General features: G+C 44.6%; 1 protein-coding gene across 1 annotated transcript; it reads right to left on the bottom strand.

The window, feature by feature from the left end:
* Positions 1-37235: 37235 nt before the first annotated feature.
* Positions 37236-56981, bottom strand: LOC148064532 (protein NLRC3-like). The gene is made up of 12 exons (XM_087809662.1): positions 56906-56981; positions 56689-56832; positions 56492-56605; positions 56226-56298; positions 55735-55951; positions 53811-55605; positions 52583-52756; positions 41152-41325; positions 39024-39197; positions 38790-38963; positions 38436-38482; positions 37236-38002 (listed from the first exon to the last, which is right to left on the bottom strand). The coding sequence occupies exons 2-12, from the start codon at positions 56730-56732 to the stop codon at positions 37461-37463; spliced, it is 3528 nt and encodes a 1175-aa protein (XP_087665788.1). The 5' UTR covers positions 56733-56832; positions 56906-56981; the 3' UTR covers positions 37236-37460.
* Positions 56982-61551: the final 4570 nt, after the last annotated feature.

Below are 61551 nucleotides of genomic sequence, written 5' to 3' on the forward strand. Positions count from 1 at the left end.
ATTTGATCCGAGAGAAAATGTTGAAAGTTTTTGCTTGATAATAAGAGCGGGTCAAGACGCCATGTGCGTTGAACTGGTGCACTGTCTGGAAATGCTATGTCCAGTTGAACTGGTGCACTGTCTGGAAATGCTATGTCCAGTTGAACTGGTGCATTGTCCGGAAATGCTATGTCCAGTTGGACTGGTGCACTGTCTGGAAATGCTATGTCCAGTTGAACTGGTGCACTGTCTGGAAATGCTATGTCCAGTTGAACTGGTGCACTGTCTGGAAATGCTATGTCCAGTTGAACTGGTGCACTGTCTGGAAATGCTATGTCCAGTTGAACTGGTGCACTGTCTGGAAATGCTATGTCCAGTTGAACTGGTGCACTGTCTGGAAATGCTATGTCCAGTTGGACTGGTGCACTGTCTGGAAATGCTATGTCCAGTTGAACTGGTGCACTGTCTGGAAATGCTATGTCCAGTTGAACTGGTGCACTGTCTGGAAATGCTATGTCCAGTTGGACTGGTGCACTGTCTGGAAATGCTATGTCCAGTTGAACTGGTGCACTGTCTGGAAATGCTATGTCCAGTTGAACTGGTGCATGATGGGAAATCACAATACTGTGGTATTGGCATTTTGTTACACACGGCAAAATTCTGTTGTCTATCAGAAAAAAGTCTATCCTCGAAATCGATTGGTGGACATGTGAAAAAAAAGAATATTGTTTGGTAGTGAGGTTTAATTTCCTCCAGGGGTCAGTAAGTGCATAAGATTGTTTAATGAGATTTACTGTATTTGCTGATTTTGATAAATTATTTTGAAGTTTAGTGGAGGATCTATCTAACGTTGGCTCAGGTATGAGATAAAAGTCACCTCCTAAAATGATGTTATATTTGTTAGGATCTGGAATAGTTACTATTAGTCTAGAGAAGAAGTGAGGATCAGTTAGGGCCATAAACATTAACTAGTGCCACCTCAGTTCCAGACAATCTACCCACGACTATGACATATCTTCCCTTGTTATCAGATGTGACATTGGTGAGTTGAAAACAGACTCATTTTCTAATAAGTATGGCAGCTCCTCTTGACCTATCCCCATAATTAGAGTGATAAACATGTTCTATCATCCCCTCTTTAACTTGTGTTAAAGTGTTCCTCTGGACGTAAGTGTGTCTCTTGTAAGAACATTATCTCTCCACTTAATGACTTCAGGTGTGTAAGAACCTTGTTACGCTCAATAGGATATTCACTCCTTTTACGTTCCAGATTATAAAAGGTGTTGAACCTAAAGACAGTGGGTTGTGACTCATATTTTAACATGGGTGTAAATACAGTATACAGTATACAGAAACTGTATGGAGTAAACAAAACAAACAAAAACAACAACAACACATAATGCCCTTGAACAACAGAGAACAACACACACACACACAAGTGACAATCTTCTCCAAAAAAAAAGGAGAGATCGCACAACCTACCGTAAAAGGTATCTGCACTAACATGCTCAGGAAGCTAAAGTTGCTCCAACAGAACTTAATACAAGTAAGGCTCCCTTCAATTATAGTATTATTTATCATAAACATCTAATGACAATAAGAAGGACTCACATGATTGGTATTTAAATAACCAGCATCAACAAGGATAAAGGAGAACATCAAAATAACATTAACTTGTATTAAACGTGTAGAAAAAGTTGAATCAGTTGCTATAATGTTGTTAAATCACTGTCTCACCGGAGTGTCTTCACGCGTCACGTGTCTCCACTGATGTTTTTGTTGACATACTCGCGCCTCTGCAGCAGTAGAAGGATTTCTACACGTTCTTGTACGTGATTCTGAAGCGCGCAGGATAAGCAAATCCGAACCGAACCCCGTCCACTCCACGTAGCTTTCATGGCGGAGAGTTCAGAGGTCGTGGACCTGTATTCTTTGAGCTGCACTCGCGCTGCAACAATATCCGCTCGAATCACCGCCATCTCACTCTCCAACACTGCTCGAGCTTCTGTTTGAAGAAGCTAAATCCTTGCGCACCGAAGATAGTAGCTCCATCTTGAGCGACTCGGTGACGCGTCGGGTGTCGAGACACTCTTTCAGGAAAGCTACTTCAATGGAGCTCGAGGCTAAAGTCGAAGGCCTCGTGGCTTGAGTCGTTGTTTGCCTACCTTTGCTTGATTTACCAGCCATTTCGCAGTTTCCATTTTTAAGGTATATGGCTTAGCAAAGGTAAAATTCGAATATTTTCCAAAAAGTGCCCTGAAAAAAATACTTTTATTGATTCATTCTGTGGAGCTCCAAAAAACTTGTCTAGTCCATTGCTATGCTCAGCAGCGCCCCAAAGGTTTATTCTTTAATATTCAATTATTTAATACTTAATTTATATAAAGGTTATTTTTTTTTATATTGAATCATTTAATACTTTATTTATTTAAAGGTTTATTTTTAAATATTCAATCATTGAATACTTTATTTAAAGGTTAATTTTTTAATATTCAATCATTTAATACTTTATTTAAATTTTTCTTTTTTTTAAATTTTGAATCATTCAATACTTTATTTAAAGGTTTAATTTTTAATATTCAATCATTTAATCCTTTTTTTATTAAAGGTTAATTTTTTAATATTCAATCATTTAATACTTTATTTAAAGGTTTATTTTTTTTAAATATTCAATCATTTAATACTTTATTTATTTAAAGGTTTATTTATAAATATTCAATCATTTAATACTTTAAAGGTTTATTTTTTTAATATTCAATCATTTAATCATTTATTTAAAGGTTTATTTTTTAATATTCAATCATTAAATACTTTATTTAAAGGTTTATTTTTTTTAATATTCAATCATTTATTACTTTATTTAAAGGTTTATTTTTTAATATTCAATAATTTTATACTTTATTTATTTAAAGGTTTATTTTTTAATATTGAATAATTTAATACTTTATTTAAAGGTATTTTTTTTAAATATTCAATCATTTAATACTTTTTTTTATTAAAGGTTTATTTTTTAATATTGAATCATTTAATAATTAATTCATATAAAGGTTATTTTTTTTAAATATTTAATCATTTAATACTTTATTTATTTAAAGGTTTATTTTTTAAATATTCAATCAGTTAATGCTTTATTTAAAGGTTTCTTTTTTAAATATTCAATCAGTTAATACTTTATTTAAAGGTTTCTTTTTTTAATATTCAATCATTTAATACTTTATTTATTTAAAGGTTTATTTATAAATATTCAATCATTTAATACTTTATTTATTTAAAGGTTTATTTATAAATATTCAATCATTTAATACTTTATTTAAAGTTGTTTTTTTTAATATTCAATAATTTAATACTTTATTTAAAGGTTATTTTTTTTATATTCAATCATTTAATACTTTATTTAAAGGTTTATTTTTTAATATTCAATCATTTAATACTTTATTTAAAGGTTTCATTTTTAATATTTACTCATTTAATACTTTATTTAAAGGTTTATTTTTAAATATTCAATCATTTAATACTTTATTCAAAGTTGTTTTTTTTTTTATATTTAGTCATTTAATACTATATTTAAAAGTTTCATTTTTAATATTCAATCATTTAATACTTTATTTAAATGTTTATTTTTTAATATTCAATCATTTAATACTTTATTTATTTAAAGGTTTATTTATAAATATTCAATCATTTAATACTTTTTTTATTTAAAGGTTATTTTTTTTAATATTCAATAATTTAATACTTTATTTAAAGGTTATTTTTAAATATTCAATCATTTAATACTTTATTTTTTAATATTCAATCATTTAATACTTTATTTAAAGTTTTTTTTTTTTTTAATATTTAGTCATTTAATACTATATTTAAAAGTTTCATTTTTAATATTCAATCTTTTTTTTTTTTTTCTGTTTATTCAAACTTTACAAGATGCAGTCACAGAAGAAGAAATAAGAAAACAAAAAACAAAAACAAAACAAAACAATATATACACAGAAAGAAGACAAACATGCGTGAAAACAAAGATAAAATAATAAGAAAAAAATAAAACAAAAGCAGCCAGTCCAGTACACCTCTATCTTGTGATATTACAGTCAAATCAAATTTTCAATGTTGAAACTTTCCAAAAAGATATAGAACATTTTCCATATTTTCCAAAATTTGTCCAGTTTACCTTTCACACAAAAACTTATTTCCTCCAAGGCTACATAGAAAGTCAATCCTTTCAGCCATCAGGAGATACTGCAAGCAACAACATTTTTCCAGGAAAGGGCAATGCATCGCTTTGCTTCAAGAAAACAAATGTTAAGTAACGTCTTCATGTTTCTCGAGGTCACAAAATCAGCAGGATAGACATTCAAAATACAGAGTTTTGGGTTCAATGGAATATCCTTCCCAGTCATTTGTCCACTCAATTCTACAACCTTCTTCCAAAAAGAAAGCACCTTTGGACACATGCAGTGAAATAGTGACCCCTTATGCTCATTGCATTTTATACAGGTGTCTGGAATATTTGGATGAAAGCGGTGTAGTTTAGCAGGTGATATGTATTGTCTAGTTAACCATTTATATTGAAGCAACTTGGAGTTTGAATTCACTGATTGGGTTTGAGCTGAAGTGCAAGCCTGCCTCCATTCATCTTCGGTTACATCTTCATTTAAATCCATTCTCCAGGCTTGTAAGGTAGTCACTGATGACTCCTTGCACCCATCCACACAAAGTTTATACAAAAGAGATATTTGACCTTTGGGATGTGAATGCTTTACAATAACCTCCTCCAGAACAGACAGGGCAGGAAGAGCCAGGCCAGAGCTTTGCTTGGATTTAATATAGCTTCTAATTTGAAGAAATTTGAAAAAATGTTTTTTGGGAATGTTATATTTTAGGCGGAGCTCTTCAAATGACATTAGTTGATGATCCTTATATAAATCTGAAATTTTACTTATTCCTTTTATGGCCCAGACTCTGAAGCCTGGGTCTTCCCTTCCTGGATGGAAGTCATCATTACCATATATTGGTGAAAACTGTGACAGTGCTGTAGCTTCCCCCAAATGTGTTTGTGTGCGGTACCATATGTCAATTGAGTTTCTCAAAAATGGGTTTTTGGTCTGTTTTAAAGGTTTTTTCTTTGCTGCCGAGTAAATGTATAAATGAATGGGAATTTTGAGCGTTTGGGACTCCATTGCAACCCAGGCTGGAGGGTTGTTTGTTTCAAAGTAAAACATTACAGCTCTAACCTGCGCAGCCCAAAAATATATGTTAAGGTTTGGGACTTGAAGTCCACCTCTGTCGTATGGCAGATACAAAAGCGAGTCTTATTCTTGGTCTTCGTTTATTCCATATAAAGTTTGTAAAGATTTCCTTCAGTGCCTGAAAGAAGGATTGAGATGGAGACAAGGGAATTGATTGGAAAAAGTACAATATTTTGGGGAGAATGGTCATTTTCAAAATGTTAACACGACCAATGGTTGATATGGGCAGTTTTGTCCATCTATTTATAAGTTCTGTGATTGATTCTAATAGTGGGTTGTAATTTGTTGGAACTATATCTTTAATAGTAGGAGGAATTTTAACACCTAGATAAGAAAAACTCTCCTTTGCTGTTGAAAAAGGGATTGATATTGGTGGATTTAGTCTCTCTTGTTCTGTTAAGAACATTATTTCCGACTTAGTGTTGTTCATTTTGTATCCTGAAAAAACTCCAAACTTTGCAATCAACTCTAGTATATTTGGTACTGTCTCTGTTAAGTTGGAACAAAAAAGAATTACATCATCTGCATACAGAGCAATTTTATGTTCCATATCTCCAACTGTTATACCAATGATATTTGTGTGTTTACGGATAGCCATTGCAATTGGCTCAAGTGCTAGAGTGAATAACAATGGAGATAATGGACAACCCTGTCTTGTACCTCGCTTGAGATAAAAAGGGGAAGAAATGAGACCATTTGTCAAAATTTCAGCTTGAGGATTTGAATACAATAGTTTGACCCACTTGAGAAAATTCCCGCCAATTGAAAATCTTTCCATCACATCAAAGAGATATCGCCATTCTATCCTGTCGAAAGCTTTCTCCGCGTCTAAAGATATTATTGCGTTATCATTGCATCCCGATTTTTCGTAGACAATATTATACACTCGTCGAATATTATGAAATCCCTGCCTTCCCTGTACAAATCCATTTTGATCAATATGTATAACTTTGCCTAAATTAAGTTCCAACCTCATTGCAAGAACCTTGCTTAACATTTTTATGTCATTATTAAGCAGGGAGATGGTCTATAAGAAGCACATTCAGATGAACTCTTCCCTGGTTTTAACAATAATGTGATTGTTGTTGTATTCAGAGTGGCTGATAAAGTTCCAGTGAGAAATGCTTCTTGATACATATCTAATAGAGGTTTCAATAATTGATCCCTAAATATTTTGTAAATATCAATTGGAATTGCATCAGGTCCTGGGGTCTTTCCGCCTGTCAAGTTAGTAACCGCTTCATTTAATTCTTGGATTTTTATGTCAGATTGTAACACATCTTTAAATTTGTCATCAATTTGAGAAAAGTCAAGCAAATCTAAAAATTCCTTTTGCAAGTTTGGAGCCATCTCGTTATATTGGGAAGAGTATAAATTCTGATAAAAGTGTAAAAAGGTATTATTTATTTCTTTTGGGTCAACAGTTATTCCTTCACTTGATTTGATGCAGTTTATTGCTCTCTCTGATTGTTGCTGTTTTATGCGCCATGCTAGCATTTTTCCAGCCTTTTCCCCCCGTTCATAGTACGACTGCCTTAGTCTCATTAGACTCTTTGTTGCCGCATTTGCTGATAGCAAATTATATCGAGACTTAAGTTTTTGCAATTCCAAGAGTAATTGTTGGTCACTATTTTGAAAAACCTGCATTTCAATCTCTTTTATTAATTTTTCCAGCTCCTCCATTTCTTGTCGATTTATTTTGTTTTTGTGACTCGTAAAACGAATCATTTGTCCTCTCAAGAAAGCCTTGAAGGCCTCCCATCTCACAGATGCTGATGTTTGATGCGTGTTGTGCTCAAAATAAGTATCAATCTGTTTCCCGATAAACTCAACAAACTCTGGATCTTTTAACCATGCTGACTGTAATCGCCATCTGGGCTAGTGATATAATATGTTTGGAAATTCCAGGTTGAAGGATACAGGGGCATGATCAGAAATAATTATACTATCATACCAGCATTTTGTAACTCTTGAAAGTAAATCAGCAGACAGTAGAAACAAATCTATTCTGGAAAAGGTCCTGTAGGTGCCAGAGTAACATGAGAAAACCCTCTGATCTGGGTGTAGATTCCGCCAGATGTCAACCAAGTTAAAATCTTTTAAAGATTGCAACAATTCCTTTGGTGTTTGTGGATGTGATGTGTCAACTCCAGTAGATCCATCTAGTTCTGGATGTAATGTACAATTGAAGTCCCCACCGATGATCAGTTGACCAGGCAGGGGGGCTACTGACAGAAAAATATGTCTGTAAAATTCTGGGTTATCATTGTTGGTTCCATATATATTAACAAGATTACATTTTGTTGATAGAATTTCACATTGAATAATGAGAAACCTTCCGAATTGATCTTCTGTAAAATGAATTAATTTAAAAGGTATTGATTTGTGGACCAGTGTCATCACTCCCCGTGCCTGGGAACTAAAGGAAGAAGAGAACACCTGACCAGGCCAGTTTTTTCTCACTCTGTTTACATCGTCTGGAGTCAAGTGAGTCTCCTGAAGAAACACCACCTTAGCTTTGGATTGTTTGATAACTTTCATCACCTGTTGGAATGTTTTATATTGATTAAGTCCTCTCACATTCCACGAGGTAAACAATACATTTGAAGTCATGTATAAATTACAGGTATTTTAAGTGGACAGCAGAGGTCGTACTTTATAAGGCTGCAAAAACGAAAAACACAAGAAAAAAGGTTAAAAAAAAACCTAAACTTAAACGAGTGCCTACAGAACAGCAGCACCATCTATCCCCACCCAACTTATGAATCCCCAGGGGCCACAAAAGGGCCCAGCTATGATGCATCCCTGCTCCTCCGAGACCCTCACTCGACATAGGAACAAGTCACTTAACCACTCGTGAGCTCCCGCCCCTCCCATTATAACAAAAATACATTAACTCAACTATCATTTGCGTCTACGACACGTTATGAATATGATCAGCACGTTATTGTCAATCGTTTACGTCACTGTTGTCTTACGTCATCCGTCAATCATCCGCTGGCTCGGCCCGTCGCTGTTTCAGTCCCTGGATAAACTGCTCCACCGCAGCGCTGCTGTTGAATGAGTGACGTTTACCGGAGACAGTGATGAGGAATGTGGCCGGGTGTATGACTCCGTATCTCAGATCAGGGATGGAAAGAGAACTCAGCTCCTTCTTTAAAAACATGATCCTGCTCCAGAAAGAGTGCTCCCCTCGTCCTGGCCGCCTTCATCCCCCGTTGTTTATCCGCGAAGTTAGTGAACTTGACGATCACAGCCCGGGGTCGCTCCTGCTCGCCGTCGCTCCTCCCGACCCGGTGCGCGCCGTCGATGCTTAGAGTCCGAGGAAAGTTCTCGGCCCCAAGCACGTCAGGAAGCCACCTCTCCAGAAACAAAAATCCGCTCCTTCTTTTTTCTCGGGTTATCCCAACAGTCGCAAGTTTGAGCGGCGGCTTCGGTTCTCCAGGGCGTCCAACTTTATCGTTAGCGCCTCGATGGTAACTTTCTGTGCTGCGTTCAGGGACATCAGGGAAGCAATGTCGTCGTGGTTATTACCGATTCTTTCCTCAGCTGCGGCGACACGTTCGGTTACGGACTTTAATTCGTTTTGTATCCCTTTTAATACACTGAGCACACTATCAAGTTTAGCTGTAAAGTCACTTTTCAGCTCACGTATCGCTTTTAATATTGAATCATTTAATTATTTATTCATATAAAGGTTAATTTTTTAATATTTAATCAGTTAATACTTTATTTAAAGGTTTATTTTTTAAATATTCAATCAGTTAATACTTTATTTAAAGGTTTCTTTTTTTAATATTCAATCATTTAATACTTTCTTTATTTAAAGGTTTATTTATAAATATTCAATCATTTAATACTTTATTTATTTAAAGGTTTATTTATAAATATTCAATCATTAAATACTTTATTTAAAGGTTATTTTTTTTTAATATTCAATCATTTAATACTTTATTTAAAGGTTTTTTTTTTATATTCAATCATTTAATATTTTAAAGGTTTATTTTTTAATATTCAATCATTTAATACTTTATTTATTTAAAGGTTTATTTATAAATATTCAATCATTTAATACTTTATTTATTTAAAGGTTTATTTATAAATATTCAATCATTAAATACTTTATTTAAAGGTTATTTTTTTTAATATTCAATCATTTAATACTTTATTTAAAGGTTATTTTTTAATATTCAATCATTTAATACTTTATTTAAAGTTGTTTTTTTTAATATTTAGTCATTTAATACTATATTTAAAAGTTTCATTTTTAATATTCAATCATTTAATACTTTTTTTTATTAAAGGTTTATTTTTTAATATTGAATCATTTAATACTTTTTTTTATTAAAGGTTTATTTTTTAATATTAACTCAATTAATACTTTATTTATTTAAAGGTTTATTTTTAAATATTTAATCATTTAATACTTTATTTAAAGTTTTTTTTTTTAAATATTTAGTCATTTAATACTATATTTAAAAGTTTCATTTTTAATATTCAATCATTTAATACTTTTTTTATTAAAGGTTTATTTTTTAACATTCAATCATTTAATACTATATTTATTTAAAGGTTTATTTTTTAATATTCAATCAGTTAATACTTTATTTAAAGGTTTATTTATAAATATTCAGTCATTTAATACTTTATTTATCTAAAGGTTTATTTATAAATATTCAATCATTTAATACTTTATTTAAAGGTTATTTTTTTTTAATATTCAATCATTTAATACTTTATTTATTTAAAGATTTATTTTTTAATATTCAATCATTTAATACTTTATTTAAAGGTAATTTTTTTAATATTCAATCATTTAATACTTTATTTATTTAAAGATTTATTTTTTAATATTCAATCATTTAATACTTTATTTAAAGGTTTATTTTTTAATATTCAATCATTTAATACTTTATTTATTTAAAGATTTATTTTTTAATATTCAATCATTTAATACTTTATTTAAAGGTTTATTTTTTAACATTCAATCATTTAATACTATATTTATTTAAAGGTTTATTTTTTAATATTGAATCATTTAATAATTTATTCATATAAAGGTTAATTTTTTAATATTTAATCATTTAATACTTTATTTATTTAAAGGTTTATTTTTTAAATATTCAATCATTTTATACTTTATTTAAAGGTTTATTTTTTAAATATTCAATCGGTTAATACTTTATTTAAAGGTTTCTTTTTTTAATATTGAATCATTTAATACTTTTTTATTGAAAGGTTTATTTTTTAATATTCAATTATTTAATACTTTATTTAAAGGTTTATTTTTTAATATTCAATCATTTAATACTTTTTTTATTAAAGGTTAATTTTTTTAATATTGAATCATTTAATACTTTATTTATTTAAAGGTTTCATTTTTAATATTCAATCATTTAATCCTTTTTTTATTAAAGGTTAATTTTTTAATATTCAATCATTTAATACTTTATTTAAAGGTTTATTTTTTTTAATATTCAATCATTTAATACTTTATTTATTTAAAGGTTTATTTATAAATATTCAATCATTTAATACTTTATTTAAAGGTTTATTTTTTTAATATTCAATCATTTAATACTTTATTTAAAGGTTTATTTTTTAATATTCAATCATTTAATACTTTATTTAAAGGTTTATTTTTTAATATTGACTCATTTAATACTTTATTTAAAGGTTTCTTTTTTTAATATTCAATCATTTAATACTTTATTTATTTAAGGGTTTATTTTTTAATATTCAATCATTTAATACTTTATTTATTTAAAGGTTTATTTTTTAATATTCAATCAGTTAATACTTTATTTAAAGGTTTATTTATAAATATTCAATCATTTAATACTTTATTTATCTAAAGGTTTATTTATAAATATTCAATCATTTAATACTTTATTTAAAGGTTTATTTTTTAATATTCAATCATTTAATACTTTATTTATCTAAAGGTTTATTTATAAATATTCAATCATTTAATACTTTATTTAAAGGTTAATTTTTTAATATTCAATCGTTCAGCTGGATCTCAGTGTGTGAAAGAACCACATTTCCCAGAGTGCACCAGCAGCAGCTGCTTCAGTCATTGTCACTAATGAGCAGCACCTGTGAACTGTGAGGTAATGGAGGGTCTCAGTCAGTCAGTCAGTCAGAGAGAGAAGACGCTCCAAGTTCACAACAATGGCTTCAGTCCAAAGACGCCAATGGTCGGTGAAATGTTTTCTTTACTTTGATTTAGTGCTTGTTATTAACAATAACATATAAACATATAGAACCTAGCTTCTCCACCAGCAACCACAGCAAGAGCAACACGAGGGACAGAAGTGTCAGAGAGCATAGAGAACCTTGTTCAGTAGTTAGTTCAGCAGCCACACCATCAGGACCACAAAAATGTCATCACAAGAGTCAAGTTCATGTTTGCGACCAGATCGTGCCATTTGTCTTCATCATCACGTTCATCATCATCCCAGACATAGTTCTTAGTGCAGTGTGGGGGGTCCAAAGGTGGATCATAGGAATGAAGTCTCATAAGTCTTTTCAAGATCAGAGAAATCAGATAATCATAATCATCTATAGACAGCCAGGTTTAAGCAGAATAAGTCAATGGTTTTATCTGACATGAGTTCATTAATTAGTGCAGCTTTTGAGGATCGGATATTCAACAATCCACACTTAATTCTCCTCTACAATGGTAGTGCAAGTATTTATTTGATTCAGATTTATTTGAATTTTCTTTAACAGCTCTTCTACTGACATTTCTTCTTGTTTTTACTAAGCGGGTCAGATTGACCCTCTCTATGCGGTGAAAGGCAGGTGGCTGTTGTAGGAGCAGAAGAGGGTGAAGATGCAGTTCTTCTGATCTGTGCTCTGAGTCACGTTACACTAAAACTCTCAACACTGCTAGACAAGAGAGATGCTCCTTCCAACGTGGGATGGATCAGTCTCTCCTAAGCAGACCAGGTTTTCCCCAGAAGGTTTTCCAGTTGTTAACAAAGCCAACCCCATTTGCGGGGCAGCACTGCGACAACCAGCCATTAAATGATGAATAGCGACTAAACATATCATCATGTTGGGAAGAATCCAGAGAACACTACGGAGTCCGACATTGTTTGTGCGAACAAACACACCGACGCACTTCATCCAGCTGTGACGGAGAGAAACGAACGTGACGGAGCGAGAGAGAACGAGAAGGAAGACAGAAGAAGAAGTAAAAGAGGTCATTTAAGAACAAATAAAGAAGTGTTGAAGAAGAAATGACCAGAAAGAATGATAAGAAAAGAGAAGCAAGAATAAAAGAAAAATGAAGAATGATGGAACGAAGAAAAAGAAAAGAAGGAGACCAAGAGGATGACGTCATAGAGTCTTCTCACCCTGGTTGAACTTTGACTGCAGCCTCCACACTGTTCCTCACGTCCTTCTCGCCTCCGTCAGGACAATACGCCACTGTGCCTGTGGCGCCCTCTGGTGCCGGCACCGCCACAGTGCAGCCGGACACGGACTGCAGGAATGACTTGGGAGCGCTGGAGAGAAAGTTTATTTATTCATTTTCAATCATTTAATACTTCATTTTAAGGTTTCTTTTTTAATATTCAATCATTTAATACTTTTGTTATGTCTTGTGTGTCTTTCTTGGTGTTTCCTGTTTTTATTTTGAAACCTGCTCCCTTCTGTGTCTTTGAGTTTCCTTTCCGGTCCCTTAACCTGCTGATTAGTTATTGTCTTCACCTGTCTTGTGTTCTCCTGCTGATTAGTTATTGTCTTCACCTGTCTTGTGTTCTCCTGCTGATTAGTTATTGTCTTCACCTGGTCTTGTGTTCTCCTGCTGATTGTTATTGTCTTCACCTGTCTTGTGTTCTCCTGCTGATTAGTAATTGTCTTCACCTGGTCTTGTGTTCTCCTGCTGATTAGTTATTGTCTTCACCTGTCTTGTGTTCTCCTGCTGATTAGTTATTGTCTTCACCTGTCTTGTGTTCTCCTGCTGATTGTTATTGTCTTCACCTGTCTTGTGTTCTCCTGCTGATTAGTTATTGTCTTCACCTGTCTTGTGTTCTCCTGCTGATTAGTAATTGTCTTCACCTGGTCTTGTGGTCTCCTGCTGATTAGTTATTGTCTTCACCTGTCTTGTGTTCTCCTGCTGATTAGTTATTGTCTTCACCTGGTCTTGTGTTCTCCTGCTGATTAGTTATTGTCTTCACCTGTCTTGTGTTCTCCTGCTGATTAGTTATTGTCTTCACCTGTCTTGTGTTCTCCTGCTGATTGTTATTGTCTTCACCTGTCTTGTGTTCTCCTGCTGATTAGTAATTGTCTTCACCTGGTCTCTTGTTCTCCTGCTGATTAGTTATTGTCTTCACCTGTCTTGTGTTCTCCTGCTGATTAGTTATTGTCTTCACCTGTCTTGTGTTCTCCTGCTGATTGTTATTGTCTTCACCTGTAAAGGTAGTAGTATGTCTCAAATCAAACTCTGCTGCTACACACTAGCAGGAAATGACGCGACAGCTTCTTCTTCTTCTACTAATTAACGATGATTGCAATCAGCTGTTGGAACGATATCGACACCTGCTGGCAGCACGTTTTGAAACTTTGGGAGAAAAAGAAATGAAGAAAAATATGAATAACGAAATATTCAAGAGTTATTTACGCCGCTATCAGCAGCGAAGACGTCTCATCCTTCTACTGCTGGCAGAAAATGTACCTGTAAGTATATGAATATATATGCATATATAAATGTATAGATAGATATGCATATATATGAGTTTTTTTTTGTTTGTTTGTCCTGATAAACTGTGTTCTTTGCTAATAAACTTTATGTGAAGGAAGGAAAGAAGGGAAAAGGGAGGACAGACTAGAGGTAGGGAACAGATCAATCGGATAAAAAAAAGAAAAAACGTAGGTCTGTGATAAAGGGAAGGAAAAACTTATTGTGGATGGAAGAAGGAAACAGATTGGGTCAACTTGACCCAGAGGTATAACAGGTAAATATATTGTAAATAGGATATATAGACTTTGGTTATGCTCAAGATGAAAAAATAATCATAACAGGTGTTGGGAAAACATCTTCTAGTCCTACAGCAGTGACGGTGTTAATGTCCTTTGAAAACCAACTAGACAGTAACGTATAACTGCTGCCCTACCAGTCAAGCATAATTGTAAAACACAAGAAGATTTACTTAATATAACTTTATTAAAACATGAACTTTTTTTCCTCCAACAGGCTCCAAACCCCAGGCAGTACTGCCAAATAAATGCCACTTTACTGTACTTCGATAGTGGAGACCTCCGTCCCGACTTCCGCCTCTCCAGGCCATCTTTTAATGCCCTGATGGTTGCCCTCGGCGAGGCGAGTGACCATGGCTGGGGACCCGTCATTGAGGCCTTAGTTTTTCTTTTTTGGTTAGCCAGTGGGACCTCTTACCTTGTGGTGGGAAGAGCCTTTGGCATGCACCGAGCCACAGTCCACCGTGCCATACACAAAACGAGCACAAAGGTCCTCACCCTCCTCTCCAAGGTCGTCCGTCACCCATCAGAAGAGGAACTGCCACTGGTGGGAGCTGGTTTTGCCCGTTTGGCTTGGACAGCAGCCTTCCACAATGTTGTTGGCAGCATAGACGGCTGCCACGTCCGGGTGAAGCCACCCACCCCAGGACGCAGACTGCTACCTTTAGAGAAAATTGTTTTATTCTATTCAGTTTCAAGCTGTGTGTGACCCCACAGCTAGATTTATAGACATTTTTGTGGGGTTCCCAGGCTCTGCCCATGATGTGAGGGTGCTGAAGCACAGCCCTCTTTATTATAAACGGAGGTACCCCCCACCAGGGTACTGCATCATTTGAGACGGTGGCTACCCCTGCCTGCGCCAGCCCGTCGCCCTGTTGACGCCGTACCGCCAGCCTCTCCACAACCATCTTCAGGCCCTCTACAACGCCCGCCTGGCAAAAGCCAGATGTGTTGTGGAGAGAGCCTTTGGCATTCTTAAAACAAGGTGGAGGTCCATCTTCATGAAGGCCTTGGAGGTGGACATCCGTTATGTCCCGGAGGTGGTCGCCTGCTGCATCATGTTGCACAACATCTGCCTCAGCAACGGCGATGAGCTTGAGCCAGAGGATGCTGATGTGGAGGGAGCAGCAGGAGACCACCAGCCAGAACCAGCAGCCCCAGGTGCCATCTGTGGAGCTGACGACAGGCACAGCCTGAGCACGACTACATCTAATAATAAATAATGTACATAGCAGTCACGACTCCTTATTAAAATGTGTCGCAAATATGTCCTTACACTCGCTTAAATGAACTTTTTTTTTTTTCTATAAAAAAAAATACACAAAATATATATATATTTTTTAAAGATGCCAGAATGTCAAGGAGACGCTCCTCCCTGCCAGCAGTCTCCTTGTCTCTCCTCACATCCCTCATTTCCATCAATATCCTCTCTTCTCTCTCCCTCATCTCCCTCATCATTCGCTCCTCTCTCTCCACGCTCTCCCTGTACCTCCTCTCCTCTTTCTCCGAATCATCTTTTCTTCTCTTCTCTCTCCATAAGTTCTCTTGCGTTGGTTTGCTGGAGCTCCAAAAAGTGTCCATCCTTTTTTTGGAGCTCATTCAGCGCATCCACAACATCCACAACGTCCACAACGTCCACAACGTCCTCAACGTCCTCAACGTCCACAACGTCCACAACGTCCTCAACATCCACAACATCCACAACGTCCACAACGTCCTCAACTACCTCAACGTCCACAACGTCCACAACGTCCTCAACGTCCACAACGTACTCAACGTCCACAACGTCCTCATCGTCCTCATCGTCCTCAACGTCCACAACGTCCTCAACGTCCACAACGTCCTCAACGTCCTCAACGTCCACAACGTCCACAACGTCCACAACGTCCTCAACGTCCACAACGTCAATCGCCTCATCCATCGTCCTCAACGTCCACAACGTCCACAACGTCCTCAACGTCCTCAACGTCCTCAACGTCCACAACGTCCTCAACGTCCTCAACGTCCACAACGTCCACAACGTCCTCAACGTCCTCAACGTCCACAACATCCTCAACGTCCTCAACGTCCACAACATCCACAACGTCCTCAACGTCCTCAACGTCCACAACGTCAATCGCCTCATCCATCGTCCTCAACGTCCACAACGTCCTCAACGTCCACAACATCCACAACGTCCTCAACGTCCACAACGTCCACAACGTCCTCAACATCCACAACATCCACAACGTCCACAACGTCCTCAACTACCTCAACGTCCACAACGTCCACAACGTCCACAACGTCCACAACGTACTCAACGTCCACAACATCCTCATCGTCCTCATCGTCCACAACGTCCTCAACGTCCACAACGTCCACAACGTCCACAACGTCCACAACGTCCTCAACGTCCACAACGTCAATCGCCTCATCCATCGTCCTCAACGTCCACAACGTCCACAACGTCCTCAACGTCCTCAACGTCCACAACGTCCACAACGTCCTCAACGTCCACAACGTCCACAACGTCCTCAACGTCCTCAACGTCCACAACGTCCTCAACGTCCTCAACGTCCACAACGTCCACAACGTCCTCAACGTCCTCAACGTCCACAACGTCAATCGCCTCATCCATCGTCCTCAACGTCCACAACGTCCTCAACGTCCACAACGTCCACAACGTCCTCAACGTCCACAACGTCCACAACGTCCACAACGTCCTCAACGTCCACAACGTCCTCAACGTCCACAACGTCCTCAACGTCCACAACGTAAATCGCCTCATCCATCGTCCTCAACGTCCACAACGTCCACAACGTCCTCAACATCCTCAACGTCCACAACGTCCTCAACGTACACAACGTCCACAACGTCCTCAACGTCCTCAACGTCCACAACGTCCTCAACGTCCACAACGTCAATCGCCTCATCCATCGTCCTCAACGTCCTCAACATCCACAATGTCCACAACGTCCTCAACGTCCACAACGTCCTCAACGTCCTCAACGTCCACAACGTCCTCAATGTCCACAACGTCCTCAACGTCCACAACGTCCTCAACGTCCACAACGTCCTCAACGTCCTCAACGTCCTCAACGTCCACCACGTCCACAACGTCCTCAACGTCCACAACGTCCTCAACGTCCTCAACGTCCTCAACGTCCACAACATCCTCAACGTCCTCAACGTCCACAACGTCCACAACGTCCACAACGTCCTCAACGTCCTCAACGTCCACAACGTCAATCGCCTCATCCATCGTCCTCAACGTCCACAACGTCCTCAACGTCCACAACATCCACAACGTCCTCAATGTCCACAACGTCCTCATCGTCCACAACGTCCTCAACGTCCTCAACGTCCACAACGTCCACAACGTCCACAACGTCAATCGCCTCATCCATCGTCCTCAACGTCCACAACGTCCACAACGTCCTCAACGTCCACAACGTCCTCAACGTCCACAACGTCCTCAACGTCCACAAGGTCCACAACGTCCTCAACGTCCTCAACGTCCACAACGTCCTCAACGTCCTCAACATCCACAACGTCCACAACGTCCACAACGTCCTCAACGTCCTCAACGTCCACAACGTCAATCGCCTCATCCATCGTCCTCAACGTCCACAACGTCCACAACGTCCTCAACGTCCTCAACGTCCACAACGTCAATCGCCTCATCCATCGTCCTCAACGTCCACAACGTCCTCAACGTCCACAACGTCCACAACGTCCTCAACGTCCACAACGTCCACAACGTCCACAACGTCCTCAACGTCCACAACGTCCTCAACGTCCACAACGTCCTCAACGTCCACAACGTAAATCGCCTCATCCATCGTCCTCAACGTCCACAACGTCCACAACGTCCTCAACATCCTCAACGTCCACAACGTCCTCAACGTACACAACGTCCACAACGTCCTCAACGTCCTCAACGTCCACAACGTCCTCAACGTCCACAACGTCAATCGCCTCATCCATCGTCCTCAACGTCCTCAACATCCACAATGTCCACAACGTCCTCAACGTCCACAACGTCCTCAACGTCCTCAACGTCCACAACGTCCTCAATGTCCACAACGTCCTCAACGTCCACAACGTCCTCAACGTCCACAACGTCCTCAACGTCCTCAACGTCCTCAACGTCCACCACGTCCACAACGTCCTCAACGTCCACAACGTCCTCAACGTCCTCAACGTCCTCAACGTCCACAACATCCTCAACGTCCTCAACGTCCACAACGTCCACAACGTCCACAACGTCCTCAACGTCCTCAACGTCCACAACGTCAATCGCCTCATCCATCGTCCTCAACGTCCACAACGTCCTCAACGTCCACAACATCCACAACGTCCTCAATGTCCACAACGTCCTCATCGTCCACAACGTCCTCAACGTCCTCAACGTCCACAACGTCCACAACGTCCACAACGTCAATCGCCTCATCCATCGTCCTCAACGTCCACAACGTCCACAACGTCCTCAACGTCCACAACGTCCTCAACGTCCACAACGTCCTCAACGTCCACAAGGTCCACAACGTCCTCAACGTCCTCAACGTCCACAACGTCCTCAACGTCCTCAACATCCACAACGTCCACAACGTCCACAACGTCCTCAACGTCCTCAACGTCCACAACGTCAATCGCCTCATCCATCGTCCTCAACGTCCACAACGTCCACAACGTCCACAACGTCCACAACGTCCTCAACGTCCACAACGTCCTCAACGTCCACAACGTCCTCAACGTCCTCAACGTCCACAACGTCAATCGCCTCATCCATCGTCCTCAACGTCCACAACGTCCACAACGTCCTCAACGTCCTCAACGTCCTCAACGTCCACAACGTCAATCGCCTCATCCATCGTCCTCAACGTCCACAACGTCCTCAACGTCCACAACGTCCACAACGTCCACAACGTCCTCAACGTCCACAACGTCCTCAACGTCCTCAACGTCCACAACATCCTCAACGTCCACAACGTCCTCAACGTCCACAACGTCCACAACGTCCTCAACGTCCTCAACGTCCTCAATGTCCACAACGTCAATCGCCTCATCCATCGTCCTCAACGTCCACAACGTCCTCAACGTCCACAACGTCCACAACGTCCTCAACGTCCACAACGTCCACAACGTCCACAACGTCCTCAACGTCCACAACGTCCTCAACGTCCACAACGTCCTCAACGTCCACAACGTAAATCGCCTCATCCATCGTCCTCAACGTCCACAACGTCCACAACGTCCTCAACATCCTCAACGTCCACAACGTCCACAACGTCCTCAACGTACACAACGTCCACAACGTCCTCAACGTCCTCAACGTCCACAACGTCCTCAACGTCCACAACGTCAATCGCCTCATCCATCGTCCTCAACGTCCTCAACATCCACAATGTCCACAACGTCCTCAACGTCCACAACGTCCTCAACGTCCTCAACGTCCACAACGTCCTCAATGTCCACAACGTCCTCAACGTCCACAACGTCCTCAACGTCCACAACGTCCTCAACGTCCTCAACGTCCTCAACGTCCTCAACGTCCACCACGTCCACAACGTCCTCAACGTCCACAACGTCCTCAACGTCCTCAACGTCCTCAACGTCCACAACATCCTCAACGTCCTCAACGTCCACAACGTCCACAACGTCCTCAACGTCCTCAACGTCCACAACGTCAATCGCCTCATCCATCGTCCTCAACGTCCACAACGTCCTCAACGTCCACAACATCCACAACGTCCTCAATGTCCACAACGTCCTCATCGTCCACAACGTCCTCAACGTCCTCAACGTCCACAACGTCCACAACGTCCACAACGTCAATCGCCTCATCCATCGTCCTCAACGTCCACAACGTCCACAACGTCCTCAACGTCCACAACGTCCTCAACGTCCACAACGTCCTCAACGTCCACAAGGTCCACAACGTCCTCAACGTCCTCAACGTCCACAACGTCCTCAACGTCCTCAACATCCACAACGTCCACAACGTCCACAACGTCCTCAACGTCCTCAACGTCCACAACGTCAATCGCCTCATCCATCGTCCTCAACGTCCACATCGTCCACAACGTCCACAACGTCCACAACGTCCTCAACGTCCACAACGTCCTCAACGTCCACAACGTCCTCAACGTCCTCAACGTCCACAACGTCAATCGCCTCATCCATCGTCCTCAACGTCCACAACGTCCACAACGTCCTCAACGTCCTCAACGTCCTCAACGTCCTCAACGTCCACAACGTCCTCAACGTCCACAACGTCCTCAACGTCCACAACGTCCTCAACGTCCTCAACGTCCACAACGTCAATCGCCTCATCCATCGTCCTCAACGTCCACAACGTCCACAACGTCCTCAACGTCCACAACGTCCTCAACGTCCACAACGTCCTCAACGTCCACAACGTCCACAACATCAATCGCCTCATCCATCGTCCTCAACGTCCACAACGTCCACAACGTCCTCAACGTCCACAACGTCCTCAACGTCCTCAACGTCCTCAACGTCCACAACGTCCTCAACGTCCTCAACATCCACAACGTCCACAACGTCCACAACGTCCTCAACGTCCTCAACGTCCACAACGTCAATCGCCTCATCCATCGTCCTCAACGTCCACAACGTCCACAACGTCCACAACGTCCACAACGTCCTCAACGTCCACAACGTCCTCAACGTCCACAACGTCCTCAACGTCCTCAACGTCCACAACGTCAATCGCCTCATCCATCGTCCTCAACGTCCACAACGTCCACAACGTCCTCAACGTCCTCAACGTCCTCAACGTCCACAACGTCAATCGCCTCATCCATCGTCCTCAACGTCCACAACGTCCTCAACGTCAACAACGTCCACAACGTCCACAACGTCCTCAACGTCCACAACGTCCTCAACGTCCTCAACGTCCACAACATCCTCAACGTCCACAACGTCCTCAACGTCCACAACGTCCTCAACGTCCACAACATCCTCAACGTCCACAACGTCCACAACATCAATCGCCTCATCCATCGTCCTCAACGTCCACAACGTCCTCAACTTCCACAACGTCCTCAACGTCCTCAACGTCCACAACGTCCTCAACATCCACAACGTCCACAACGTCAATCGCCTCATCCATCGTCCTCAACGTCCACAACGTCCACAACGTCCTCAACGTCCACAACGTCCACAATGTCCACAACGTCCTCAACGTCCTCAACGTCCACCACGTCCACAACGTCCACCACGTCCACAACGTCCACGACGTCCACAACGTCCACAACGTCAATCGCCTCATCCATCATCCTCAACGTCCACAACGTCCACAATGTCCACAACGTCCTCAACGTCCTCAACGTCCACAACGTCCTCAACGTCCACAACGTCCACAACGTCAATCGCCTCATCCATCGTCCTCAACGTCCACAACGTCCACAACGTCCACAACGTCCTCAACTACCTCAACGTCCACAACGTCCACAACGTCCTCAACGTCCACAACGTACTCAACGTCCACAACGTCCTCATCGTCCTCATCGTCCTCAACGTCCACAACGTCCTCAACGTCCACAACGTCCTCAACGTCCTCAACGTCCACAACGTCCACAACGTCCACAACGTCCTCAACGTCCACAACGTCAATCGCCTCATCCATCGTCCTCAACGTCCACAACGTCCACAACGTCCTCAACGTCCTCAACGTCCACAACGTCCTCAACGTCCACAACCTCCACAACGTCCACAACGTCCTCAACGTCCTCAACGTCCTCAACGTCCTCAACGTCCTCAACGTCCTCAACGTCCACCACGTCCACAACGTCCTCAACGTCCACAACGTCCTCAACGTCCTCAACGTCCTCAACGTCCACAACATCCTCAACGTCCTCAACGTCCACAACGTCCACAACGTCCTCAACGTCCTCAACGTCCACAACGTCAATCGCCTCATCCATCGTCCTCAACGTCCACAACGTCCTCAACGTCCACAACATCCACAACGTCCTCAATGTCCACAACGTCCTCATCGTCCACAACGTCCTCAACGTCCTCAACGTCCACAACGTCCACAACGTCCACAACGTCAATCGCCTCATCCATCGTCCTCAACGTCCACAACGTCCACAACGTCCTCAACGTCCACAACGTCCTCAACGTCCACAACGTCCTCAACGTCCACAAGGTCCACAACGTCCTCAACGTCCTCAACGTCCACAACGTCCTCAACGTCCTCAACATCCACAACGTCCACAACGTCCACAACGTCCTCAACGTCCTCAACGTCCACAACGTCAATCGCCTCATCCATCGTCCTCAACGTCCACATCGTCCACAACGTCCACAACGTCCACAACGTCCTCAACGTCCACAACGTCCTCAACGTCCACAACGTCCTCAACGTCCTCAACGTCCACAACGTCAATCGCCTCATCCATCGTCCTCAACGTCCACAACGTCCACAACGTCCTCAACGTCCTCAACGTCCTCAACGTCCTCAACGTCCACAACGTCCTCAACGTCCACAACGTCCTCAACGTCCACAACGTCCTCAACGTCCTCAACGTCCACAACGTCAATCGCCTCATCCATCGTCCTCAACGTCCACAACGTCCACAACGTCCTCAACGTCCACAACGTCCTCAACGTCCACAACGTCCTCAACGTCCACAACGTCCACAACATCAATCGCCTCATCCATCGTCCTCAACGTCCACAACGTCCACAACGTCCTCAACGTCCACAACGTCCTCAACGTCCTCAACGTCCTCAACGTCCACAACGTCCTCAACGTCCTCAACATCCACAACGTCCACAACGTCCACAACGTCCTCAACGTCCTCAACGTCCACAACGTCAATCGCCTCATCCATCGTCCTCAACGTCCACAACGTCCACAACGTCCACAACGTCCACAACGTCCTCAACGTCCACAACGTCCTCAACGTCCACAACGTCCTCAACGTCCTCAACGTCCACAACGTCAATCGCCTCATCCATCGTCCTCAACGTCCACAACGTCCACAACGTCCTCAACGTCCTCAACGTCCTCAACGTCCACAACGTCAATCGCCTCATCCATCGTCCTCAACGTCCACAACGTCCTCAACGTCAACAACGTCCACAACGTCCACAACGTCCTCAACGTCCACAACGTCCTCAACGTCCTCAACGTCCACAACATCCTCAACGTCCACAACGTCCTCAACGTCCACAACGTCCTCAACGTCCACAACATCCTCAACGTCCACAACGTCCACAACATCAATCGCCTCATCCATCGTCCTCAACGTCCACAACGTCCTCAACTTCCACAACGTCCTCAACGTCCTCAACGTCCACAACGTCCTCAACGTCCACAACGTCCACAACGTCAATCGCCTCATCCATCGTCCTCAACGTCCACAACGTCCACAACGTCCTCAACGTCCACAACGTCCACAATGTCCACAACGTCCTCAACGTCCTCAACGTCCACCACGTCCACAACGTCCACCACGTCCACAACGTCCACGACGTCCACAACGTCCACAACGTCAATCGCCTCATCCATCATCCTCAACGTCCACAACGTCCACAATGTCCACAACGTCCTCAACGTCCTCAACGTCCACAACGTCCTCAACGTCCACAACGTCCACAACGTCAATCGCCTCATCCATCGTCCTCAACGTCCACAACGTCCACAACGTCCACAACGTCCTCAACTACCTCAACGTCCACAACGTCCACAACGTCCTCAACGTCCACAACGTACTCAACGTCCACAACGTCCTCATCGTCCTCATCGTCCTCAACGTCCACAACGTCCTCAACGTCCACAACGTCCTCAACGTCCTCAACGTCCACAACGTCCACAACGTCCACAACGTCCTCAACGTCCACAACGTCAATCGCCTCATCCATCGTCCTCAACGTCCACAACGTCCACAACGTCCTCAACGTCCTCAACGTCCACAACGTCCTCAACGTCCACAACCTCCACAACGTCCACAACGTCCTCAACGTCCTCAACGTCCTCAACGTCCTCAACGTCCACAACGTCCACAACGTCCTCAACGTCCACAACGTCAATCGCCTCATCCATCGTCCTCAACGTCCACAACGTCCTCAACGTCCACAACATCCACAACGTCCTCAACGTCCACAACGTCCACAACGTCCTCAACATCCACAACATCCACAACGTCCACAACGTCCTCAACTACATCAACGTCCACAACGTCCACAACGTCCACAATGTCCACAACGTACTCAACGTCCACAACGTCCTCATCGTCCTCATCGTCCTCATCGTCCACAACGTCCTCAACGTCCACAACGTCCACAACGTCCACAACGTCCTCAACGTCCACAACGTCAATCGCCTCATCCATCGTCCTCAACGTCCACAACGTCCACAACGTCCTCAACATCCTCAACGTCCACAACGTCCACAACGTCCTCAACGTCCACAACGTCCACAACGTCCTCAACGTCCTCAACGTCCACAACGTCCTCAACGTCCTCAACGTCCACAACGTCCACAACGTCCACAACGTCCTCAACGTCCTCAACGTCCACAACGTCAATCGCCTCATCCATCGTCCTCAACGTCCACAACGTCCTCAACGTCCACAACGTCCACAACGTCCTCAACGTCCACAACGTCCACAACGTCCACAACGTCCTCAACGTCCACAACGTCCTCAACGTCCACAACGTCCTCAACGTCCACAACGTAAATCGCCTCATCCATCGTCCTCAACGTCCACAACGTCCACAACGTCCTCAACATCCTCAACGTCCACAACGTCCACAACGTCCTCAACGTACACAACGTCCACAACGTCCTCAACGTCCTCAACGTCCACAACGTCCTCAACGTCCACAACGTCAATCGCCTCATCCATCGTCCTCAACGTCCTCAACATCCACAATGTCCACAACGTCCTCAACGTCCACAACGTCCTCAACGTCCTCAACGTCCACAACGTCCTCAATGTCCACAACGTCCTCAACGTCCACAACGTCCTCAACGTCCACAACGTCCTCAACGTCCTCAACGTCCTCAACGTCCACCACGTCCACAACGTCCTCAACGTCCTCAACGTCCACAACGTCCTCAACGTCCTCAACGTCCACAACATCCTCAACGTCCTCAACGTCCACAACGTCCACAACGTCCTCAACGTCCTCAACGTCCACAACGTCAATCGCCTCATCCATCGTCCTCAACGTCCACAACGTCCTCAACGTCCACAACATCCACAACGTCCTCAATGTCCACAACGTCCTCATCGTCCACAACGTCCTCAACGTCCTCAACGTCCACAACGTCCACAACGTCCACAACGTCAATCGCCTCATCCATCGTCCTCAACGTCCACAACGTCCACAACGTCCTCAACGTCCACAACGTCCTCAACGTCCACAACGTCCTCAACGTCCACAACGTCCACAACGTCCTCAACGTCCACAACGTCCTCAACGTCCTCAACATCCACAACGTCCACAACGTCCTCAACGTCCTCAACGTCCACAACGTCAATCGCCTCATCCATCGTCCTCAACGTCCACAACGTCCACAACGTCCACAACGTCCACAACGTCCTCAACGTCCACAACGTCCTCAACGTCCACAACGTCTTCAACGTCCTCAACGTCCACAACGTCAATCGCCTCATCCATCGTCCTCAACGTCCACAACGTCCACAACGTCCTCAACGTCCTCAACGTCCACAACGTCAATCGCCTCATCCATCGTCCTCAACGTCCACAACGTCCTCAACGTCCACAACGTCCACAACGTCCACAACGTCCTCAACGTCCACAACGTCCTCAACGTCCACAACATCCTCAACGTCCACAACGTCCACAACGTCCACAACGTCCACAACGTCCTCAACGTCCACAACGTCCTCAACGTCCACAACGTCCACAACATCAATCGCCTCATCCATCGTCCTCAACGTCCACAACGTCCTCAACTTCCACAACGTCCTCAACGTCCTCAACGTCCACAACGTCCTCAACGTCCACAACGTCCACAACGTCAATCGCCTCATCCATCGTCCTCAACGTCCACAACGTCCACAACGTCCTCAACGTCCACAACGTCCACAATGTCCACAACGTCCTCAACGTCCTCAACGTCCACCACGTCCACAACGTCCACGACGTCCACAACGTCCACAACGTCAATCGCCTCATCCATCGTCCTCAACGTCCACAACGTCCACAACGTCCACAATGTCCACAACGTCCTCAACGTCCTCAACGTCCACAACGTCCTCAACGTCCACAACGTCCACAACGTCCACAACGTCAATCGCCTCATCCATCGTCCTCAACGTCCACAACGTCCACAACGTCCACAACGTCCACAACGTCCACACCGTCCACAACGTCCACCACGTCCTCAACGTCCTCAACGTCCATAACGTCCACAACGTCCTCAACGTCCTCGACGTCCACGACGTCCACGACGTCCTCGACGTCCACGACGTCCTCGACGTCCACCACGTCCACCACGTCCACGACGTCCACGACGTCCACGACGTCCACGACGTCCACGACGTCCACGACGTCCTCAACGTCCACAACGTCCACAACGTCCTCAACGTACACAACGTCCACAATGTCCACAATGTCCTCAACGTCCTCAACGTCCACAACGTCCTCAACGTCCACAACGTCAATCGCCTCATCCATCGTCCTCAACGTCCTCAACATCCACAATGTCCACAACGTCCTCAACGTCCACAACGTCCTCAACGTCCTCAACGTCCACAACGTCCTCAACGTCCACAACGTCCTCAACGTCCACAACGTCCTCAACGTCCTCAAAGTCCTCAACGTCCTCAACGTCCACAACGTCCTCAACGTCCACAACGTCCTCAACGTCCACAACGTCCACAACGTCCTCAACGTCCACAACGTCCACAACGTCCTCAACGTCCACAACGTCCTCCACGTCCACAACGTCCTCCACGTCCACAACGTCCTCAACGTCCTCAACGTCCACAACGTCCTCAATGTCCACAACGTCCACAACGTCAATTGCCTCATCCATCGTCCTCAACGTCCACAACGTCCTCAACGTCCACAACGTCCTCAACGTCCTCAACGTCCTCAACGTCCACAACGTCCTCAACGTCCACAACGTCAATCGCCTCATCCATCGTCCTCAACGTCCACAACGTCCATAACGTCCTCAACGTCCACCACGTCCACCACGTCCACAACGTCCACAACGTCCACGACGTCCACAACGTCCTCAACGTCCTCAACGTCCACAACATCCACAACGTCCACAACGTCCACAACGTCAATCGCCTCATCCATCGTCCTCAACGTCCACAACGTCCACAACGTCCTCAACGTCCACAACGTCCTCAACGTCCTCAACGTCCACCACGTCCACAACGTCCACAACGTCCACAACGTCCTCAACGTCCACAGCGTCCACAACAGCGTCCCAACAGCGTCCCAACTTACACAACGTCCTCAACGTCCTCAACGTCCACAACGTCCACAACGTCCTCAACGTCCACAACGTCCTCAACGTCAATCGCCTCATCCATCGTCCTCAATGTCCTCAACGTACACAACGTCCACAACGTCCTCAACGTCCACAACGTCCACAACGTCCTCAACGTCCACAACGTCCTCAACGTACACAACGTCCACAACGTCCACAACGTCCTCAACGTCCACAACTTCCTCAATGTCCACAACGTCCTCAACGTCCACAACCTCAATCGCCTCATCCATCGTCCTCATCGTCCTCAACGTCCACAACGTCCACAACGTCCTCAACGTCCACAACGTCCTCAACGTCCACAACGTCCTCAACGTCCACAACGTCCACAACGTCAATCGCCTCATCCATCGTCCTCAACGTCCACAACGTCCTCAACGTCCACAACGTCCTCAACGTCCTCAACGTCCACAACGTCCTCAACGTCCACAACGTCCACAACGTCAATCGCCTCATCCATCGTCCTCAACGTCCACAACGTCCACAACGTCCTCAACGTCCACAATGTCCACAACGTCCTCAACGTCCTCAACGTCCACCACGTCCACAACGTCCACGACGTCCACAATGTCCTCAACGTCCACAACGTCCTCAACGTCCTCAACGTCCACAACGTCCTCAACGTCCACAACCTCAATCGCCTCATCCATCGTCCTCATCGTCCTCAACGTCCACAATGTCCACAATGTCCACAACGTCCACAACGTCCTCAACGTCCACAACGTCCACAACGTCCTCAACGTCCACAACGTCCACAACGTCAATCGCCTCATCCATCGTCCTCAACGTCCACAACGTCCTCAACGTCCACAACGTCCTCAACGTCCTCAACGTCCACAACGTCCTCAACGTCCACAACGTCAATCGCCTCATCCATCGTCCTCAACGTCCACAACGTCCTCAACGTCCACAATGTCCACAACGTCCTCAACGTCCACCACGTCCACAACGTCCACGACGTCCACAATGTCCTCAACGTCCACAACGTCCACAACGTCCAAAACGTCAATCGCCTCATCCATCGTCCTCAACGTCCACAACGTCCTCAACGTCCACAACGTCCTCAACGTCCTCAACGTCCACAACGTCCTCAACGTCCACAACGTCCACAACGTCAATCGCCTCATCCATCGTCCTCAACGTCCACAACGTCCACAACGTCCTCAACGTCCACAATGTCCACAACGTCCTCAACGTCCTCAACGTCCTCAACGTCCACCACGTCCACAACGTCCACGACGTCCACAATGTCCTCAACGTCCACAACGTCCTCAACGTCCTCAACGTCCACAACGTCCTCAACGTCCACAACGTCCACAACGTCAATCGCCTCATCCATCGTCCTCAATGTCCACAACGTCCACAATGTCCACAACGTCCTCAACGTCCTCAACGTCCACAACGTCCACAACGTCCTCAACGTCCACAACGTCCACAACGTCCTCAAGGTCCACAAGGTCCACAATGTCCACAACGTCCACAACTTCCTCAACGTCCTCAACGTCCTCAACGTCCACAACGTCCTCAACGTCAATCGCCTCATCCATCGTCCTCAATGTCCTCAACGTCCACAACGTCCACAACGTCCTCAACGTCCACAACGTCCTCAACGTCCTCAACGTCCACAACGTCCTCAACGTCCACAACGTCCTCAACGTACACAACGTCCACAACGTCCACAACGTCCTCAACGTCCACAACTTCCTCAATGTCCACAACGTCCTCAACGTCCACATCGTCAATCGCCTCATCCATCGTCCTCAACGTCCTCAACGTCCACAATGTCCACAACATCCACAACGTCCTCAACGTCCACAACGTCCTCAACGTCCACAACGTCCTCAACGTCCACAACGTCCTCAACGTCCACAACGTCAATCGCCTCATCCATCGTCCTCAACGTCCTCAACGTCCACAATGTCCACAACGTCCTCAACGTCCTCAACGTCCACCACGTCCACAACGTCCACGACGTCCACAATGTCCTCAACGTCCACAACGTCCTCAACGTCCACAATGTCCTCAACGTCCACAACGTCCACAACGTCAATCGCCTCATCCATCGTCCTCAACGTCCACAACGTCCTCAACGTCCACAACGTCCTCAACGTCCTCAACGTCAATCGCCTCATCCATCGTCCTCAACGTCCACAACGTCCACAACGTCCTCAACGTCCACAACGTCCACAATGTCCACAACGTCCTCAACGTCCTCAACGTCCACCACGTCCACAACGTCCACGACGTCCACAATGTCCTCAACGTCCACAACGTCCTCAACGTCCTCAACGTCCACAACGTCCACAACGTCAATCGCCTCATCCATCGTCCTCAACGTCCACAACGTCCACAATGTCCACAACGTCCTCAACGTCCTCAACGTCCACAACGTCCACAACGTCCTCAACGTCCACAACGTCCACAACGTCCTCAAGGTCCACAAGGTCCACAATGTCCACAACGTCCACAACGTCCACAACTTCCTCAACGTCCTCAACGTCCTCAACGTCCTCAACGTCCACAACGTCCTCAACGTCCTCAACGTCAATCGCCTCATCCATCGTCCTCAACGTCCACAACGTCCACAACGTCCTCAACGTCCACAAGATCCACAACGTCCTCAACGTCCACAACGTCCTCAACGTCCTCAACGTCCACAACATCCTCAACGTCCACAACGTCCTCAACGTCCTCAACGTCCACAACGTCCACAACGTCCTCAACGTCCACAACGTCAATCGCCTCATCCATCGTCCTCAACGTCCACAACGTCCTCAACGTCCTCAACGTCCACAATGTCTTCAACGTCCACAACGTCCTCAACGTCCTCAACATCCTCAACGTCCACAACGTCCACAACGTCCTCAACGTCCACAACGTCCTCAACGTCCTCAACGTCCTCAACATCCGCAACGTCCTCAACGTCCACAACGTCCACAACGTCCTCAACGTCCACAACGTCCTCAACGTCCACAACGTCCACAACATCCTCAACGTCCTCAACGTCCTCAACGTCCACAACGTCCACAACGTCCTCAACGTCCACAACGTCAATCGCCTCATCCATCGTCCACAACGTCCTCAACGTCCTCAACGTCCACAACGTCCACAACGTCCTCAACATCCACAACGTCCACAACATCCTCAACGTCCACAACGTCCTCAACGTCCACAACGTCCTCAACATCCACAACATCCACAACGTCCTCAACATCCACAACGTCCACAACGTCCACAACGTCCTCAACGTCCTCAACGTCCTCAACGTCCTCAACGTCCACAACGTCCACAACGTCCTCAACGTCCACAACGTCCACAACGTCCTCAACATCAATCGCCTCATCCATCGAGGTAAATCACTTCCAGGATGCGGCAGTGACTTCACCCCCCTCTGTGCTGACCCCAGTTGACTTCAGCTTCTGTGAAGGAAAGAATTAGAGGGAATGATATTTTTTACCTCTATTGTCATATGAAGCCATTTAACTTCTAATAATGTTTCTGGGAGTAATGTGTTTGCCAGCAGCACATCTTAGCTTGAAAACCAACCTTGTATGCTTGCTTAAGGTTTTCCCACTTCTTTTTGACGTAGGCTGGGGTCACCTTCCCCCCCAGCTCCCGGGCCTTAATGAACACCCTGATTGAAATACAAGTTGACACAACTATGCAATGACACTCCTTACAGTAACATCAATGTCTACAAACATGTAAGTTATGAAAGGTGTCATTCATGTTAGCATGATCAAATATGTTGTTCATTCACTTCCTCATAGCCAGTGATGGCTGCATTGATCGCCACTCAATGAGGGCCCTTGTGTCTTCATCGCCCCCTTAAAAATAAATACATTTTTAAATGAAAATAAATACAATAATATCTATACTCAGAACAGTAAAAACAATATTGTTTATATACTGTGTGCTGATACGCTAGCTTCAGCATTTCGGCTGTGAACACACATCTTATAGTACAATAAACGTAACGTACATGTCATGACGTATGTTTAGTGAGTGTTCGCTCACAAGCTAGCGAAATAACATTAGCATTCACGTTTTCATCCAAAATACAAATAAACAAACGTTACTGACGTTTCTATACAACAGCACTAGTGCAAACATATGAAATGAAAAACTTACATCGGTATAAAGTTGAAAAATTGACCGAGGGGGCGTCGCTCTCAACGTGCTCTCTTGCCTCCATTTGACTGGTAGTGACGTAACTTCCGTTCACAACGTCAACGTCATTAATATGGCGGCCATTTAGGGTGGTTAGTGTCCATCGAACCATACTCAGTTCTGTGGGAATGTTAGTACGCCAATATAGTGTGCGTGGCGCACTTAATTTCGCATACTATGAATTGAGACGCACTAACGCACTATAAATACTAACTTTGAGTAGCTAGTATGCGATTTGAGACACAGCACTGCTTCAGTCATTGTCACTAATGAGCAGCACCTGTGAACTGTGAGGTAATGGAGGGTCTCAGTCAGTCAGTCAGTCAGAGAGAGAAGACGCTCCAAGTTCACAACAATGGCTTCAGTCCAAAGACGCCAATGGTCGGTGAAATGTTTTCTTTACTTTGATTGTGTATTGATTGAATGCTTCTGAGATGTTCAAATGGATGTTTAACTGCGTTTAATATTAGTTAAGGAACACATTGCAGCATTATATGGATTTTGTGATCAATGGGTTTTGATAAAATAACATTTGAGTTTGGAAAATTCAAGAAATTAGATTTAGTGCTTGTTGATTCATTTAAAATATTAGATTAAGATGTTTAAATTAATTTAAAATATTCGAATGTTTGAATGAATTTAAAATGTTAAATTGTTTGAATTCAAAATGTTTCAATGTTCAAGTTAATTTAAAATGAATTTAGAATGTTTCATCTAAATTGATAATTAAAATGGTTTATCTGTCTTTATAGGTTTACAAACTAATCACTGACAATCCAAAATAAAATAAAAGTGATTGAGTGAAACATTTGAGTTTTCATTGTGTCCTTTGGAACGATACTCACAAGTGCTTTTATTTAGATGTAATTATATAATGTCTTCTGTCACTTTTTGGTTTGTTGTCACTGCTTTTGTTTTGTTGTTCAGTCCCACTAAGAGGGAATAAGAGAGAAATGACATGAAGTTGCAGGAAACGGACACAAGGTGGCAGCACTTGCGTATTCCTGGCAACACGTCACGCAAGTGAAACTCATGATCCAAGAGTTGATGAAAACTTGTGGTCTGGTGTCGTTCATTGCATTTCTAGGTTGGTTAAGAACTCCTTCTTTAATTCCTCTTACTTTAAACTGTATATAAGGATTTGTGTGTGTGTGTGCGTCTGAATTGGGCATGTGTGTGTGTGTATGTGTGTGTGTGCGTCTGAATTGGGCATGTGTGTGTGCTATGAAGTGTGAAAAGTGTGCTAGCATGCTACATACACTCAGCATGAATGTGCAGGTTCAGACCAGTTATAGGCGCCGCCCTGATTGAAAGCGCGCTAAAATAAATATGTTATACGGTTTCGTCTAGTTACACTGCAAAAGATATTCATTTTGTTTTATTTAGTGTACACTCCTCCAGCATTCTCAGCCTATAGCAGCTAAGATTAACAGTTAAGTTAGTTATAGCAGCTAAAGATAAACAGTTAAGTTAGTTATAGGCTTTATCGAAAAGCAGAGGGGCTTGAAAACTAAAGGCCCTGGCTCCAAATCTACATTTAGAGATTTGTGGTATAACTATAATATATATAATAATAATATATAAACTAACATATCTCTAACATATTCAGAAAGGTCTGTCCTCGAAGGGGGGTATTGAGAAGCGCGCCCCCAAAAAGTGTGTGTGTGTGTGTGTGTGTGTGTGTGTGTGTGTGTGTGTGTGTGTGTGTGTGTGTGTGTGTGTGTGTGTGTGTGTGTGTGTGTGTGTGTGTGTGTGTGTGTGTGTGTGTGTGTGTGTGTGTGTGTGTGTGTGTGTGTGTGTGTGTGTGTGTGTGTGTGTGTGTGTGTGTGTGTGTGTGTGTGTGTGTGTGTGTGTGTGTGTGTGTGTGTGTGTGTGTGTGTGTCTTTTAGAAGTCCTTCTTAATGCATGCCTGCAAACCAACACATGACACAGTCGCAGTAGAAAAAACATGAAGGAAGTTTACCGGTGATATGAAGAAGTGTGATCTATCACCACGGTGACGAGGTATTATACCTGTAGGCCTTTATTTTCTAAAAATATAGAGCCACTCGATCCGTCCTTGAATTTGAAACGTTGTTGATTATTGTCGACCGTCTCAACATCTTCATGCTGGTCATCTGCATATTCAGAGGCAAGACCGTCAACTGCTGAACCCACATGGTCGGCATAATCGTCAGCAGTTCCCCCAGGAAGTTGGTCAACGGCGATGACATGAACATCTTTTGTGGGGCTCACTGGCGATGAGAACACCTTCCTGGGTCGTGGCATCAAACGCGACTGTGATGTCTTTGGTCTTCATGCACATGTGTGAAGCTTGAAGATCTGCAACGACACCTGATCCACGAGCATCTGTTCAACAGTCTTGAAACAAAAGTATCATTTGTTTAAATGTAAAACAGTGGATACATAAAGCAAAGTGACGTCGTATTGAATTGATGAACTTCATGAAATCAGGCGGAAGTGACGGAAAATGTCAACATGACTCGTGCGACTCCAACAGGAAACGGCTCCAAAAAAAACGACGTGCGAATCGATCGATTCAGAAGATACTTGGCAGACTGACAGGTAAATATGTACTTTATAATATAACGGGGGTTCAGAATAATATCTTACCCACCTAAGAAGATTCGTGGCACGTGTACTGGACCAAACCGAAAGTTTTAATATTCCACAGAAACCATGTCTTCGACGTCATCAGCATCAATAAATATTGGTGAACGAAGCCGTTTGACGCGAATACATGATCCTGCAGATCTTCAGGTCAAAAGTGACACGTGGACGATCGTTTGAAGAATCTTTGCAAACACACTATTAAAACTAACTTCTCCTCCTTGTTTCAGATGAATGTCATTGGAAACCAAGAAATGGTTGATTAACGTAAGGTTGACGAATGTGTAAAGTGTAGTTCCTCCTCAGGTGTGACACGTGGTAATGTTGAGCTCAATATTAATCCTCACAGTAGAGGATCTTAGGATCTGTGGGAGACACTGTGAAAAAAGGGAGTTGATAGAAGAAAGTGATTCTTTCAAATGATTTCATATGTTGAACATGTACTTTATAATTACTGCAGTACTTTTGACAAGAAATCAGGCAAACTTCACTCTTAGTACACACATAGAAACTACATGACAAAATTCACAAAAACACATTAAAACGTGTTTTGAAATTGATTTGTCCCAATAGTTTGACCCCTGACCCTTCAGAAGTGCACCAGTGTGAGGAGATCCTGGAAGTAGGAAAAAGAGACAAAGAGAGGGTTAGAGTTCGGCTTCTGTTATGAAAGACAAATGAATGACAAAGAGACGAATGAGACGCACCTGCCGCCAATCAAAGTGGTCCAGAGGAAGCAGTCCAAGGAGCTCCCGGGTCCACAGGTGGGCGCTCCTCTTCCTGAGATCCTGCCGATGCTCTTAGTCTCACCACCTTCTCTTGGCTCACCAGGGCACCAGGACGGTTCCTTGGGTCGACCCCGAGCACTTCAGTCAGCGGCAGGAGTGCATCAACACCTTCAGCTGGTTTGGCTACATGCCTCTGGTGCACTCGCAGCTGCGCCTGGACCCGGTGCTCTTCAAGGACCAGGTGTCCGTGTTCCGCAAGAAGTACAAGGACCTGGAGAGAGCGTGAACATGGGAGACAGGACTGGAGGCTGGACCAGACGACAGACCCTGGAGGACTGTCTCTGGAGCCACGAGTCCAGATGAAGAAGAACTTCTAGAACTTTCTCTGAAGCCTCGTGACGGTTCTGATGACAATGAAGAGAAGAACCTGATGTGTGTGTGTGTGTGTGTGTGTTGGTGTGTGTGTGTGTGTGTGTTGGTGTGTGTGGGGGTGTGTGTGTGTGTGTGTGTGTGTGTGTGTGTGTGTGTGTGTGTGTGTGTGTGTGTGTGTGTGTGTGTGTCAGAAATGATGGTTGTCGATCAAAGGAGGTGATTCCACAAAAGGTTCAATAAATAAATAGATTCTAAAATCAACTCTGGTGTTTGATTTAACCCTGTCTGACCTCACATGTACCTGTCTGACCTCACGTCTACCTGTCTGACCTCACATGTACCCGTCTGACCTCACATGTACCCGTCTGACCTCACATGTACCCGTCTGACCTCACATGTACCCGTCTGACCTCACATGTACCCGTCTAACCTCACATCTACCTGTCTGACCTCACATCTACCTGTCTGACCTCACATCTACCTGTCTGACCTCACATGTACCTGTCTGACCTCACATCTACCCGTCTGACCTCACATGTACCCGTCTGACCTCACATGTACCCGTCTGACCTCACATCTACCTGTCTGACCTCACATGTACCCGTCTGACCTCACATGTACCCGTCTGACCTCACATCTACCTGTCGGACCTCACATGTACCCGTCTGACCTCACATGTACCCGTCTGACCTCACATCTACCCGTCTGACCTCACATGTACCCGTCTGACCTCACATGTACCCGTCTGACCTCACATCTACCTGTCTGACCTCACATGTACCTGTCTGACCTCACATCTACCCGTCTGACCTCACATGTACCCGTCTGACCTCACATGTACCCGTCTGACCTCACGTCTACCTGTCTGACCTCACATCTACCTGTCTGACCTCACGTCTACCTGTCTGACCTCACATCTACCTGTCTGACCTCACATCTACCTGTCTGACCTCACATGTACCTGTCTGACCTCACATCTACCCGTCTGACCTCACATGTACCCGTCTGACCTAACATCTACCCGTCTGACCTCACATGTACCTGTCTGACCTCACATCTACCCGTCTGACCTCACATGTACCCGTCTGACCTCACATGTACCCGTCTGACCTAACATCTACCCCTCTGACCTAACATCTACCCCTCTGACCTCACATGTACCTGTCTGACCTCACATGTACCCGTCTGACCTCACATGTACCTGTCTGACCTCACATGTACCTGTCTGACCTCACATGTACCCGTCTGACCTCACATGTACCCGTCTGACCTCACATGTACCCCTCTGACCTAACATCTACCCCTCTGACCTCACATGTACCTGTCTGACCTCACATGTACCCGTCTGACCTCACATGTACCTGTCTGACCTCACATGTACCCGTCTGACCTCACATGTACCTGTCTGACCTCACATGTACCCGTCTGACCTCACATGTACCCGTCTGACCTCACATGTACCCGTCTGACCTCACATCTACCTGTCTGACCTCACATCTACCTGTCTGACCTCACATCTACCTGTCTGACCTCACATGTACCTGTCTGACCTCACATGTACCTGTCTGACCTCACATCTACCTGTCTGACCTCACATCTACCCGTCTGACCTTCTTTCTAACCTTTTATTGTGAAGTGACCATGAGTCTCTTGAAAGTTTTAAACCAAATGTTTTATTATATCATGATGAACATCATAAGTGACTCGTGCTCCACTGAACTTCAAGTCTTCAGTCGACTCAACAAGTGATGAAAGAGTTTCTTCAACAACATTCAGATCAACACGTTTGTTTCAGGAGCAGATTTCTTCCATCATCACTGTCAGCACTTTAATGATGATTGACAGCAGCAACACAAGTGTGTTGGAGGAACACACTCACACACTCAGGTCACACACACACACTGAGGAACCAGAACCAGGAACCTCTGTGAGTCCAAATCCCAGGTACAAAGGTTCAGTGGAGGTGAAGAAGGTTTTGAGGCGTTTCTTTCCATCAGAGGAGACACTGTAGAAGATTAAATATCCAGGTTCACTAAAGTTCATCAACATTCCTACTCTGTGAGAAACTTCTTGACTCTTGATGACAGTTTCTTTCTTATCGTGACAGAATTTATATCCATCATCATCAGAGCAGCTCAGACTCCAGGAATAACGGTTCTGTCCAAACTCAGACTCGTCTTCTTTCCCTCCGTCTCTTCTGAGAGTCAGTGCGATAGAAGCTCCTCCTCTCCACTCCAGCTCCCAGTAACATGGTCCAGTCACAGCTTCTCTGCTCATCACCTGAAGACACCGGTGGAATCTGTCGGGATGGTCCAGATAATCCTGATCCTGCGTCACAAGTTCCACCGTCCTGTTGTCGTTGGACAGTAGGAGGCGCCGGTGTGCTGTGTCCGGGTCCAGTGAGAGTGGACGGAAGTCTGAGAGAAGAAGACACGAGAGGTGATGATGGTGGAAGAACTTTCTCTTCAACACAATCATGGACTCAGTGTCCCAGCAAGCCAGGGAGGGCTGCTCTGTTTGTTGACATCTAGTGGAGATCATCTTCAAAGTGAAGTCTTCTGAGACTGGGACCACCTCCAGAGAAGAACCAGGAGGAACATCCCAGAATCATCTTGTCACATTTGATTGACACCAGTGTGTCCATATCAAGTCAGCAGCTAAACTAGCATGTAGCTAACATGATGTTTCTTCATGTACTTGAAACATCTCTGTGTTCATCTCCACCATCATCCTGGACTTGATGAAGCTCCATCAGCAGATTCAAGTGTAACAATATCTCAACATCACAACTGCTCCACTAGAAGCTGACAGAGTCAAGGAGTTCTCATCCATCAATCAAATCAAACTTACACATCTCCAATCCAGATGTTAACCTCTGTGGTCCACAGTGATGCAGCCTGGAGGAGGAAACATTGAGAAGATCAGATTCATTTGACTTCAGATGCTAAGTGGACGTTCTTTCATGACTGTGTTGACCACAACAAAGATGGATCTAGAAACACTCGCTCAGTCTCCACTGTCTCCTTGTTCTTCCACTGGTGTCCAGCAGGAGAACATGGAGAAGCTCTGAGAGTTGGATTCATGTGCTCAGTTCAGATGAAGAGTCTGAGCAGCGTCACACACTCACATCTCTCTGCTTCTGATCACATGTTCAGTCTGAAGATCTTTGGAGCTCAGTCAGTGAGTTCTGCTGCTCGTCCATACCTGAGAGTCTCCAGCCTCCAGTCTGGACTCTCCAGTCCAGCAGACAGCAGCTCCAGTCCTGGTCCTCCTGGATGATTGAAGCTCAGGTCCAGCTCTCTCAGATGGGACGGGTTAGATGTCAGAGCTGAGGCCAGAGAAGAACAACCTCCTGCTGAGATCTGACACCCTGACAGACTGTAATGAAGGAGAAACAGTTTCATTAAATCAGAAGAACTGAAGACATGATGTTCTGACCTGAGAGTCTCCAGCTGACAGTGTGGACTCTTCAGTCCAGCAGACAGCAGCTCCACTCCTGGATCCTGCAGGTCGTTGTGACTCAGGTCCAGTTGAGTCAGACTAGAGGACGGAGAGCTGAGGACTGAGGACAGAAGTGAACAACTTCTCTCTGACAGTCGACAGTAGATCAGCCTGTGAAAGAGACGGAAACGTCAACAAGAGACTTTTTCTCTATTTTGACTTGAAAGCCTTGATTGGAGGAAACACTGAACTCTTGACGTTCATAAGATCATCACATGATTGTGTGAACATTTGAAGACTTTGATTTCAATCAGGATCAACTTGATCAACACATGAAATAATGAAGTTTTCATCAGTTCAACACTTGATGTATAAATGATCACATGACTCACTGTTGTGAGAGGATTGATGTGTGTTTGTGTTTAATGTCAGTGTTAGTGTTAGTGTTGTGTAACTCCACTCACACTGGTGTTGTGTAACTCCACTCACACTGGTGTTGTGTAACTCCACTCACACTGGTGTTGTGTAACTCCACTCACACAGGTGTTGTGTAACTCCACTCACACTGGTGTTGTGTAACTCCACTCACACTGGTGTTGTGTAACTCCACTCACACTGGTGTTGTGTAACTCCACTCACACTAGTGTTGTGTAACTCCACTCACACTGGTGTTGTGTAACTCCACTCACAATGGTGTTGTGTAACTCCACTCACACTTGTGTTGTGTAACTCCACTCACACTGGTGTTGTGTAACTCCACTCACACTAGTGTTGTGTAACTCCACTCACACTGGTGTTGTGTAACTCCACTCACACTGGTGTTGTGTAACTCCACTTTGACCTGTTGTGTGACTCATGTTATTTGACTTGTGTTGTGTGAGTACTGTTGTGTGACTCGTGTTGTGTGACTCGTGTAGTGTGACTTGGGTTGTGTGACTCGTGTTGTGGGACTTATGTTGTGTGACTTGTGTTGTGTGAGTACTGTTGTGTGACTCGTGTTGTGTGACTCGTGTAGTGTGACTTGGGTTGTGTGACTTGTGTTGTGTACTTGTGTGACTTGTGTTAGTTGTGTAACTCCACACACACTGGTGTTGTGTAACTCGACTTTGACTCGTTGTGTGACTCATGTTATTTGACTTGTGTTGTGTGAGTCGCGTTGTGTGACTTTTGTTGTGTGACTCTTGTTGTGTTGTGTGAGTCGTGTTGTGTGACTTGTGTGAGTCGTGTTGTGTGACTTGTGTTGCTTGACTTGTGTCAAGTGAGTTGTGTTGTGTGAGTCTTGTTGGGTGAGTTTTGTGGTGTGACTTTTGTTGTGTGACTTTGTTGTGTGACTTTTGTGGTGTGACTTTTGTTGCGTGACTTTTGTTGTACGACTTTTGTTGTGTAACTTTTGTGGTGTGACTTTTGAGGTGTGACTTTTGTGGTGTGACTTTTGATGTGTGACTTTTGTTGTGTGCCCTTTGTGGTGTGACTTTTGATGTGTGACTTTTGTTGTGTGCCTTTTGTCGTGTGACTCGTGTCGTGTGACTTGTGTTGTGTGATTCATGTTGTGTGACTTTTGTCGTGTGACTTGTTTTGTTGTGTGAGTCGTGTTGTGTGACTTTTGTTGTGTGACTCTTGTTGTGTTGTGTAAGTCGTGTTGTGTGACTTGTGTGAGTCGTGTTGTGTGACTCGTGTCATGTGAGTTGTGTTGTGTGATTTGTGTTGTGCGACTTGTGTTGTGTGATTTGTGTTTTGTGATTTGTGTTGTGTGACTTGTGTTGTGTGATTTGTGCTTTGTGATTTGTGTTGTGCGACTTGTGTTGTGTGACTTGTGTTTTGTGATTTGTGTTGTGCGACTTGTGTTGTGTGATTTGTGTTTTGTGATTTGTGTTGTGCGACTTGTGTTGTGTGATTTGTGTTGTGTGACTTGTGTTGTGTGACTTGAAATATTATACATGACCTGAAATATTCTTCACCTTCCTGTTGTGTTCATGAAATATCAACTTCTAGAACCAAGTTCATGAGTCGAGGAAAAGTCATTCAAATCCTTCTCAGAGTGAAAAAGGTTTCATGAAGAAACTTGAATCCATTCACTGTTTACATCCATGTGTGTGTTTGTGTTTGTTTGAAATGATGTTCTGACCTGAGAGTCTCCAGGTGACAGTGTGGACTCTTCAGTCCAGCAGACAGCAGCTCCACTCCTGGATCCTGCAGGTCGTTGAGACTCAGGTCCAGTTGAGTCAGACTAGAGGACGGAGAGCTGAGGACTGAGGACAGAAGTGAACAACTTCTCTCTGACAGTCGACAGTCTCTCAACCTGTGAAAGAGACGAGTGTCGTCAACAAGAGGATTGATTTGTGTTTATATGAGAAACAAACACAAGATAACATAAGGAAAAATAAAAAGAGTCACAAAACAAACAACAATGACAAATGAAAATAAAAGGTTGTTACATGTATATTGATCATAATAACACATCATTGATTCTATTTCTATTCACTTACTTATCTCAGTGTTTTTTTGTGTTTTCTCTCAATTGTTGTGTCGAATTCTTTTCCAGAGTAAAAATATCTTCAATTTAATCAAGACACTGATACAATCGTGAAGATTCACTTCAGTCAATTTATTCTATTTGTTTTTTAACCTTAAATTCAATATGAACAGGTTTACAAAGTTATTATTCATAACAGTGTCAGGTGTGAGTGTGAAGGTGTTGCAGGTAATACAAGCTCAAACAATGTGTGTGTGTTTGTCACTCACACTCCTGCACTCTCTCAACATTGTTGTCTTCATTTGAATGTTTACAGTTAGAAAATTCCAGGTGAATTCTCTCCATCTTTGGATCCAGTGGATCTATGTTGTGACACAGATGGAGTTTCAATCATCCTCCGTCACATTCACCTTCATTTCTTCTCCCATGTTTGCTTCACATGCACTGAATTACTTTCAACTTTTGAAACATTTGTCAAAGTTTTCAAAGTTTTCCTCCATCATTGTTCAAACATGTCGTTCCTTTAAATCTCCAGGTTTCAAATGTTTTCTCTGTAGTTCCAGGTTTGACTATGGAGGCCTAGGAGGGTCAAACCTGGATTTACTGTCACCTTTCATTGATATTTGAAACAATCTTCCATGTTTGAAGACAATACTTTTGGCAGAGATGGACTCGAGTCAACGACTTGGACTCGAGTCCAACTCTGGTCGCACCTATCAGACTCGTGACTCGTGATTTGTGACTCCAGTACACTGGGACTCGTGAAGAGTGACTCACTACTGCACCTGGTTAAGTGATTCGTGACTCAAGAGTCGACCCAGACGAGTCATTTGTGACTCGAGCGTCGACTCAGTTATTTGAGTGAGTCTAAAGTCAAATCATCTTCTGGTCACTGATCCATGCTGTGAGTTTTTATTGAGTGAATCTCCTATAGATGGTTCATCTAGTGACTAGAACATGGCTTCAGACTTGATTGACAGGACTATGTTGATGGTTCAATGTTTTATAATAATCAGTGAAAATCTAATGGTTTTCATACAAGTCATGAGTTCATTGAATCTTCTGGTGTTTTTCATTTTCGCTTCAGACTAACTGATGTCGAAACTTGTTTCTACTTTGAATATTCTTTGTATTATTGTGAAGTTTGCAGTGGATTTAAGTTCATGTGTTCATGTTATTTATTTTATTGTGAAACGTTTTTAGTTTTATTTTGAAAGTCCACTTCCTCTCTGTTTATCTCACAAGAGTTCAAAAGTCTAAGAATCAAATGTGTTTGAATGGATCTGAGATCAGTAAATATGTGTCAACATACTGAACAGCACGACCCAGCAGAAGAACAAATCAAGTTCAAGTGTGAGAACCTGCTGAAGACTGAGGTCACTTAGAATCATCTGCTTCATTGAAGAACTCACTGGAGACTCAACTTTGACTCTCTGGAGTCTCACCTCTGACTTTCACATGTTCTGAAGCTGAAGACATGATGTTCTGACCTGAGAGTCTCCAGGTGACAGTGTGGACTCTTCAGTCCAGCAGACAGCAGCTCCACTCCTGGATCCTTCAGGTCAAGGTTGATACTCAGGTCCAGTTGAGTCAGACTAGAGGACGGAGAGCTGAGGACTGAGGACAGAAGTGAACAACTTCTCTCTGACAGTCGACAGTTTCTCAGCCTGTGAAAGAGACGAGTGTCGTCAACAAGAGGATTGATTTGTGTTTATATGAGAAACAAACACAAGATAACCCCTGAGTTATCTATCATAACCTCAGGTTCTACGAGTTGGTGCGAAGCCCTCCAACGGCTTCGCTATTGGTTTACCCCGAGGCACCGCCTCGTCTCTGAGAAAGCTTAATGAACTCGCCACCCAGCAGGGGGCAGTCCACTTCCTATAAAGGCGGGAAGCACCCGCCGCACTTTCTCCAACTGAAAACTCAGCGAGAAGGGCGGCCGCTGGGCGACGAGGTTGGAGGGCTTCGCACCAACTCGTAGAACCTGAGGTTATGATAGATAACTCAGGGGTTCTACGTCATTGGTGCTCCGCCCTCCAACGGCTTCGCTATTGGTTTACCCAAAAGGCGAAGCCTGACGGGATAAATGTACCCCCAGCTGGACGCTGCTCCTGGAGCAGCATCGCTAGGGCCCCGCCGGCCCAGGGTCCAAAACCACTTGAGCCGTGGGCCCTGAGGGGGGCACAGCAGCGCTCAAAACAGTATGAGCTACTGATCCCGCCGTTACGTCGAGGAGATAGGCCTTAGCGAAGGTAGACGTGGACGCCCAAGAGGCAGCTGAGCAGATATCCTCTGCTGCCACACCCCGCAAAAGAGCCACTGAGGCTGCCACGCCACGGGTGGAATGTGCCCTCAGACCGCTAGGAGCGGATCCACCCGCTGCTCGGTAGGCCCGGATAATGGCCGATCTCACCCAATGAGAGAACCTCTGGGGGGAGACCGCTCTCCCCGCCGGCATCTACCGTGGCAGACAAAGAGGGCATCAGAGCGCCTAAACTCGGCCACTCGCCGCAAGTAACAGGCCAACGCCCTCACTGGACACAACAGGTGGAGACGTTCCTGACCCGGGTCCGAGTGAGGCGGCGGGTGAAAGGCCCGCAGCGTGAAGATCGTCGCCCGGAACAAGGAACTCAGAATCTTCGGGCGGAACGCTGGGTTAGGACGCAAAGACACCGAAGACTCCTCGACGCCAAAGGAAAGACACTCAGGGCTAATGGAGAGGGCACAAAGCTCACTTGCTCTCTTCGTGGTTGTTAGTGCCAGAAGGAGCGATACCTTGAAAGACAAGATATCCAGTGGGACTTGGTCAAGAGGCTCGAAGGTCGGGCCTGTGAGAGAGTCCAGTACCAACTGGAGATCCCACTGAGGGCTGGAAGGCCTTGCAGGATGTCGAAGCCTGCAGTCACCCCGCAGGAAACGTGCCACCAAGGGGTGGGCGCGAACCGAAGCACCCTCAAAACCGACATGCCTCGTCGCTATGGCTGATGCGAACACTCTCAGTGTCGCCACAGTCCGCCCGTTATCCAGCAAATGTTGCAGGGAAGACAGGATAGCGGAGACCAAACAAGAGCTGGGGTCCAAGGACCTGTCTGAACACCAGCGGGAGAATATCCCCCACTTTGAGGCATAAAGCCTGTGTGTTGACGGGGCCCGGGCGTTCTCCAGCGTGTGGAGAACGTCCGGGTCCAAAGTCCCGATCAGCTCGTCCCGTGCAGGAGCCACACCTTGAGAGGCCGGCCCAGCACCGGGGGCGCTGTCAGAGTCCCCCCCGCCTGACACAGGGCAGCGGGGCCCCAAGGGATGGCCCACGGGGCCCCGACCGCCATGCGCACCAGCTCTGGGAACCAGAGCGCCCCCGGGGAGTCTGGTGCTACTAGAATTAACCTCAGCCCCCCCCGCCTCGTCCTCCGAATCAAGGGGAGAAGGAGCCGCGGAGGAGGGAAGGCGAACAGCAGACCGACCGGCCACCTCGAATGGGCTAAAGCATCCACGCCTAGTGGGGGGCAATCCGAAGCCCTGAGGGAGAACCAAAGAGGGCATTTGAAGTTCTCCTTGCTGGCGAAGAGGTCTGCAACCGGGTGACCAAATCCAGACCAGATCTCGCTTGCCACTGCCTCGGACAGACCCCATTCGTCCTGGATGGCCCCCCTCGACAGTCCGCTACTGCATTCAGCTCGCCCGGTACGTGCTGGGCTCTGAGCGAAAGCAGGTGACAGTCCGCCCACAGCCAAATCTTCTTTGCCACACTCAGAAGGGCTGGGGATCTGACTCCACCTTGGCGATTTACGTACGCCACAGCGGTGGAGCTGTCTGATAGTACTAGGACGTTGGACCGTGACAGTTGGGGAGAGAGGTGAAGCAGGACATTGTGAATCGCCTTCAGCTCTAGCCAGTTTATGTGTCTGAGCACCGGACTGCTCCAGACCCCACTGGCGTAGGCCTGACCCGAGGTGCCTCCCCAACCTGTCAGAGAAGCTCCTGTAAACACTTGAGTGTAACGAAGGACGCAACCCAATGGAACTCTCCGCCTGAGGTTGGCGTGAGAGTTCCAAAACTGGATGTCCTGCAAAACCCGAGCGGGAAGGCGCACTTTCCGACCTCTTTCCCGCTTGAGGTCTAGCTTGAGACGACCAAACCATCTCTGAAGCTCCCTCATGTGCAGCAAGCCCAGCCGAACAACCGTGTGGGCTGCCGCCATGAGCCCCAGGAGGGACATAACAGTGCCTGCTGTTGTCACGTGACACCAAGCTTCAAGCAACTGTGTTGTCAGTCGGAGAATGGGCTGGATACGCACGTCCGGGAGGCGCGCGTATCCTTCCTCCGAGTTCAACAGTACCCCCAGGTAAACTAACTGTTGAACTGGAGTCAGAGCGCTCTTGCTGAGGTTCACTGTGAACCCCAGGGTGGCAATATGGCTCAACACCTTCTGTGTGTGAGCGTAACTTTCTGCCTCTGACCTGGCAAGGATCAACCAGTCGTCCAGATAGGTCAAGATCCTTACCCCACTCACTCTCAATGGCTCCACTGCCGCTTCCACACACTTGGTGAAGGTCCTGGGTGCCAGAGAGTAGCCGAACGGGAGTCAAGTGTATTGAAACACCCGACCCTCGGGCGGCGAAACGCAAGTACTTTCGATGTCTCTTGACTATCGGTATGTGAAAGTACGCGTCGGTCAGGTCGATAGATGTCATCCAATCTCCTGGACTTACACCTGAAAGCAGTTTCTTGACCGTCAACATGCGAAACGGGCGGGTAGCTATGAACTTGTTCAAATAGCTGAGGTCCAGAATGGGCCTCCAACCCCCGGTCTTCTTCGCCACGAGGAAGTACCGGGAGTAAAACCCTGTCATCATCTCGGCTGCAGGGACCAGTTCTACGACCTCCTTCTGCAGCAGAGTAGACACCTCGTTTCTCAAACAGGATAATTTATCCTGCTCCGCCATACGCGTCCAGAGAATCCTTGAAAAACGCGGGGGTTGACGGGCAAATTGTAGGGCATAGCCCCGCCTGATTACTCCCCCCAGCCAAGTGGGTCTTAGGAGTAAAACCAGGCGACTCCAAGCCGAATAATGTTCTGTCAGAACCGCAGCCCTGGCGAACCTTGGGTAGTCCTCCGCCCGCCCCCCAAGGGCGGGCCGTAGACGAAAGGGCATCACACAAGCCGCGTCTCTATCTCTTGAATCCACAGAGCATGTACTCGAGTTGGATTCACTAGAACCCCCGCTCTTATACATAAAAACCGGCTCTGTGGGAGAAGCGCGCAAGTGCGCGTGAGACACCTCAGATGCGCGTCGTGCGTGCTCCCTTCCCCCCCCGGAAGTCTTCCCAACTCACTGAGCACTTCTTAGTGTCACCGGAGCTGACAAAACCCGCGATGTGGAGGAATGTGCTGGAGAATTAACCCGGAGCTGAAGTGAGTTAGGTCGCGCGCGCGTCGGCACCGCATCACTCACCCGGTCCCGTACATTCTCCAGCCCCGCTGAGCCTGTCGAGCGCACCGCACAGGAGAGCCATGTTGTTTGCGAGGGAGACCACCTGCGTCCCCCCCTTGTAGGATCTGTTAAACAACATTGCCGTCAACCTGTCTTCAGCTCTAGGCAGAGCTACAGGGCGGCCTGGCCACAGTCGAGCTCCCGGGTCGAGGGCGGCACGTACCGTATCCGAGGGCTCCGGGACACCGCGCCGCCAGTCCACCCCGTCCACACGGCAATAGGGTCCGTAGGATCCTACGGGAGGCCCTGAAGCCATGGGAGAGGCAGACTCTCGCCGCGCGTAGCCCCAGATCTCGTCCAGCTTAGGACAGATAACCCCCGGAACCGTAGGCCTGCGCGCTTCGTTCCGCCCGACCTTCACTCCGCATGTAAACGGTGGTGGCGCGAGTGGAGGTGCGGGGGGGAGCTCGACCTCCATAAGGTTCGCCGCGGCGGTGAATATGCGCGGCAGGACGTCAAGCGGGTAGCGAGGAACCGGCCCGGCTCCCCCGACCGCTTCGAACAGGGTGCTCGGATCCGCCTCATAACACCGCCAGTCGTCCTCCTCATCGTAGTCGGCCCACGACCTGGCTGGAGGACGCGACGGGCCTCGTATGCTCCCCGTCTCCTCCGGACCTCCTCTGGAAGCATACGGCAGGCCCCACAATCCGCAAACGCGTGATCTGGGCCTAGACAGACGAAGCAGAGAGCGTGTGTGTCCCCCCTCCCCAGGGGGGTGTCACACGTTAGGCACAAAGACACATCTACGTCCACGTTCATGCTCACGTCCGCCATGCTGTATCCAGGAGCTTTCTCGCTGAGTTTAAAATGGAGAAAGTGCGGCGGGTGCTTCCCGCCTTTATAGGAAGTGGACTGCCCCCTGCTGGGTGGCGAGTTCATTAAGCTTTCTCAGAGACGAGGCGGTGCCTCGGGGTAAACCAATAGCAAAGCCGTTGGAGGGCGGAGCACCAATGACGTAGAACATAAGGAAAAATAAAAAGAGTCACAAAACAAACAACAATGACAAATGAAAATAAAAGGTTGTTACATGTATATTGATCATAATAACACATCATTGATTCTTTTTCTATTCACTTACTTATCTCAGTGTTTTTGTGTGTTTTCTCTCAATTGTTGTGTCGAATTCTTTTCCAAAGTAAAAATATCTTCAATTTAATCAAGACACTGATTCAATCGTGAAGATTCACTTCAGTCAATTTATTCTATTTGTTTTTTTAACCTTAAATTCAATATGAACAGGTTTACAAAGTTATTATTCATAACAGTGTCAGGTGTGAGTGTGAAGGTGTTGCAGGTAATACAAGCTCAAACAATGTGTGTGTGTTTGACAATCAAGGAGTCGACTACTTCCACTATACATGGACTACTATCAACCTTCAGCTAATGCCAACATGACTGACCAAATGACTGATGTAGTTCAACATATGGAGGACAGTGAGCTGAGACTATGGTATCCCATCCAAGGACGACAGCCCCTCCATCAGCCCCACACAACAGCTCAGGAGCCCATGATGGTTCAAGTCACTTCCCAACGGACATTTCTAGATTCTCTCATGTTAGACACGAAACACAAAGAGAACTCAAGGCTCCTCTTGTTTTCCGTGGGGATGTTCAGACAAAGTTGAGTTGGAAGAATGGCTCGAGTTGATGGAAGATTATTTCAAGAAACGTGATGTTCAACTGGAGAGTCGGGTCGAAGAAATTCTCACACATTTAAGGGCTCGAGCTAAAGAGTGAAGTTTGGGATAGAAATGGAGAGATAGATGTTGCACGCCGTCCTCACGCTGTGTATGGTCTCTTGAGGAAACATTTTTCTTCCGAACGATATTCATGGTGCCTTTCGTTCAACTCTCACAGATGAAGACCCGTTTGACTACTGGCTCCGCCTCAATAAAGCTGCTGCAGTCGCCACAGGTTGCTTGTGGGAACAAGGCAAATGTTTGATCACCCAGAGCTGGCTCTCACATTCCGGTCCATCCTTTGGATAAATGGTCAGCCGTGAAGTGCAGGACGAGTTGGATGAATTTCATAGACTAGTTTGAAGACACCAGCCAAACATAGTGAAGAGGTGAACATGGATAGAGTTGAAGTTAACCTACAGCAGCCTGTGAACCACCTGAGAGACAGCAGCCAGTTGATCAAGACTCTTCTACAATGGAGAGGTTGCTGGGGTTGTTGGAAAAGATGCTGCTGCAGAACCAGAGTCAGAACCAAGTTATGGTTCTTTCTCAAAACACAAAATGGATTGTGTTGAGGCAACTGAATATGTATATATAGAATCTGTTTGGACGACAAGCCTTTCAGATTATAGTTTAAATTAAATTATAGTTCAACTTATAGTTATACTTATACTTATACTTATAGTTATACTTATAAGTATAGTTTAACTTATTCTTATAGTTATACTTAAACTTATAGTTATACTAATAATTATACTCTCCTTCACTCCTCCACTCCTTCACTCCTCTATTACTCTACTCATTAAATCCTCTACTCCTTCACTCCTCTACTCTCCCACTACTCTACTCCTTCACTCCTTCACTCCTTCACTACTCTACTCATTAAATCCTTCACTACTCTACTCCTTCACTACTCTACTCATTAAATCCTCTACTCCTTCACCCCTCTACTCATTAAATCCTCTACTCCTTCACCCCTCTACTCTCCCACTACTCTACTCCTTCACTCCTTCACTACTCTACTCATTAAATCCTTCACTACTCTACTCCTCCAATACTCTACTCATTAAATCCTCTACTCCTTCACTCCTGTACTACTCTACTCATTAAATCCTCTACTCCTTCACTCCTTCACTACTCTACTCATTAAATCCTTCACTACTCCTTCACTCCTTCACTACTCTACTCATTAAATACTCTACTCCTTCACTCCTCCACTTATTCAATCCTCTACTCCTTCACTCGTAGTATAACTACACGTACGAGTACTACTACAAATACTAGAACTACTACGAGTACTACAAATACTAGTACTACTAAGAATACTAGTACACGTACTAGTACTACAAGGAGTACTACAAATACTAGTACTACTAGGAGTACTACAATTACTAGTACTACTACGAGTACCACAAATACAATTACTACTACAATTAATACTAGTACTACTAGGAGTACTAGCACTATGAGTACTCATACTACTACGAGTACTTATAGTACTACAAGTACTAGTACTAAGAGTAATTCATAATAATAATAATAATTTAATTGTGTAAATTGTAAAAGTGTGTTATCATAACAAAGTTATCTGAAGACACTTTACAGTTGAAGTAATACTCTAGTGGAGAAAGTAAAAACAGATCAATAATAAAGTACAGTGTGGCTGGAGCAGGAAAAATGTGCTTTTAGAAGAACCTGGAGCAGAAGTAAACAGTTGATGAATGAAAACAAGAGCGTCCAGGTTTACTTGTTGAACAAAGACCAAGGTGACACGATTGATCAGGTGAAAGCAATCGTGGATAAACGAACACATGACTTCCTCAACCAGACCCTGCGATGGATCACAGATTCACTGATGCACTGAGACAACAATGTTTTTAGAACCTATGAAGAACTCAAAGACAAAATAAAAAAAACAGGAACCATTGCTTAAAACTGTAAAGATATATCAAAAAATAAATGTCATTTGTTTCATTGCTTGATGGTCTAGTGGTATGAACCTCGCTCTTGATGACTGAGGTCCTGGGTTCAAAACCCAGAGGTGACATATGACTTTATATATATGGTTTGTTTATAGTCTGTGGAAAAGTTCTCTTTTATCTCTTCCATTCTTTCTTTTATTCCTCTTTTTCTACCCTTTTCCCCCGTTCATTTCAATGAGGAAACTCTTCAACTCAACTTTCAACTCCTTCCACTGTAACCTACTACTTCTGCTACTAATTCCACTACTACTTCTACTACTAATTCCACTACTACTTCTACTACTAATTCCACTACTACTTCCACTACTACTACTTCCACAACTACTACTTCAACTACTACTTCCACTACTAATTCCACTACTACTAATCCAACTACTTCTTCCACTACCAGTTCCACTTCTACTGATTCCACTACTACTACTTCCGGTACTACCAATTGTGTGAATGCTGCTTAGCATTCACACTGCATTTTCGTCCGGAGATGCGTGTGTGTGTGTGTGTGTGTGTGTGTGTGTGTGTGTGTGTGTGTGTGTGTGTGTGTGTGTGTGTGTGTGTGTGTGTGTGTGTATGATGTGGCTCTTTGCGGTAACAATGTAAAAAAATGTGGCTCTTAGGCTCTGACTGGTTGGCCACCCCTGCACTAGACCAACAAAATTCCTTGACAGCTGAAGAATTATCAGCCGTTTTTGGAGCACAAATCTCCGGTGGAATGAGCCAGAAAGAAGGCACAAAACCTCCTCTTCCTCAACTTGTGGACATCACTCAGTCTGACTCATTAACTAAAAGTGAAATAGCCAGACTGCAAGAACAGGACAACATTCTAAACATGGCGTTTTATTATGTCAAACGTCATAGGCGACTAAACACAAAAAATCTTCCAGTTAATCGCCCCAAATTCATTCAAAGGTCAGGTGTTGCGTGGTTTACATGACTCAGAGGTCGTCAGGGTCAGGCACGCACTGTGTCACTGGAGTGGACTGGAGAGTGACATCATTCAAATCATCAGTAAAGGGCTGTTTTCGCTGTGTTGTTGCTAAAACTCCAGAACCTGCATTTCGTGTCCCCCTTGAATGCATTCCAACAGCTGCACCTTTGGAATTGGTTTGCATAGATTTTTGGTCTGTGAGAAATCTGACAATCAAAGCGTGGATGTACTTGTTGTGACTGATCATTTCTCAAAAGATAAGCAGGTATCCCGTCGACTGGGTTCGCACCCTTTTTCCTCATGTTTGGCAGGACACCACGATAACCTGTTGATGTTGTGTTCCAGCATGCTCTCCCTGATTCCACTGTTGTTGACCATCATGACTTTGTGTCTCGGTTGAAGCAGGAGTTAGCCAAAGCTACTCAAATTGGCCAAAATCTACCCGCAGAGCTAGGGGCATGTCTCTTGCTGTTGGTGATCGGGTTCTGCCCTCTTGACAAATGAGCGATGAGTGATAGTGTAAACACATCATTCCTCTATAGACCTAATGCACTGTAGGAGCGAGTGACACTGTACCAAGATGGCCGCCCTGTATACACACCGCTCTAGTGGGCGGCAGCAGTCGATGCGGCGTCCATGTAAATATGTCTATGGCCTCGAGGACTGCGATGAGGTAGGAGGAGGAGATGCTCTGTGAGCATTAGTGTAGAAAAATATGTTAGAAACACCTTTTTCTTTCAATTGTCATATTTTATGTTCTTTGTTTAGTAGCAGTTTTATTGTATATGTTTGTTTAATTGCTTAGCGTTTAACTTGTTTAAATTGTGTGGTGTTTCTAGAGCGAGAGCAACGAGTGTGTGAGCGATCCATCCTCAAACAGTATTTTGATTTATGTGCAGAATCCTACAAATAAAAGACGAGTGATCCACGCGCAGCTTTGACTCTCTGGAGTCTCACCTCTGACTTTCACATGTTCTGAAGCTGAAGACATGATGTTCTGACCTGAGAGTCTCCAGGTGACAGTGTGGACTCTTCAGTCCAGCAGACAGCAGCTCCACTCCTGGATCATTCAGGTTGTTGAGACTCAGGTCCAGTTGAGTCAGACTAGAGGACGGAGAGCTGAGGACTGAGGACAGAAGTGAACAACTTCTCTCTGACAGTCGACACCTGCTCAGCCTGTGAAAGAGACGAGTGTCGTCAACAAGAGGATTGATTTGTGTTTATATGAGAAACAAACACAAGATAACGTAAGGAAAAATGAAAAGAGTCACAAAACAAACAACAATGACAAATGAAAATAAAAGGTTGTTACATGTATATTGATCATAATAACACATTCATTATTTTTCTATTCACTTACTTATCTCGGTGTTTTTGTGTGTTTTCTCTCAATTGTTGTGTTGAATTCTTTTCCAGAGTAAAAATATCTTCAATTTAATCAAGACACTGATTCAATCGTGAAGATTCACTTCAGTCAATTTATTCTATTTGTTTTTTAACCTTAAATTCAATACGAACAGGTTTACAAAGTTATTATTCATAACAGTGTCAGGTGTGAGTGTGAAGGTGTTGCAGGTAATACAAGCTCAAACAATGTGTGTGTGTTTGTCACTCACACTCCTGCACTCTCTCAACATTGTTGTCTTCATTTGAATGTTTACAGTTAGAAAATTCAAGGTGAATTCTCTCCATCTTTGGATCCAGTGGATCTATGTTGTGACACAGATGGAGTTTCAATCATCCTCCGTCACATTCACCTTCATTTCTTCTCCCATGTTTGCTTCACATGCACTGAATTAGTTTCAACTTTTGAAACATTTGTCAAGTTTGGAGACTATTTTTGAAGGAGGTTGTTTCTGAATGTTATTTTCTGTTCTATTAACACTGGTTAAACTTTTCATTTTCTTCATTTATGTTCAGCTTTCACGCTGGATTTTGGGGACAATCCTAAAATAAACCCTGTCTGTGCCTGAGGGAGAAACATACAGTTGTTCATTCCCTGTTTGTGTGTTTGTGTCCACGACACATGTTCAAGTGTTTGCTCATGAAATTCAAATATAAGTTGATGTTGTTTCAAAAAGTGACTTTAGAAAATGATGGATTTACAAAACAACGTGAAAAAAAAACCATGAAGAGAGAAAGGAAGTTGGAGTTTCTCAGCCTGAATAAAATGAAGAAGGAAATCAAACATTCATGGTTCATATCAGAGATGTTTCAATGATCCACTTACAGAACTTCATTTGAAGCTTGAACCACCGACAGAAGCCTCTCAAGAACCTCCTCTGAGGTAGAGTATTTCTTCAGGTCAAACACTTTCAGATGTTCCTCTGAGGACAGTAAGATGAAGGCCAGGCTGGACCATTGAGCAGGAGACAGTTGATCTGTGAGGAGACGTCCTGATCTTAGCTGCTGTTGGACCTCCTCCACCAGAGAAGTGTCCTTCACTTCATTCAGACAGTGGAACAGGTTGATGATCCTCTCTGGAGACACATTCTCACTGATCTTCTTCTTGATGAGCTTTGCGGTGTCCTGATTGGTCCAAGAGCTTCTTCCTGTCTGTGTCAACAAACCTGTCAGGAGACTCTGGCTGGTCTGCAGAGAAAGACCCAGAAGGAAGCGCAGGAACAAGTCCAGATGTCCATTTGGACTTTCTACAGCTTCATTGATGGTTCTCTGGTAGAACCTTTCGATTGGAAGTTTGTTTCTAAACATTCTTGACAGTCTGGATGGTTGCTGTGAATCAAGCAAGTTGACTCCAGACTTGATGAAGTTCTGGTGAACATGAAGAGCAGCCAGAAACTCCTGAAGACTCAGGTGGATGAAGCAGAACATCTGGTCCTGGTAGAGTCCTCTCTCCTCTCTGAACATCTGAGTGAAGACTCCTGAGTGAAGTGAAGCAGCTGTGATGTTGATGTCACACTCTGTCAGGTCTGATTCATAGAAGACCAAGTTTCCTTTCTTCAGATGCTCAAAAGCCAGTTTTCCCAGAGACTCCATCATCTTCCTGCTCTCAGGATCCCAAACTGTGTCTGTCCCAGCTGCTCCATGGTACTTCATCTTCTTGACTTTGGACAGAACCACCAGGAAGTGGATGAACATCTCAGTCAGGGTGTTGGGCAGCTGTCCTGTCTCTCCTCTCTTCAACATGTCCTCCAGAACTGTGGCAATGATCCAGCAGAAGATCGGGATGTGACACATGATGTGGAGGCTTCGTGAGGTCTTGATGTGAGAGATGATGGTGCTGGTCTGCTCCTCATCACTGGACCTCTTCCTGAAGTACTCCTCCTTCTGGAGGTCAGTGAACCCTCTGACCTCTGTCACCATGTCCACACACTCAGGAGGGATCTGATTGGCTGCTGCAGGTCGTGTGGTGATCCAGAGACGAGCTGAGGGAAGAAGATTCCCTCTGATGAGGTTTGTCAGCAGGACGTCTACTGAGGTGGACTCTGTAGCTGCTGTCAGGACCTGACTGTTGAGGAATTCCAGAGGGAGTCGAACCTCGTCCAGACCATCAAAGATGAACAGGACCTGGAGTCCTTCAAAACTGATGAGATCTTTGGTTTCAGGAAAGAAAAGATGAACAAGTTCCATCAAACTCAACTTCTTCTCTTTCAGCAGGTTCAGCTCTCTGAAGGTGAAAGGAAACATGAGGTGGAAGTTCTGGTGGGCTTTGTCTTCAGCCCAGTCCAGAGTGACCTTCCGTGTCAGGAGGGTCTTCCCAATGCCAGCCACACCCTTCGTCAGCAGGCTTCTGATTGGTGGGTCTCTCTCAGGTGAGGCTTTAAAGAGGTCTTCTGTTCTGATGGTAGTTTCTGGTCTGGTCTGGTTCCTGACGGCTGCTTCGATCTGTCGGACCTCGTGCTCCTGGTTGACCTGGTCTGTGCCCCCCTCAGTGATGTAGAGCTCCGTGTAGATCTGATTCAGAGGAGCAGAGTTTCCTGCTTTAGCGACCCCCTCAGACACACTGTGGAACTTCTTCTTCAGGCTCCTCTTCAGTCGTCTTTGACGCTTTCCAGCATGACTTCCTGAAGAAGAGAAGTCACATGAAGCTCAAGATTCTAGAAGATCAATCTTCTCATCAGCTGCAGGAACTTCCATCACAAATTGACTTCAAGACGTCATATTCAGCAGGTTGAAGGTTCAAATCCTCTTACTTCCCCACAGGCGACCAGCAAGCTCCTCCTGCTTCATGCTCCTCAGGAAGTTCAGGATGATATTCAGGAAAGCTTCTCTGCTGCTCCTCATCGGCTCTTCACACTTCAACTCCTCCTCTTCCTCATCATCAAGGTGTTTCTGCTCACCTGGTCTGAGAAACTTCTTCACTCTCTCCAGTTCCTCCTTCACCAGGGTCATGACCTTCTCCTCCAACAGCTGAAACACACACATGTGACTAGAGGCAGGTCTGAACTTTCTTCACGAGCAGGACGTGATATTACGTCTCTTATTGACGTCATAGAAGGAAAAATTCAATTTAAATCTCATCTTCTCTCCAGAACCAAACAAGAGTCTCAGCCACACCAGACCTTCTGGTTCATGTAGGAACAGCTCAAGTGTGAAGCTGACAGATGCAGGTGTCCAGTACTCAGAGCTTCATGAAGCAGCAGAAGCAGCTGCTGTAGTTCGCAAGTGAAGCTGAAGAACGTACCTGAATCGTGGACTCCACATCTGTCTGATGCTGCTGGACACACTGGAGAACATCTGAGACCTGCTGATCCTCTCTGTGAAGAACATCAGGTAGTCGATAAGTTCTACTTCTACAATGTCACCAATGATCTGAGCAAGACTTCATGGCTTCAGTTTGTTGCTTCTTCTCTTGGATATTGACTTTCTTTCACGACTGTCTGCAGCACTTTTGACTAACAGTTCATGAGCAGTTGGTATCAGTGGAGAAAAGAGAGAAGAAAACCTCACCTGTCTCCTGAAGACTCTTGTCCACCTTTGAAATCAATAAGATGTTCCATTGATGCTTCACTCTTCAGAGACTCACAGTTGAGTTCAGACTCTTCTTGTTTCTCCTGGTAGATCCTGAAAGAGACACAACTCTGATCAACACTTCTGTCGTTCACCATCTGACCAGTAGATGTCATGTTGCTCCTGTTGTCTCTCACCTCTGACGCTTCTGTTCACCTTTGAAGTCAATAAATCTTCCCATAGACCAGTCACTCTTCAGAGACTCACAGCTGGGAGCAGGTCCAGGTCCAGGTCCAGGTCCAGGTCCAGGTCCAGGTCCAGCAGATGTACGTAGCTTCGAGCTGAACACACACAAGTTTCAGTGAGAAGAAGATTCCAGTATTTGTAGGTGTGACAGAGACGTGATCTTCTCACCTCTGAGCTCTGGTCTGACTGTCATGGTCTTCACCCAGAGGAGGTTTAGAGGCAGGATCTTCCTCCTCTGTGTCCACACCTGCACACAAACACAACAGCATCATCACTCGTCATCATTGTGTTGTTGATACTATAATAAAACCTCATCAGTACAAACAACATGTTGTTGCTCAACCACACATTCATGTGTTCACTCTCTGATACTGACTGATGTAACAACTTGTTCAGTAACAAGCCTGAGAGGATCATTGAATCTTATTATCTCCTCACTGGCTTGTCGGATCACAATATGACTCATGTTGCAAGGAAGTTGACAAAAAACAGGTTTACTTACCAGCAAGAGATAATTAAACATTCCTATGGAATAAGGAAACGGGACATGAATGCATTTAAGGAAGAAATAATCCAAACTGATTGGAGTGATGTTCTACTCACAGATGATATAGAGGCCTCTTGTGAATCATTGTTAGATGCCATAAATAGAATTAAAGAAAAATACACCAAAACGTTCAGAAATGGACACCCCAAGGTCAACCTGCCTTGGTTCAATGACAACTTGTGAAAACAGCACTAAATCAATTAATGATGGACGAGTTTTTACTTCGTAACAAATGAGTGAATGAACCAAAGAAGGCAAAGGCCAACTTTTTTTATGGACATTATCAAAGAAGGAAAGGGAATAGACTGATGTGGAGGAACATTAATGAATTCACAAAGAGAGAGCCGGATCAGGTAACTGGACATGAATTGAAAATACATAGAAATTTAACCAGTGATTGTAATGAAATTACCTCTGCATTTAATAATTATTTTATTGAGTCAGTGCAGAATCTATCACATACATTTGGTGCAAGAATTAAAGACATAGCAGCACCAAATTATACCAAACCTGTTTTTAAGATAATTAAAGTACTATGCTAAGCTGTGCAGTGTCCCTGTTAAATAAAGGAAAAAATCGAATGTATTCACATTGATTCATTTATTCACCTCACTCTTGATTCATGTATTAACTTCACTCTTGATTCATTTATTCACCTCACTCTTGATTCATTTACTCACCTCACTCTTGATTCATTTATTCACCTCACTCTCGTATCATGTATTCTCCTCACTCTTTATTCACCTCACTCTCGTTTCATGTATTCACTTCATTCTTGATTCATTTATTCACCTCACTCTTAAATCATGTATTCACCTCACTCTTGATTCATGTTTTCACCTCACTCTTGATTTATTTATTGACCTCACTCTCGTATCATGTATTCACCTCACTCTTGTTTCCTTTATTCTCCTCACTCTTGATTCCTTTATTCACCTCACTCTTGATTCATTTATTCGACTCACTCTTGATTCATTTATTCACCTCACTCTTGATTTGTTCATTCACCTCACTCTTGATTGGTTTATTCACCTCACTCTTGATTCATGTATTGACCTCAGTCTTGCTTCATTTATTCACCTCAATCTTTATTCATGTATTCACCTCACTCTAGATTTGTTAATTCACCTCACTCTTGATTCATGTATTCACCTCACTCTTGATTCATTTATTCACCTCACTCTTGATTCATTTATTCACCTCACTCTTTATTCATGTATTCACCTCACTCTTGATTCGATTATTCACCTCATTCTTAATTTATGTATTCACCTCAATCTTTATTCACGTATTCACCTCACTCTTGATTGTTTAATTCACCTCACTCTTTATTCATGTTTTCACCTCACTCTTGATTCATTTATTCACCTCACTCTTGATTCATTTATTCACTTCACTATTGTATCATGTATTCACATTACTCTCGATTCATTTATTTACCTCACTCCTGATTATTGTATTCACCTCACTCCTGATTATTGTAATCACCTCACTCTCGATTAATTTATTCACCTCACTCTCTTTTCATGTATTCACCTTACTCGTGATTCGTTTATTCACCTCACCCTCGTATCATGTATTCACCTCACTCTTGATTCATGTATTCACCTCACTTTTGATTCATGTTTTCACCTCACTCTTGATTTATTTATTCACCTCACTCTCGTATCATGTATTCACCTCACTCTTGATTAATTTATTTACTGCAGTCTAAATCCATGTATTCACCTCACTCTCGATTAATTTATTCACCTCACTCTCTTTTCATGTATTCACCTCACTCGTGATTCGTTTATTCACCTCACTCTCGTATCATGTATTCACCTCACTCTTGATTCATGTTTTCACATCACTCTCGTATCATGTATTCACCTCACTCTTGATTAATTTATTTACTGCAGTCTAAATCCATGTATTCACCTCGTTCTTGATTAATCAATTCACCTCAGTCTTGATCCATGTATTCACGTCAGTCTTGATCTATGTATTCACGTCAGTCTTGATTCATGTGTTCACCTAAGTCTTGATTCATGTATTCACCTCACTCTTGATCCATGTATTCAATTCAATCTCGATTAATTTATTCAACTCAGTCTTGATTAATTTATTCACCTAACTCTTGATTAATTTATTCACCTCACTCTTGATTCATTTATTCACCCCAGTCTTGATTCATGTATTCACCTCACTATTCATTTATGTATTCACCTCACTCTTGATTCATGTATTCGCCTAACTCTTCATTTATGTATTCACCTCACTTTCGATTCATTTTTTCACCTTAGTCTTGATCCATGTATTCACCTCACTCTTGATTCATGTATTCACCTCAGTCTTGATTAATTTATTGACCTCACATACTCTTGGTTAATCTATTCACCTAACTCTTTATTAATTTATTCACCTCACAAACTCCCTCTTGACTCATGCATTCACACTCTGGCTGGGGAACATGGCAGCATGAAAAAAGTCACTGACCTGTGAGCAGCTCTCTGCTCTGAAGACTTGTGTCCATGTTTGTAGGTGAAACTTCCAGGTGAGCTGAGCTGCTTGTGATCCAGACTCAGGGAAACACTGATCAACCGTCAGTGAGGAGGTGTGTCCTGTCAGAGACATCAGTGCAACATAGTGTGTAGTTGACTCACACTTTTATAACATAGTTCAACAACACAACATGTTCTGACAAGTTCAGACACGATCTTGCTCTAGAAGAAGGAATGCAGTCTTGTTCACCTGTCGCTGCCACACCTGTCGCTGCCACACCTGTCGCGATCACAGCTTTATCTCTTTCACTTGTTTATTATCCAGTTTCATCTAGTTTTGTACTTTTCATCCAAAGAAGTCTTGGTTCTGATCCGGGTGGTAGTATATCACCATTATACGTTGACTGAGTTGGTAGTCGGCCATCTTGTTCGTGTTTACGACGGTGGTTGGACGTTAATCCCGTAGTTGTAACGGCTCAGGAATAAGTGCTACCCAGGCCCCTTTCCAAGTTTGGCGAGCCAAGCTTAGAGGTCAATTACCGTATCGATCCACGAGCCTGTCGAACTGGGAGGTGGAGGCCCGGTGAAGGTGAAGGCGGCTTTCAGGAGCAGGGACAGAGGGGCCATGAGGTCAGCAAAGCAGGAGGTGAAGCGATGCTGGGGAAAGTACAAACGCTGTAGAAGACTTCCTGTATAGTTCCAGTCCCGAAAAAGATCCGGCCGAGCGAGCTGAATGATTACAGACCGGTGGCGCTGATGAAGACACTGGAGCGACTGGTCCTCAAACATCTCAGGCCACATGTCCAGCACGCACAAGCCCCCCGGTGTAGAAGATGCCATCCTTCACCTCCTGCATCGGACCTACTCCCACATGGATAAAGGAAGTGGCTCAGTGAGGATCCTGATCCTGGACTTTTCTAGTGCCTTTAACACCACCCAGCCCACTCTGCTGCAGGACAAACTGACAAAGATGCATGTGGACCCTGGTCTGGTCACCTGGATCTCGGACTATCTCACTGATCCACCACAGTATGTCAGGCTGGAGGACATCACTTCTGACACTGTGGTGTGCAGTACAGGAGCACCTCAGGGGACAGTACTGGCCCCTCTCCTCTTCACCATCTACACTTCAGACTTCTGCTACAACTCTGAGCTGAGTCTCGTCCAGAAGTATGCTGACAACACTGCCATTGTTGGATGCATCAGGGACAACAGCAAGGACGAGTACAGAAGTCTGATACATGACTTTGTGGACTAGAGTGAGAGGAACCGCTTGCAGCTGAACACCTCAAAGACCAAGGAGCTGGACTTTGGGAGGTCCAGGACAAAGCCATGTCCAGTGACAGTTAACTGACACAGACCATGTGTATAAGAAAGTTCAGAGTAGACTGTACTTTCTGAGGAGGCTCCGTTCATTTAAAATCTGCAGGAAACTGCTCTGCATGTTCTACCAGCCTGTGGTAGCCAGTGTTTTGTTCTGAGGTGTGTTGGGTTGGGAACAGAAGTGTCAACAGGTTGGACAGGTTGATCAGGAGGGCTGGCTCTGTGGTTAAAGCTAGACTCACTAGTAAACTCCTGTGCATCATGTTCTATTTGTAGTTTTACGACTAATTCTACTTCTACTTTTACTACTCATTCTACTACGCCTTTTACTATTTATACTACTTATACATTTACTACAAATTCTACTTCTACTTTTGCTACTAATTATACTACTGCTTTTACTACTTATACTTACCCTACTTTAAATAAATAATAAATAAATAATATAATATAATAATAAA

Source organism: Callionymus lyra, chromosome 15, assembly GCF_982586985.1.
Source record: "Callionymus lyra chromosome 15, fCalLyr1.hap1.1, whole genome shotgun sequence".
Classification (NCBI taxonomy): domain Eukaryota; kingdom Metazoa; phylum Chordata; class Actinopteri; order Syngnathiformes; family Callionymidae; genus Callionymus; species Callionymus lyra.

Excerpts from the sequence above, each read along its gene's own strand:
- LOC148064532 (XM_087809662.1), bottom strand. The coding sequence starts at position 56,732 with ATGGGAAGATTTATTGACTTCAAAGGTGAACAGAAGCGTCAGAG. Across the intron at positions 56,606-56,688 it reads GGTGAACAGAAGCGTCAGAG|GATCTACCAGGAGAAACAAG; the intron begins GTGAGAGACAAC and ends TGTCTCTTTCAG. Across the intron at positions 41,326-52,582 it reads TGTCACCTGGAGACTCTCAG|GTTGAGAGACTGTCGACTGT; the intron begins GTCAGAACATCA and ends TCTCTTTCACAG.